This window comes from Lissotriton vulgaris, chromosome 3_2, assembly GCF_964263255.1.
Source record: "Lissotriton vulgaris chromosome 3_2, aLisVul1.2, whole genome shotgun sequence".
NCBI lineage: Eukaryota > Metazoa > Chordata > Amphibia > Caudata > Salamandridae > Lissotriton > Lissotriton vulgaris.
Genome location: NC_141690.1, coordinates 276,004,411 through 276,076,499, shown reverse-complemented (window position 1 = coordinate 276,076,499; position 72,089 = coordinate 276,004,411).

Below are 72,089 nucleotides of genomic sequence, written 5' to 3'. Positions count from 1 at the left end.
TGCACATGAACCCCCATGAAATTAGTAGGGGGACCTATCATTACCTGGAGCTACTTGTTGTTAGGTGCTGTTCTTGAGAAGGTTCCACTGTTAGGTCTCCTTACCTGCACCTTCTCTGCTATATTCTCCAAAGTTTCAGGAAACACTAATCTAACAGAACATGCTATTCACACACCTGAAGGGAAAGTAGTAAAATTGAGACCTTACCAAATCCCCACTGCAAAGCGAGAAACTATTCATAAGGAGATAGAACAAATGTTCAAAATGGGTGTCATAGAACCTTCCCAGAGCAACTAGTCTTCTCCTATAGTTTTAATTAAGCATGGGCGAATTTTGCGAATCTGGCGTTCGCGAATTTGCGTATTTGCGAACTCGCAATCCGCAAAATCTGCGAATTCTCGCGAATTTGCGGATTTTTTTGTTTTTATAGTGTTCGCAAGGGTTTCTGCCAGTTCGCAAGGATTTTGTACCAGTTCGCAATTGCGAACTTACTTGTCGGCACGTAACGGTCACAACTATGTTGTTTCTACGTCTGGTTCATCATCACAGGTTCACAGCACCCTCTGTTTCAACACTGCCACCCTCTGTTTCACCCATGCCACCCTCTGGTACATCAATGCCACCCTCTGGTTCATCATCATTACTGTAGATTATGGGGGGGAAAAGCAAGCACACCTGCCCTGCTTCAACTGACATGAATTAATTTGGGGATGATTTATTAATGTGTCACTGTTTTAAAATTCCAGTCTGGCACCTGCTTCCTTATCTGTAATTTGCTTTCTGTTGCAGTGCAATTTTTTTCCCAGGACCTTTGTGGCCTACTTGTAGCTATTCTATGATCCGGCTGTGAGGGTCAGAGCAGGGTCATACAATTGTTGCAACTAGCAACTGAACTCTGGAGGGGCCCCAGTCAGGAAGCACTACAGGGAATGGTTACTAATGATGAATTTGAACTTTTGCACCTGCTGAGTGCTTTCAGTTTAGCAAAACTTGTTTTTCTGCAGAACAGCCAATGTAATGCCCAAACAAACTTACTTGTGAAAGTTGATTTCTAATCCAAAAGTGATCCTAAGAAAGTCAAAAGGCCTCAAATCCAAAAAAGGGCAGGCAAATGTCAACATGAGGAGTTATTCTGATAAAAATCATCATTTTCAGAAGGTATATGGTGCTTGCTAGTGGATTTCTTGTGCAGAATTGCAAATTTTGTAATTTCGCGAGTGCGAGATTGTTGCTGCCCGCCGCACCTATATGTTCGCAATTGCGAACTTACGCCGCACGCCGCAAAATTGTATCACCAAGAAAAAAAAATCCGCTGCGTGCGAATTTGCGGATTTTCGGTAAATATACGAGCATTCGCGGATCGCGAATTTACCAAAAATCCGCAAAATCCGCGAGCGGAACGGATTTTCCACCCATGCTAAGTTTTAATTCCAAAACTCAATGGGAATATATGGTTCTGTAATGACTTCCGTACCATAAATAGCAACCCTAAATTGGATGTTTATCCTATTCCCTGGGTTGACGAATTGATTGAGAGGTTAGGAGACGTCAAATATATAACTACTGTAGACTTTAACAAAGGCTATTAGCAAGTCCCATTACAAAATGAGGATAGAGAAAAAACAGTCTATTCCTCACCTTTCCGGTTAATCCAATTTAGGGTACATCCCTTCGGACTTCATGGAGCACCAGCTACTTTTGAAAATCTGATGAATCTAGTACTTGAAAACCATCAAGAGTGTTTGTCAGCATACCTAGATGATATTATTATATTCCGTCCTACATGGAAGGAGCATTTAGCAAACCTAACAAAGGTCTTGAATGAATTAACATAAGGTAACTTACATTTAAATGCAAAAAACTCATGAGCATGTTATATCAAGTCAAAATACTTAGAATACCTCTTGGAGTCTCCTGCCCGTGGCATGCCACACAGTGGCTCTCACCACCACCACGTAATCATACGAGTGTGTACAGTCTGTGTGCGCTGTGAAATTAAGTGTGTTGAACCGTGTGACTTATCACGTTCTGGCCATCACGTAATTTGACAACAGCAGCATGTGTGTTTTTAACTTAGTATGTGTTACCGGCGCTTGACATTCTGTCCGCACAAGAACCGCCGCAACGCATGCTTATGAGCCTGACAACGTTCCAGACTTTTTAATTTAAGCGGGTTTTGACTCTCCACTTAATATGCACTTTCAAGGCACAAAACCTCACGGTTTTTGATGACAGGGAAACACCATTCAACTATATGATGATGTTAGCCCGCATTAACTCACAACTATGAAAACCTGATTAATAATCCTGTATCGAATGTGTCAGATATAGACATATCGGAGTTTGGGTAGCACCATTCACCACATGGGGCACTATACTCATTCACCGCAAAAGTTGCTTCCATCACTGGCGCCACGTGACTATGCCTTTTTTTTAAATCACTTGCATGGCACTAATATACAGTAATGGTTTATAACATCCATGCATGCTATGGACCAGTCATAACCAGGCCGGCTATTAGGTCTTAACCTCTCCTCAAAAACTCGAAAAGAGAAACACCCTATCTGTCCAAGGTTCAATTGTAATTTCCATTGTTGTTGTGTGTTTCTCCCCTTCCTTCCCTCTACAGGTCTATAGCAGCCCAGTATAAGTCTACTAGGGTTTCCCTCGATTGTGTCTGGCTACCATACCACACCTAGGGAGCCAGACCTCGAGTAGTGCGCCATTCACTCACTTAGGTCCTGATGAAGTGCCACACAACTCGTTAGGAACGACTAGGGCATGAAACATGTTGACCCATTACACTGTGATAGCCCTCTAGGACCATTGCAGCCACATAGGGCTTCCACTCAGTTTTTAACTAAGCTGGAACTACCTGAACCATTAAAAACATTTCCGAAGAGGACTGCTCCAGACTTATTTTAACACCCACTACCTGTGCACTACACTGTCCTTGCCCTCTTACCCGCATGCACCCAACGGCTTCTTCAAAAGATCTCCGCCAAAGAGGCCCGTTTAGGGGAGCCCGTCGGGCATTGCAGCGCCGGCTCGACGAGGAACAGAGCCCAATGATGAAGCATGACACCCCTCGAGTATGTGAGGGCATCACGAAGAAAGAACTGCCCTTTCCCTTGTCCCCTTGTTTGGAACTGCACACCCCTCTGTAGCATAGTCATATAGGAGCTTTGTGTGCAGGACCCGGTTTAAATAACGACTCTTGGTCCCCCTTCCCCTTCTATTTTGACCCCGAAACTAGTCCCAGGAAGCTTGTTTCCAGTCCAGGGAATGCCTGGCTTGACAGTTCTGGCTGGACTGTTCCCATGAGGCACAGGGTCAGACTGATTTTTATATGGCTGGGTCTGAACTGGGGTGGCAAAGTGAGCTAAAGAACGATGATTGGATTCAACCCAGATCTGTGACTGGGGGTGAGTGTTTGAAAAGTTTCAGCGCTCCGTCCATCATCTCCTTGTGTTTGCTTTGTTTGCCCTAAGTTGGCAGGGTATGCCCAGACCTGGGTCGCCTGCTCACTTTGCCACTGGACTCAAGATAGCCTGGCTGATGAGGGGTGTTACCCAGAAACCGGTCCTCGGAAGCTTGTTTCCGATCCAGGGAAGACATGGCTTGGCAGTTCGGGCTGGACTGTTCCCATGAGGCACAGGGTCAGACTGATTTGCATATAGCCATGTCTGAACTGGGGTGGCAGAGTGGGCTAAAGAACGGTGATGGATTAAACCCAGATCTGTGGCTGAGGTGAGTGTCTGAAAAGTTTCAGCGCTCCGTCCATCATCTCTGTTTGCTAAGTCAGATACAAACATCACCAAAATCATACAATCCAGTATCTTTCACCTTTGAAATATGAACATAAAGCGGGATCTACTAATGGAAACGTGTCAAGAAAAGAACAAAGACAGAGAGTTTTAAACAATTGATATGTAATTGCCAGCTCCTGACCCTTCCGTAACCTCAGAATACACAGGAAAGTTCAGTATTTTTCGATGAAAAATGTGGCCACCCTTCCTACAGTACTCGATAGCCACTGGCTGGTTACAGGTAGGGTTCGGAGTCACAGTCAGATGTACCCCCATGGCACCAGCAGACACGTACCCAACAGTCAGTGTGATTATTGCTTCTGTAGCATAACAGTACAAGCTTCCCGACTCACAGCACACCATCAGCAGAGCAGCGTCACCCACAGGACGGGCACAGCCGGCATCAGCAGCCAGCGTCACTCACAGGACGGGCACAGCCCGCATCAGCAGTGCAGCGTCACTCACAGGACGGGCACAGCTGACGTCAGCAGTCCAGCGTCACTCACTGGACGGGCACAGCACACCATCAGCAGAGCAGCGTCACCCACAGGACGGGCACAGCCGGCATCAGCAGCCAGCGTCACTCACAGGACGGGCACAGCTGACGTCAGCAGTCCAGCGTCACTCACTGGACGAGCTCAGCCCGCATCAGCAGTGCAACGTCACTCACAGGACGGGCACAGCCGACATCAGCAGTCCAGCGTCACTCACAGGACGGGAACAGCCAGCATCAGCAGTCCAGTGTCACTCACAGGACGGGCACAGCCCGCATCAGCAGTCCAGCGTCTCCCACAGGACGGGCACAGCCAGCATCAGCAGTCCAGCGTCACTCACAGGACGGGCACAGCCCGCATCAGCAGTGCAGTGTCACTCACAGCACGGGCACAGCCGACGTCAGCAGTCCAGCGTCACTCACAGGACGGGCACAGCCCGCATCAGCAGTGCAGCGTCACTCACAGGACGGGCACAGCCGACGTCAGCAGTTCAGCGTCACTCACAGGACGGGCACAGCCCGCATCAGCAGTGCAGCGTCACTCACAGGACGGGCACAGCCGGCATCAGCAGCCCAGCGTCACTCACTGGACGGGCACAGCCCGCATCAGCAGTCCAGCGTCACCCACAGGACGGGCACAGCCAGCATCAGCAGTCCAGCGTCACTCACAGGACGGGCACAGCCCGCATCAGCAGTGCAGTGTCACTCACAGCACGGGCACAGCCGACGTCAGCAGTCCAGCGTCACTCACAGGACGGGCACAGCCCGCATCAGCAGTTCAGCGTCACTCACAGGACGGGCACAGTCCGCATCAGCAGTGCAGCGTCACTCACAGGACGGGCACAGCCGACGTCAGCAGTTCAGCATCACTCACAGGACGGGCACAGCCGGCATCAGCAGTGCAGCGTCACCCACAGGACGGGCACAGCCGATGTCAGCAGTCCAGCGTCACCCACAGGATGGGCACAGCCAGCATTAGCAGTGCAGCGTCACCCACAGGACGGGCACAGCTGGCATCAGCAGTCCAGCGTTACTCACAGAACGGGCACAGCCCGCATCAGCAGTGCAGCGTCACTCACAGGACGGGCACAGCCGACGTCAGCAGTCCAGCGTCACTCACAGGATGGGCACAGCCCGCATCAGCAGTTTATCGCCAATGAAATTCTGGAGCTTACTAAAGCAGGTCTGGAACAAGGTTTCTTATCGGAACTAGAATTTAGCTTCTTGAACAAAAAGTGTCCACGCCTGGCAACTATTTACACTTTGCCTAAGATTCATAAATCTATGATAGCTCCCCCAGGTCGCCCCATTGTGTCGGGGTGCGGCTCCATGCTTGAGCCACTTGGGAAATATATTGATTTCTTCCTTAAACCATTGGCTGAAGGCACTCCTGCATATCTTCGCGATACGATGCACACCATTAACATTATTGAGAATTCTACTTTTGATTCATCTAAACAACGCCTTGCCACATGTGATGTAGTATCCCTCTACACATCGATTCCCCAAGATGAGGCATTAATGGTCATTTCACGTTGCCTGAATCAACGCCCTGCACCAATTCAAGTACCAACTGAGTTCATTGTTGCCCTATTACGCATAGCGATGACCAAAAACTTCTTCATATTTAGAGACAAATTCTATATGCAGACCTCAGGAGTAGCAATGGGGGCGCCCTTTGCTCCTGATGTGGCCATTCTCTATATGGCGGCCTTTGAACAGGATACCATTCTTAGTCCAGTCAACCCATTCAGAGACCAGTTGGGTCTCTGGATGCGTTACATAGACGACATCCTGCTAATTTGGAACGGAGATTTGAATGGACTGATGTTGTTCTTTGGTTGGTTGAATAACCAATCTGGACATCTTAAATTCACGATTGAATCAGACAGTCACAAAATCAACTTCCTTGATCTCACCATCTATGAATGTTCGGGGCATCTGCTAACAACACTTTATCGAAAGCCCACTGAGAGGAATTCTCTGCTACATTATAACAGTCACCACCCCAGAGCCCTACGAGATAACTTACCGTTTGGACAATTCCTGCGGATTCGCAGGAATTGTTCCAACAAGGATCACTACTTCACCGAATCCGAAGAACTAAAACAACGACTTTTGAGTAGGGGATATCCTAAACTACTACTCAAGCGAGCCAGGAAAAGAGCTTGGTTCTACCCCCGAGACGAGTTGCTCACTCCGAAAACTGACAGGGGAGATCATCAAGAAAGGATTGTATGCGTGACTACCTTCAGCACACAGAGTAACAAAATTAAACGTATCATTAATCGCCATTGGGAATTGATCTCAGATGATATCCAACAACCAAACCCGCCACTACACGCTTTCAAAAAAGCACGGAGTGTGAAGGATCATGTGGTTTGCTCCCTGTTGAAGACCAGAGATGACCCCACGGTTGCAACACTTTGGAACTTACCGGCCATAGTGGGCCATTTCAGATGTGGTCAGTGCAAGGCATGCGACAGTGTCATCCAAACCAAGGAATTTACGTACCGTGATCAAAGAGTTTCACTGAAAACACATACTAACTGTAACTCATCGAACATTATATATGCCATCCTTTGCCCATGCTTGCTGATATATGTTGGTCAGACACAGCAGAAGGCGAAGGCCAGAATTCTTCAACATATGAGCAGGATCAGGTGCTCAACACCAGGTGCACCCCTAGTCGAACATTTTTCAACAGCCGGCCACACACCGGAGAGTCTGAAGTGGGTAATTCTAGAGAAAGCCACCTTAGGACCCCGGGGTGGTAATATTGCGAATATCTTGAATATACGGGAGTTGAAGTGGATGGTGAGGTTTGACTCCATTGAGAATGGGCTCAATGAACAAGATAGTTCTTTTTCACAACTGGCAACCTTATCACTTACCTGAGTGTAATGACATGCAGCTCTATATGGTATATAATACATGTAACTCTATCTAATGTTCTGTAGCATGTGACTCTGGATGGCTTTTACCCTCATGGGAGAGGTACGCCGTGCAACTTGCACCTTGCTTATAGTATTGTTATTATTAAACATCTCCGACAATTGACCTGTGGCCTTTACCCTCATGTGAGAGGTACGCCACGCCCCGTTACATCCAACTTCATTGCATCCATTGCCATACTTTCTATTCTCCAGTGCCACATGATTTCGGTTGGCACTCTGCACCCATACAAAGAGGTACGCTATAAAATCCACATATATATATGTACTGTCACCGTTCAATTGTTCTCTCACAAGTGTTTATACGTATCATCTATGTCAATTATGTTTTTACATTTTGTGAATGTTTAAATTATGAGACTATAATCTCTCCACATAATCCCATCACTAGCGTGCATTGGCAATGATTTCAAGATACTACCGTCCAATTGTTCTTTGAAAAGTGTTATATGTATCTTCTATGTCAATTATGTGTTTTTACATCTTTTAATTATGAGATTGTAATCATTCCACATAATCCCCTTACTAGCGTACATTGGCAATGTTTTCAAGATACTACACACCGTTATAACATTTAGAGGTGATCTTTCCCATCTTCCTGTAGTCTTTTTACTATATCCACTTGGGTGCTCCGCACCACGTGACTCCGTTGTCATGGGGATAAACCTAAACCCGGAACGAAGCATCGCCATTGCGATCCATGCTCGTTGCGGGATAGGACTGACTCCAACCCGGTAAGCGCCCCGTTCAGACTGTTGATCCTTGCGAGATAAGTACACCGCTATGGGCAGTCTGTTACATTATCTCCCGCTCTGTCATTGCAGTTGACGTCACGAAGCATTCTTTCCGACTGATCCGGACCACGCAAGATCGACTTCCGATCGTTGCCACCCGGTGAGTCCCACCGTCCGTTTCAATTTATTTTTATGGGCACTGCATATGCCACTCGCCCTTTTACTGAGACTCTGGTCCTTTAATTATATTTTTAGATTTACTCACGTAGCACCTTTGTGCACCAGCCCGACCCCCCCACGATCGCTACAGGACCTTGTTCCTTTGGTGAGTTCCACTCGCTGGATAATGTTTTCAATATGTGGTGGTACTATTACCATCTTCCCGCCTGCTGATTTCGGGGTCTTTTGTTGCACTCGCTGGATAATGTTTTCAATATGTGGTGGTACTATTACCATCTTCCCGCCTGCTAATTTCGGGGTCTTTTGTATTTACATTCCTCAGCCTCGATAATACTACTGGGTCAGCAGATCACGCACACTTTGGGGTCGTCACGTTAATAACTCGTGGTAAGCCCCATTGTTTTTCTAGTATTCTAGCATAGTATACGTCAATTTAATGTACATGGGCAAGTGTTTAATGATCTGCCGTTTTTTGGCTATCAACAGCTCTTTCACTACAACGACGATCTAATTGGATTTAGCCATCACATGGCACCACGATCTAATTTTATGCTACTTTATGGTGAGTTTTCCATACTGATACGGATTAATTGTTAGTTAAACTCTTGAGTCCTTGGTTGTTTATTTGTCCGGCTGCTGTAGTTTCGGACTGGCAGCACTCCGTCTTTCCTCCATAGAAAATCTAGTCAGTGCATACTTTTTCATTTGTCTAAGGTGAATCTAATACGTATTGAGTTAAGTAAAGTCACGGACATCAATATGTGTGGCTTATGAATTCATTCAGCTCTAGTCTATGTCGCAAGAATGCTTTCATTCCTTACGACCTCATGCAAACACTGATGTGCTTTCCTTTTTTGAAACTAGTTAGGGATTCGTTTCCAAATTTTAATTCATATATTTTACATTGAATAGGTGTGTCCCCCTTCCCCCGTCCTGATGAAGACCCTACAGCAAGGATAATAAGTCTACCTGCACAATAGAGGGTCGAAACGTCGACAACCACCCTTATCACCAACTCCACGCCCTGACCTTTCATTTATTGAACTTGTTGGAGTATGCTGTTCTTTTGAAATAACAATTTGAACTTTGCGGTCCTCATTCCTACACATATTGTGTAACATGGACGAGTAACGCCAATTGACTGATTTAATTGTCACAACAAACTTCCTTCTTCCTTCCTCCACTATTTCCTCACAAGAACACTCCCCCCTCCCTTGCTCTTCTAGTACCTTTGGGGCACTTCATGAACTATATTTCACATGTTAATATACGTTATATATTTGTCATAACCATTCACATTGTGATTAAAACAGTGTGAATAGACTTCTTTTTGTGATTGGTTTATTATAGTTTCTGCACTGTAAATCGTCCTTTGATTACTGGGACTCTTCTTTCTTAACGCATCAGCAGTGCAGCATCACTCACAGGACGGGCACAGCCGGCATCAGCAGTGCAGCGTCACCCACAGGACGGGCACAGCCGACGTCAGCAGTGCAGCGTCACCCACAGGACGGGCACAGCCGACGTCAGCAGTCCGCCGGCATCAGCAGTGCAGCGTCACCCACAGGACGGGCACAGCCGACGTCAGCAGTCCAGCGTCACCCACAGGATGGGCACAGCCAGCATTAGCAGTGCAGCGTCACCCACAGGACGGGCACAGCCCGCATCAGCAGTCCAGCGTCACCCACAGGATGGGCACAGCCCGCATCAGCAGTGCAGCGTCACTCACAGGACGGGCACAGCCCGCATCAGCAGTGCAGCATCACTCACAGGACGGGCACAGCACGCATCAGCAGTCCAGCATCACCCACAGGACGGGCACAGCCAGCATCAGCAGAGCAGCATCACTCACAGGACGGGCACAGCCCACATCAGCAGTGCAGTGTCACTCACAGCACGGGCACAGCTGACGTCAGCTGTCCAGCGTCACTCACAGGACGGGCACAGCCCGCATCAGCAGTGCAGCGTCACTCACAGGACGGGCACAGCCGACGTCAGCAGTTCAGCGTCACTCACAGGACGGGCACAGCCCGCATCAGGAGTGCAGCGTCACTCACAGGACGGGCACAGCCGGCATCAGCAGCCCAGCGTCACTCACAGGACGGGCACAGCCCGCATCAGCAGTCCAGCGTCACCCACAGGACGGGCACAGCCAGCATCAGCAGTCCAGCGTCACTCACAGGACGGGCACAGCCCGCATCAGCAGTGCAGTGTCACTCACAGCACGGGCACAGCCGACGTCAGCAGTCCAGCGTCACTCACAGGATGGGCACAGCCCGCATCAGCAGTGCAGCGTCACTCACAGGACGGGCACAGCCGACGTCAGCAGTTCAGCGTCACTCACAGGACGGGCACAGCCCGCATCAGCAGTGCAGCGTCACTCACAGGACGGGCACAGCCGACGTCAGGAGTTCAGCATCACTCACAGGACGGGCACAGCCCGCATCAGCAGTGCAACGTCACCCACAGGACGGGCACAGCCGATGTCAGCAGTCCAGCGTCACCCACAGGACGGGCACGGCCAGCATTAGCAGTGCAGCGTCACCCACAGGATGGGCACAGCTGGCATCAGCAGTCCAGCGTCACTCACAGGACGGGCACAGCCAGCATCAGCAGTCCAGCGTCACCCACAGGATGGGCACAGCCGACGTCAGCAGTCCAGCGTCACTCACAGGACGGGCACAGCCCGCATCAGCAGTGCAGCGTCACCCACAGGACGGGCACTGCCAACGTAAGCAGTCCAGCGTCACCCACAGGACGGGCACAGCCCGCATCAGCAGTGCAGTGTCACCCACAGGACGGGTACAGCCAGCATCAGCAGTCCAGCGTCACCCACAGGACGGGCACAGCCAGCATCAGCAGTGCAGCATCACTCACAGGACAGGCACAGCCGGCGTCAGCAGTGCAGTGTCACTCACAGCACGGGCACAGCCGGCATCAGCAGTGCAGCATCACTCACAGGACGGGAAGAGCCGGCGTCAGCAGTGCAGCGTCACCCACAGGACGGGCACAGACGGCGTCAGCAGTGCAGCGTCACTCACAGGACGGGCACAGCCGGCATCAGCAGTCCAGCGTCACTGAAAGGACAGGTACGGCCCGCATCAGCAGTGCAGCGTCACTCACAGGACGGGCACAGCCGACATCAGCAGTCCAGCGTCACTCACAGGACGGGCACAGCCCGCATCAGCAGTACAGCGTCACCCACAGGACGGGCACAGCCGGCGTCAGCAGTGCAGCGTCACTCACAGGACGGGCACAGCCGACGTCAGCAGTCCAGCGTCACCCCCAGGACGGGCACAGCCGACATCAGCAGTGCAGTGTCACCCACAGGACGGGCACAGCCAGCATCAGCAGTGCAGCGTCACTCACAGAACGGGCATCAGCAGTGCAGCGTCACTCACAGGACGGGCACAGCCCGCATCAGCAGTGCAGCGTCACTCACAGGACGGGCACAGCCGATGTCAGCAGTCCAGCGTCACTCACAGGACGGGCACAGACTGCATCAGCAGTGCAGCGTCACTCACAGGACGGGCACAGCCGGAATCAGCAGTCCAGCTTCACTCACAGGACGGGCACAGCCGACGTCAGCAGTCCAGCGTCACTCACAGGACGGGCACAGCCCGCATCAGCAGTGCAGCGTCACTCACAGGACGAGCACAGCGGACGTCAGCAGTCCAGCATCACTCACAGGACGGGCACAGCACGCATCAGCAGTGCAGCGTCACTCACAGGATGGGCACAGCCAGGATCAGCAGTGCAGCGTCACCCACAGGACGGGCACAGCTGGCATCAGCAGTGTAGCGTCACTCACAGGACGGGCACGACCGGCATTAGCAGTGCAGCATCACCCACAGGACGGGCACAGCCAGCGCTAGCAGTCCAGCGTCACTCACAGGACGGGCATGCCCGGCATCGGCAGTACAGCGTCACCCACAGGACGGGCACAGACAGCGTCAGCAGTGTAGCATCACTCACAGGATGGGCACAGCCGGCTTTAGCAGTGCAGCTTTGCCTCATTATCAGAATGGATACATTATGTGCCTCAGCTGACAACATTTCCATCTTCACAGGAGATGTACACCACAACATACAACACACGACACAAGAGTGACAGCTACCATCAGTGGTGCAAGCTTTTGTTCCTCATGAATGACGAACAGTCTGGGCAGAAGTGCAAGCTTCCCTCCTTCACTGAGCACGCACAGCATAGTAACAGCTTTGCAAGCTTCCCTCTGTCACTGAGCATTCACAGCATGGTAACAGCTGTGCAAGCTTCCCTCCATCACCGAACATGCACAGCATGGTAACAGCTGTGCAAGCTTCCCTCCTTCAGTGAACATGCACAGCATTGTAACAGCTGTGCAAGCTTCCCTCCGTCACCGAACATGCACAGCATGGTAACAGCTGTGCAAGCTTCCCTCCTTCAGCGAACATGCACGGCATGGTAACAGCTGTGAAAGCTTCCCTCCGTCACCGAACATGCACAGCATGGTAACAGCTGTGCAAGTTTCCTCCTTCAGCGAACATGCACAGCATGGTAACAGCTGTGAAAGCTTCCCTCTGTCACCGAACATGCACAGCATGGTAACAGCTGTGCAAGCTTCTTTCCTTCAGCGAACATGCACAGCATGATAACAGCTGTGAAAGCTAACCTCCGTCACTGAACATGCAGAGCATGGTAACAGCTGTGCAAGCTTCCCTCCATCACTGAACATGCACAGCACGGTAACAGCTTTGCAAGCTTCCCTCCGTCACCGAACATGCACAGCATGGTAACAGCTGTGAAAGCTTTCCTCCGTCACCGAACATGCACAGCATGTTAACAGCTGTGAAAGCTCCCCTCCTTCAGCGAACATGCACAGCATGGTAACAGCTGTGAAAGCTTCCCTCCGTCACCGAACATGCACAGCATGGTAACAGCTGTGCAAGCTTCCCTCCTTCAGCGAACATGCACAGCATGGTTGCAGCTCTGCAAGCTTCCCACTGTCACCAAACATGCACAGCATGGTAACAGCTGTACAAGCTTCCCTCCGGCACTGAACATACACAGCATGGTAACAGCTGTGCAAGCTTCCCTCCTTCACTGAGCATGCACAGCATGGTAACAGCTTTGCAAGCTTCCCTCCTTCAGAGAACATGCACAGCATGGTAACAGCTGTGAAAGCTTCCCTCCGTCACCGAACATGCACAGCATGGTAACAGCTGTGCAAGCTTCCCTCCTTCACCGAACATGCACAGCATGGTAACAGCTGTGCAAGCTTCCCTCCGTCACCGAACATGCACAGCATGGTAACAGCTGTGCAAGCTTCCCTCTGTCACCGAACATGCACAGCATGGTAACAGCTGTGCAAGCTTCCCTCCTTCACCGAACATGCACATCATGGTAACAGCCTTGCAAGCTTCCCTCCTTCAGCGAACATGCAAAGCATGGTAACAGCTGTGCAAGCTTCCCACTGTCACCAAACATGCACAGCATGGTAACAGCTGTACAAGCTTCCCTCCGTCACTGAACATGCACTGCATGGTAACAGCTGTGCAAGCTTCCCTCCTTCACTGAGCATGCACAGCATGGTAACAGCTGTGCAAGCTTCCCTCCGTCACAGAGCATGCACAGCATTGTAACAGCTGTGCAAGCTTTCCTCCGTCACCGAACATGCACAACATGGTAACAGCTGTGCAAGCTTTCCTCCTTCACTGAACATGCACAGCATTGTAACAGCTGAGCAAGCTTTCCTCCTTCACTGAACATGCACAGCATGGTAACAGCTGTGCAAGCTTCCCTCCTTCACCGAACATGCACAGCATGGTAACAGCTGTTCAAGCTTCCCTCCTTCACCGAACATGCACAGCATGGTAACAGCTGTTCAAGCTTCCCTCCTTCAGCGAACATGCACAGCATGGTAACAGCTGTGCAAGCTTCCCTCCTTCAGCGAACATGCACAGCATGTTAACAGCTGTGCAAGCTTCCCTCCTTCACTGAACATGCACAGCATGGTAACAGCTGTCAAATCTTCCCTCGTCACCGAACATGCACAGCATGGTAACAGCTGTGAAATCTTCCCTCGTCACCGAACATGCACAGCATGGTAACAGCTGTGCAAGCTTCCCTCCTTCACTGAACATGCACAGCATTGTAACAGCTGTGCAATATTCCCTCCGTCACAATCCATGCAAGGTATTGGAACAGCTTAGCAAGATTCCCTCCGTCACCGAACATGCACAGCAGGGTAACAGCTGTGCAAGCTTCCCTCCTTCACTGAACATGCACAGTATTGTAATAGCTGTGCAAGCTTCCCTCCGTCACCGAACATGCACAGCATGGTAACAGCTGTGCAAGCTTCCCTCTGTCACCGAACATGCACAGCATGATAACAGCTGTGCAAGCTTCCCTCTGTCACCGAACATGCACAGCATGGTAACAGCTGTGCAAGCTTCCCTCCATCACCGAACATGCACAGCATGGTAACAGCTGTGCAAGCTTCCCTCCTTCAGGAAACATGCACAGCATGGTAACAGCTGTGAAAGCTTCCCTCCGTCACCGAACATGCACAGCATGGTAACAGCTGTGCAAGCTTCCCTCCTTCAGCGAACATGCACAGCATGGTAACAGCTGTGCAAGCTTCCCACTGTCACCAAACATGCACAGCATGGTAACAGCTGTGCAAGCTTCCCTCCGTCACTGAACATGCACAGCATGGTAACAGCTGTGCAAGCTTCCCTCCTTCAGCGAACATGCACAGCATGGTAACAGCTGTGCAAGCTTCCCACTGTCACCAAACATGCACAGCATGGTAACAGCTGTGCAAGCTTCCCTCCGTCACTGAACATGCACAGCATGGTAACAGCTGTGCAAGCTTCCCTCCTTCACTGAGCATGCACAGCATGGGAACAGCTTTGCAAGCTTCCCTCCTTCAGCGAACATGCACAGCATGGTAACAGCTGTGCAAGCTTCCCACTGTCACCAAACATGCACAGCATGGTAACAGCTGTGCAAGCTTCCCTCCGTCACTGAACATGCACAGCATGGTAACAGCTGTGCAAGCTTCCCTCCTTCACTGAGCATGCACAGCATGGTAACAGCTTTGCAAGGTTCCCTCCTTCAGCGAACATGCACAGCATGGTAACAGCTGTGAAAGCTTCCCTCCGTCACCGAACATGCACAGCATGGTAACAGCTGTGCAAGCTTCCCTCCGTCACCGAACATGCAAAGCATGGTAACAGCTGTGCAAGCTTCCCTCCTTCACCGAACATGCACATCATGGTAACAGCCATGCAAGCTTCCCTCCTTCAGCGAACATGCAAAGCATGGTAACAGCTGTGAAAGCTTCCCTCCGTCACCGAACATGCACAGCATGGTAACAGCTGTGCAAGCATCCCTCCATCACCGAACATGCACAGCATGGTAACAGCTGTACAAGCTTCCCTCCGTCAATCAACGTGCACAGCATGGTAACAGCTGTGCAATCTTCCCTCCGTCACCAAACATGCACAGCATGGTAACAGCTGTGCAAGCTTCCCTTCGTCACTGAACATGCACAGCATGGTAACAGCTGTGCAAGCTTCCCTCCTTCACTGAGCATGCACAGCATGGTAACAGCTTTGCAAGCTTCCCTCCTTCAGCGAACATGCACAGCATGGTAACAGCTGTGCAAGCTTCCCTCCGTCACTGAACATGCACAGCATGGTAACAGCTGTGCAAGCTTCCCTCCTTCACTGAGCATGCACAGCATGGTAACAGCTTTGCAAGGTTCCCTCCTTCAGCGAACATGCCTAGCATGGTAACAGCTGTGAAAGCTTCCCTCCATCACCGAACATGCACAGCATGGTAACAGCTGTGCAAGCTTCCCTCCGTCACCGAACATGCACAGCATGGTAACAGCTGTGCAAGCTTCCCTCCATCACCGAACATGCAAAGCATGGTAACAGCTGTGCAAGCTTCCCTCCTTCACCGAACATGCACATCATGGTAACAGCCATGCAAGCTTCCCTCCTTCAGCGAACATGCAAAGCATGGTAACAGCTGTGAAAGCTTCCCTCCGTCACCGAACATGCACAGCATGGTAACAGCTGTGCAAGCATCCCTCCATCACCGAACATGCACAGCATGGTAACAGCTGTACAAGCTTCCCTCCGTCAATCAACGTGCACAGCATGGTAACAGCTGTGCAATCTTCCCTCCGTCACCAAACATGCACAGCATTTTAACAGCTGTACAAGCTTCCCTCCGTCACTGAACATGCACAGCATGGTAATAGCTGTGCAAGCTTCCCTCCTTCACCGAGCATGCACAGCATGGCAACAGCTGTGAAAGCTTCCCTCCGTCACCGAACATGCACAGCATGGTAACAGCTGTGCAAGCTTCCCTCCTTCACCGAACATGCACAGCATGGTAACAGCTGTGCAAGCTTCCCTCCGTCACTGAACATGCACAGCATGGTAACTTGCTGTGCAAGCTTTCCTCCTTCACTGATCACGCACAGCATGGTAACAGCTGTGCAAGCTTCCCTCCGTCACGAACATGCATAGCATGGTAACAGCTGTGCAAGCTTCCCTCCGTCACCGAACATGCACAGCATGGTAACAGCTCTGCAAGCTTCCCTCCTTCACTGAACATGCACAGCATGGTAACTACTGTGCAAGCTTCCCTCCGTCACCGAACATCCACAGTATGGTAACAGCTGTGCAAGCTTTTCTCCTTCACCGAGCATGCACAGCATGGTAACAGCTGTGCAAGCTTCCCTCCATCACTGAACATGCACAGCACGGTAACAGCAGTGCAAGCTTCCCTCCTTCACTGATCACGCACATTATGGTAACAGCTTTGCAAGCTTCCCTCTGTCACTGAGCATGCACAGCATGGTAACAGCTGTGCAAGCTTTCCTCCGTCACCGAACATGCAGAACATCGTAACAGCTGTGCAAGCTTTCCTCCTTCAGTGAACATGCACAGCATTGTAACAGCTGTGCAAGCTTCCCTCCGTCACCGAACATGCACAGCATGGTAACAGCTGTGCAAGCTTCCCTCCTTCAGCGAACATGCACGGCATGGTAACAGCTGTGAAAGCTTCCCTCCGTCACCGAACATGCACAGCATGGTAACAGCTGTGCAAGTTTCCTCCTTCAGCGAACATGCACAGCATGGTAACAGCTGTGAAAGCTTCCCTCTGTCACCGAACATGCACAGCATGGTAACAGCTGTGCAAGCTTCTTTCCTTCAGCGAACATGCACAGCATGATAACAGCTGTGAAAGCTAACCTCCGTCACTGAACATGCAGAGCATGGTAACAGCTGTGCAAGCTTCCCTCCATCACTGAACATGCACAGCACGGTAACAGCTTTGCAAGCTTCCCTCCGTCACCGAACATGCACAGCATGGTAACAGCTGTGAAAGCTTTCCTCCGTCACCGAACATGCACAGCATGTTAACAGCTGTGAAAGCTCCCCTCCTTCAGCGAACATGCACAGCATGGTAACAGCTGTGAAAGCTTCCCTCCGTCACCGAACATGCACAGCATGGTAACAGCTGTGCAAGCTTCCCTCCTTCAGCGAACATGCACAGCATGGTTGCAGCTCTGCAAGCTTCCCACTGTCACCAAACATGCACAGCATGGTAACAGCTGTACAAGCTTCCCTCCGGCACTGAACATACACAGCATGGTAACAGCTGTGCAAGCTTCCCTCCTTCACTGAGCATGCACAGCATGGTAACAGCTTTGCAAGCTTCCCTCCTTCAGAGAACATGCACAGCATGGTAACAGCTGTGAAAGCTTCCCTCCGTCACCGAACATGCACAGCATGGTAACAGCTGTGCAAGCTTCCCTCCTTCACCGAACATGCACAGCATGGTAACAGCTGTGCAAGCTTCCCTCCGTCACCGAACATGCACAGCATGGTAACAGCTGTGCAAGCTTCCCTCCTTCACCGAACATGCACATCATGGTAACAGCCTTGCAAGCTTCCCTCCTTCAGCGAACATGCAAAGCATGGTAACAGCTGTGCAAGCTTCCCACTGTCACCAAACATGCACAGCATGGTAACAGCTGTACAAGCTTCCCTCCGTCACTGAACATGCACTGCATGGTAACAGCTGTGCAAGCTTCCCTCCTTCACTGAGCATGCACAGCATGGTAACAGCTGTGCAAGCTTCCCTCCGTCACAGAGCATGCACAGCATTGTAACAGCTGTGCAAGCTTTCCTCCGTCACCGAACATGCACAACATGGTAACAGCTGTGCAAGCTTTCCTCCTTCACTGAACATGCACAGCATTGTAACAGCTGAGCAAGCTTTCCTCCTTCACTGAACATGCACAGCATGGTAACAGCTGTGCAAGCTTCCCTCCTTCACCGAACATGCACAGCATGGTAACAGCTGTTCAAGCTTCCCTCCTTCACCGAACATGCACAGCATGGTAACAGCTGTTCAAGCTTCCCTCCTTCAGCGAACATGCACAGCATGGTAACAGCTGTGCAAGCTTCCCTCCTTCAGCGAACATGCACAGCATGTTAACAGCTGTGCAAGCTTCCCTCCTTCACTGAACATGCACAGCATGGTAACAGCTGTCAAATCTTCCCTCGTCACCGAACATGCACAGCATGGTAACAGCTGTGAAATCTTCCCTCGTCACCGAACATGCACAGCATGGTAACAGCTGTGCAAGCTTCCCTCCTTCACTGAACATGCACAGCATTGTAACAGCTGTGCAATATTCCCTCCGTCACAATCCATGCAAGGTATTGGAACAGCTTAGCAAGATTCCCTCCGTCACCGAACATGCACAGCAGGGTAACAGCTGTGCAAGCTTCCCTCCTTCACTGAACATGCACAGTATTGTAATAGCTGTGCAAGCTTCCCTCCGTCACCGAACATGCACAGCATGGTAACAGCTGTGCAAGCTTCCCTCTGTCACCGAACATGCACAGCATGATAACAGCTGTGCAAGCTTCCCTCTGTCACCGAACATGCACAGCATGGTAACAGCTGTGCAAGCTTCCCTCAATCACCGAACATGCACAGCATGGTAACAGCTGTGCAAGCTTCCCTCCTTCAGGAAACATGCACAGCATGGTAACAGCTGTGAAAGCTTCCCTCCGTCACCGAACATGCACAGCATGGTAACAGCTGTGCAAGCTTCCCTCCTTCAGCGAACATGCACAGCATGGTAACAGCTGTGCAAGCTTCCCACTGTCACCAAACATGCACAGCATGGTAACAGCTGTGCAAGCTTCCCTCCGTCACTGAACATGCACAGCATGGTAACAGCTGTGCAAGCTTCCCTCCTTCAGCGAACATGCACAGCATGGTAACAGCTGTGCAAGCTTCCCACTGTCACCAAACATGCACAGCATGGTAACAGCTGTGCAAGCTTCCCTCCGTCACTGAACATGCACAGCATGGTAACAGCTGTGCAAGCTTCCCTCCTTCACTGAGCATGCACAGCATGGGAACAGCTTTGCAAGCTTCCCTCCTTCAGCGAACATGCACAGCATGGTAACAGCTGTGCAAGCTTCCCACTGTCACCAAACATGCACAGCATGGTAACAGCTGTGCAAGCTTCCCTCCATCACTGAACATGCACAGCATGGTAACAGCTGTGCAAGCTTCCCTCCTTCACTGAGCATGCACAGCATGGTAACAGCTTTGCAAGGTTCCCTCCTTCAGCGAACATGCACAGCATGGTAACAGCTGTGAAAGCTTCCCTCCGTCACCGAACATGCACAGCATGGTAACAGCTGTGCAAGCTTCCCTCCGTCACCGAACATGCAAAGCATGGTAACAGCTGTGCAAGCTTCCCTCCTTCACCGAACATGCACATCATGGTAACAGCCATGCAAGCTTCCCTCCTTCAGCGAACATGCAAAGCATGGTAACAGCTGTGAAAGCTTCCCTCCGTCACCGAACATGCACAGCATGGTAACAGCTGTGCAAGCATCCCTCCATCACCGAACATGCACAGCATGGTAACAGCTGTACAAGCTTCCCTCCGTCAATCAACGTGCACAGCATGGTAACAGCTGTGCAATCTTCCCTCCGTCACCAAACATGCACAGCATGGTAACAGCTGTGCAAGCTTCCCTCCGTCACTGAACATGCACAGCATGGTAACAGCTGTGCAAGCTTCCCTCCTTCACTGAGCATGCACAGCATGGTAACAGCTTTGCAAGCTTCCCTCCTTCAGCGAACATGCACAGCATGGTAACAGCTGTGCAAGCTTCCCACTGTCACCAAACATGCACAGCATGGTAACAGCTGTGCAAGCTTCCCTCCGTCACTGAACATGCACAGCATGGTAACAGCTGTGCAAGCTTCCCTCCTTCACTGAGCATGCACAGCATGGTAACAGCTTTGCAAGGTTCCCTCCTTCAGCGAACATGCCTAGCATGGTAACAGCTGTGAAAGCTTCCCTCCATCACCGAACATGCACAGCATGGTAACAGCTGTGCAAGCTTCCCTCCGTCACCGAACATGCACAGCATGGTAACAGCTGTGCAAGCTTCCCTCCATCACCGAACATGCAAAGCATGGTAACAGCTGTGCAAGCTTCCCTCCTTCACCGAACATGCACATCATGGTAACAGCCATGCAAGCTTCCCTCCTTCAGCGAACATGCAAAGCATGGTAACAGCTGTGAAAGCTTCCCTCCGTCACCGAACATGCACAGCATGGTAACAGCTGTGCAAGCATCCCTCCATCACCGAACATGCACAGCATGGTAACAGCTGTACAAGCTTCCCTCCGTCAATCAACGTGCACAGCATGGTAACAGCTGTGCAATCTTCCCTCCGTCACCAAACATGCACAGCATTTTAACAGCTGTACAAGCTTCCCTCCGTCACTGAACATGCACAGCATGGTAATAGCTGTGCAAGCTTCCCTCCTTCACCGAGCATGCACAGCATGGCAACAGCTGTGAAAGCTTCCCTCCGTCACCGAACATGCACAGCATGGTAACAGCTGTGCAAGCTTCCCTCCTTCACCGAACATGCACAGCATGGTAACAGCTGTGCAAGCTTCCCTCCGTCACTGAACATGCACAGCATGGTAACTTGCTGTGCAAGCTTTCCTCCTTCACTGATCACGCACAGCATGGTAACAGCTGTGCAAGCTTCCCTCCGTCACGAACATGCATAGCATGGTAACAGCTGTGCAAGCTTCCCTCCGTCACCGAACATGCACAGCATGGTAACAGCTCTGCAAGCTTCCCTCCTTCACTGAACATGCACAGCATGGTAACAGCCATGCAAGCTTCCCTCCTTCAGCGAACATGCACAGCATGGTAACAGCTGTGAAAGCTTCCCTCCGTCACCGAACATGCACAGCATGGTAACAGCTGTGCAAGCTTCCCTCTGTCACTGAACATGCACAGCATGGTAACAACTGTACAAGCTTCCCTCTGTCACTGAACATGCACAACATGGTAACAGCTGTGCAAGCTTCCCTCCTTCACCGAGCATGCACAGCATGGTAACAGCTGTACAAGCTTCCCTCTGTCACCGAACATGCACAGCATGGTAACAGCTGTACAAGCTTCCCTTCATCACCGAACATGTGCAGCATTGTAACAGCTGTGCAAGCTTACCTCCGTCACCGAACATGCACAGCATGGTAACAACTGTACAAGCTTCCCTCCTTCAATGAACAAGAACAGCATGGTAACAGCTGTGCAAGCTTCCCTCCTTCACTGAGCATGCACAGCATGGTAACAGCTCTACAAGCTTCCCACCTTCACTGACTATGCACAGCATGGTAACAGCTGTACAAGCTTCCCTCCTTCATTGAGCATGCACAGCATGGTATCAGCTGTGCAAGCTTCCCTCTGTCACAGAACATGCACAGCATGGTAACAGCTGTGCAAGCTTCCCTCCTTCACTGATCACGCACAGCATGGTAACAGCTTTGCCTTCTTCCCTCTGTCACTGAGCATGCCAGCATGGTAACAGCTGTGCAAGCTTCCCTCTGTCACCGATCATGCACAGCATGGTAACAGCTGTGCAAGCTTCCCTCCTACACCGAACATGCACAGCATGGTAACTACTGTACAAGCTTCCCTTCTTCACCAAACATGTACAGCATGGTAACAGCTGTGCAAGCTTCCCTCTGTCACTGAACATGCACAGCATGGTAACTACTGTGCAAGCTTTCCTCCGTCACTGAACATGTACAGCATGGTAACTACTGTGCAAGCTTCCCTCCGTCACCGAACATCCACAGTATGGTAACAGCTGTGCAAGCTTTTCTCCTTCACCGAGCATGCACAGCATGGTAACAGCTGTGCAAGCTTCCCTCCATCACTGAACATGCACAGCACGGTAACAGCAGTGCAAGCTTCCCTCCTTCACTGATCACGCACATTATGGTAACAGCTTTGCAAGCTTCCCTCTGTCACTGAGCATGCACAGCATGGTAACAGCTGTGCAAGCTTTCCTCCGTCACCGAACATGCAGAACATCGTAACAGCTGTGCAAGCTTTCCTCCTTCACTGAACATGCACAGCATTGTAACAGCTGAGCAAGCTTTCCTCCTTCACTGAACATGCACAGCATGGTAACCGCTGTGCAAGCTTCCCTCCTTCACCGAACATGCACAGCATGGTAACAGCTGTTCAAGCTTCCCTCCTTCACCGAACATGCACGGCATGGTAACAGCTGTTCAAGCTTCCCTCCTTCACTGAACATGCACAGCATGGTAACAGCTGTGAAATCTTCCCGCGTCACCGAACATGCACAGCATGGTAACAGCTGTTCAAGCTTCCCTCCTTCACTGAACATGCACAGCATGGTAACAGCTGTGAAATCTTCCCGCGTCACCGAACATGCACAGCATGGTAACAGCTGTGCAAGCTTCCCTCCTTCAGCGAACATGCACAGCATGGTAACAGCTGTGAAATCTTCCCTCCTTCACCGAACATGCACAGTATTGTAATAGCTGTGCAAGCTTCCCTCCGTCACCGAACATGCACAGCATGGTATCAGCTGTGCAAGCTTCCCTCCTTCACCGAGCATGCACAGCATGGCAACATTTGTGCAAGCTTCCCTCCGTCACCGAACATGCACAGCATGGTAACAGCTGTGCAAGCTTCCCTCTGTCACCGAACATGAACAGCATGGTATCAGCTGTGCAAGCTTCCTCTGTCACTGAACATGCACAGCATGGTAACAGCTGTGCAAGCTTTCCTCCTTCACCCAGCATGCACAGCATGGTAACAACTGTGCAAGCTTCCCTCCTTCACCCAGCATGCACAGCATGGTAACAGCTGTGCAAGCTTCCCTCCGTCACCGAACATGCACAGCATGGTATCAGCTGTGCAAGCTTCCTCTGTCACCGAACATGCACAGCATGGTAACAGCTGTGTAAGCTTCCCTCCATCACCGAACATGCACAGCATGGTAACAGCTGTGCAAGCTTTCCTCCTTCACCCAGCATGCACAGCATGGTAACAGCTGTGCAAGCTTCCCTCCGTCACCGAACATGCACAGCATGGTAACAGCTGTGCAAGCTTGTGCAATCTTCCCTCCATCACCGAACATGCACAGCATGGTAACAGCTGTGCAAGCTTTCCTCCTTCACCCAGCATGCACAGCATGGTAACAGCTGTGCAAGCTTCCCTCCGTCACCGAACATGCACAGCATGGTAACAGCTGTGCAAGCTTCCTCTGTCACCGAACATGAACAGCATGGTAACAGCTGTGCAAGCTTCCTCAGTCACCGAACATGAACAGCATGGTAACAGCTGTGCAAGCTTCCTCTGTCACCGAACATGCACAGCATGGTAACAGCTGTGCAAGCTTCCCTCCTTCAGCGAACATGCACAGCATGGTAACAGCTGTGCAAGCTTCCTCTGTCACCGAACATGAACAGCATGGTAACAGCTGTGCAAGCTTCCTCTTTCATTGAACATGCACAGCATGGTAAAAGCTGTGCAAACTTCCCTCCTTCAGCGAACATGCACAGCATGGTAACAGCTGTGCAAGCTTCCCTCCATCACCGAACATGCACAGCATGGTAACAGCTGTGCAAGCTTCCCTCTGTCACCGAACATGCACAGCATCGTAACAGCTGTGCAAGCTTCCCTCCATCACTGTACATGCAAAGCATGGTAACAGCTGTGCAAGCTTTCCTCCTTCACCCAGCATGCACAGCATGGTAACAGCTGTGCAAGCTTCCCTCTGTCACCGAACATGCACAGCATGGTAACAGCTTTGCAAGCTTCCCTCTGTCACCGAACATGCACATTATGGTAACAGCTGTGCAAGCTTCCCTCCATCACCGAACATGCACAGCATGGTAACAGCTGTGCCAGCTTTCCTCCTTCACCCAGCATGCACAGCATGGTAACAGCTGTGCAAGCTTCCTCTGTCACCGAACATGAACAGCATGGTAACAGCTGTGCAAGCTTCCTCTGTCACTGAACATGCACAGCATGGTAACAGCTGTGCAAGCTTCCCTCCATCACCGAACATGCACAGCATGGTAACAACTGTGCAAGCTTCCCTCCATCACTGAACATGCAAAGCATGGTAACAGCTGTGCAAGCTTTGCTCCTTCACCCAGCATGCACAGCAATGGTAACAGCTGCGCAAGCTTCCCTCCGTCACCGAACATGCACAGCATGGTAACAGCTGTGCAAGCTTCCCTCTGTCACCGAACATGCACAGCATGGTAACAGCTGTGCAAGCTTCCCTCCATCACCGAACATGCACAGCATGGTTACAGCTGTGCAAGCTTTCCTCCTTCGCCCAGCATGCACAGCATGGTAACAGCTGTGCAAGCTTCCTCTGTCACCGAACATGAACAGCATGGTAACAGCTGTGCAAACTTCCTCTGTCACCGAACTTGAACAGCATGGTAACAGCTGTGCAAGCTTTCTCTGTCACTGAACATGCACAGCATGGTAACAGCTGTGCAAGCTTCCCTCCTTCAGCGAACATGCACAGCATGGTAACAGCTGTGAAAGCTTCCCTCCGTCACCGAACATGCACAGCATGTTAACAGCTGTGCAAGCTTCCCTCCTTCAGCGAACATGCACAGCATGGTAACAGCTGTGCAAGCTTCCTCTGTCACCGAACATGAACAGCATGGTAACAGCTGTGCAAGCTTCCTCTGTCACTGAACATGCACAGCATGGTAACAGCTGTGCAAGCTTCCCCCCTTCAGCGAACATGCACAGCATGGTAACAGCTGTGAAAGCTTCCCTCTGTCACCGAACATGCACAGCATGGTAACAGCTTTGTAAGCTTCCCTCCATCACCGAACATGCACAGCATGGGTACAGCTGTGCAAGCTTCCCTCCTTCAGCGAACATGCACAGCATGGTAACCGCTGTGCAAGCTTCCCTCCTTCAGCGAGCATGCACAGCATGTTAACAGCTGTGCAAGCTTCCCTCCATCACCGAACATGCACAGCATTGTAACAGCTGTGAGAGCTTCCCTCCTTCACCGAACATGCACAGCAATGTAACAGCTGTGCAAGCTTCCCTCCTTCACCCAGCATGCACAGCATGGTAACAGCTGTGCAAGCTTCCCTCCTTCACTAAACATGCACAGCATGGTGACAGCTGTGCAAGCTTCCCTCCTTCACTGAGCATGCATAGCATGTAACAGCTGTGCAAGCTTCCCTCTGTCACAGAGCATGCACAGCATGTTAACAGCTGTGAAAGCTTCTCTCCGTCACTGAACATGCACAGCATGGTAACAGCTGTGCAAGCTTCCTCTGTCACTGAACATGCACAGCATGGTAACAGCTTTGCAAGGTTCCCTCCTTCAGCGAACATGCACAGCATGGTAACAGCTGTGAAAGCTTCCCTCCGTCACCGAACATGCACAGCATGGTAACAGCTGTGCAAGCTTCCCTCCGTCACCGAACATGCAAAGCATGGTAACAGCTGTGCAAGCTTCCCTCCTTCACCGAACATGCACATCATGGTAACAGCCATGCAAGCTTCCCTCCTTCAGCGAACATGCAAAGCATGGTAACAGCTGTGAAAGCTTCCCTCCGTCACCGAACATGCACAGCATGGTAACAGCTGTGCAAGCATCCCTCCATCACCGAACATGCACAGCATGGTAACAGCTGTACAAGCTTCCCTCCGTCAATCAACGTGCACAGCATGGTAACAGCTGTGCAATCTTCCCTCCGTCACCAAACATGCACAGCATGGTAACAGCTGTGCAAGCTTCCCTCCGTCACTGAACATGCACAGCATGGTAACAGCTGTGCAAGCTTCCCTCCTTCACTGAGCATGCACAGCATGGTAACAGCTTTGCAAGCTTCCCTCCTTCAGCGAACATGCACAGCATGGTAACAGCTGTGCAAGCTTCCCACTGTCACCAAACATGCACAGCATGGTAACAGCTGTGCAAGCTTCCCTCCGTCACTGAACATGCACAGCATGGTAACAGCTGTGCAAGCTTCCCTCCTTCACTGAGCATGCACAGCATGGTAACAGCTTTGCAAGGTTCCCTCCTTCAGCGAACATGCCTAGCATGGTAACAGCTGTGAAAGCTTCCCTCCATCACCGAACATGCACAGCATGGTAACAGCTGTGCAAGCTTCCCTCCGTCACCGAACATGCACAGCATGGTAACAGCTGTGCAAGCTTCCCTCCATCACCGAACATGCAAAGCATGGTAACAGCTGTGCAAGCTTCCCTCCTTCACCGAACATGCACATCATGGTAACAGCCATGCAAGCTTCCCTCCTTCAGCGAACATGCAAAGCATGGTAACAGCTGTGAAAGCTTCCCTCCGTCACCGAACATGCACAGCATGGTAACAGCTGTGCAAGCATCCCTCCATCACCGAACATGCACAGCATGGTAACAGCTGTACAAGCTTCCCTCCGTCAATCAACGTGCACAGCATGGTAACAGCTGTGCAATCTTCCCTCCGTCACCAAACATGCACAGCATTTTAACAGCTGTACAAGCTTCCCTCCGTCACTGAACATGCACAGCATGGTAATAGCTGTGCAAGCTTCCCTCCTTCACCGAGCATGCACAGCATGGCAACAGCTGTGAAAGCTTCCCTCCGTCACCGAACATGCACAGCATGGTAACAGCTGTGCAAGCTTCCCTCCTTCACCGAACATGCACAGCATGGTAACAGCTGTGCAAGCTTCCCTCCGTCACTGAACATGCACAGCATGGTAACTTGCTGTGCAAGCTTTCCTCCTTCACTGATCACGCACAGCATGGTAACAGCTGTGCAAGCTTCCCTCCGTCACGAACATGCATAGCATGGTAACAGCTGTGCAAGCTTCCCTCCGTCACCGAACATGCACAGCATGGTAACAGCTCTGCAAGCTTCCCTCCTTCACTGAACATGCACAGCATGGTAACAGCCATGCAAGCTTCCCTCCTTCAGCGAACATGCACAGCATGGTAACAGCTGTGAAAGCTTCCCTCCGTCACCGAACATGCACAGCATGGTAACAGCTGTGCAAGCTTCCCTCTGTCACTGAACATGCACAGCATTGTAACAACTGTACAAGCTTCCCTCTGTCACTGAACATGCACAACATGGTAACAGCTGTGCAAGCTTCCCTCCTTCACCGAGCATGCACAGCATGGTAACAGCTGTACAAGCTTCCCTCTGTCACCGAACATGCACAGCATGGTAACAGCTGTACAAGCTTCCCTTCATCACCGAACATGTGCAGCATTGTAACAGCTGTGCAAGCTTACCTCCGTCACCGAACATGCACAGCATGGTAACAACTGTACAAGCTTCCCTCCTTCAATGAACAAGAACAGCATGGTAACAGCTGTGCAAGCTTCCCTCCTTCACTGAGCATGCACAGCATGGTAACAGCTCTACAAGCTTCCCACCTTCACTGACTATGCACAGCATGGTAACAGCTGTACAAGCTTCCCTCCTTCATTGAGCATGCACAGCATGGTATCAGCTGTGCAAGCTTCCCTCTGTCACAGAACATGCACAGCATGGTAACAGCTGTGCAAGCTTCCCTCCTTCACTGATCACGCACAGCATGGTAACAGCTTTGCCTTCTTCCCTCTGTCACTGAGCATGCCAGCATGGTAACAGCTGTGCAAGCTTCCCTCTGTCACCGATCATGCACAGCATGGTAACAGCTGTGCAAGCTTCCCTCCTACACCGAACATGCACAGCATGGTAACTACTGTACAAGCTTCCCTTCTTCACCAAACATGTACAGCATGGTAACAGCTGTGCAAGCTTCCCTCTGTCACTGAACATGCACAGCATGGTAACTACTGTGCAAGCTTTCCTCCGTCACTGAACATGTACAGCATGGTAACTACTGTGCAAGCTTCCCTCCGTCACCGAACATCCACAGTATGGTAACAGCTGTGCAAGCTTTTCTCCTTCACCGAGCATGCACAGCATGGTAACAGCTGTGCAAGCTTCCCTCCATCACTGAACATGCACAGCACGGTAACAGCAGTGCAAGCTTCCCTCCTTCACTGATCACGCACATTATGGTAACAGCTTTGCAAGCTTCCCTCTGTCACTGAGCATGCACAGCATGGTAACAGCTGTGCAAGCTTTCCTCCGTCACCGAACATGCAGAACATCGTAACAGCTGTGCAAGCTTTCCTCCTTCACTGAACATGCACAGCATTGTAACAGCTGAGCAAGCTTTCCTCCTTCACTGAACATGCACAGCATGGTAACAGCTGTGCAAGCTTCCCTCCTTCACCGAACATGCACAGCATGGTAACAGCTGTTCAAGCTTCCCTCCTTCACCGAACATGCACGGCATGGTAACAGCTGTTCAAGCTTCCCTCCTTCACTGAACATGCACAGCATGGTAACAGCTGTGAAATCTTCCCGCGTCACCGAACATGCACAGCATGGTAACAGCTGTTCAAGCTTCCCTCCTTCACTGAACATGCACAGCATGGTAACAGCTGTGAAATCTTCCCGCGTCACCGAACATGCACAGCATGGTAACAGCTGTGCAAGCTTCCCTCCTTCAGCGAACATGCACAGCATGGTAACAGCTGTGAAATCTTCCCTCCTTCACCGAACATGCACAGTATTGTAATAGCTGTGCAAGCTTCCCTCCGTCACCGAACATGCACAGCATGGTATCAGCTGTGCAAGCTTCCCTCCTTCACCGAGCATGCACAGCATGGCAACATTTGTGCAAGCTTCCCTCCGTCACCGAACATGCACAGCATGGTAACAGCTGTGCAAGCTTCCCTCTGTCACCGAACATGAACAGCATGGTATCAGCTGTGCAAGCTTCCTCTGTCACTGAACATGCACAGCATGGTAACAGCTGTGCAAGCTTTCCTCCTTCACCCAGCATGCACAGCATGGTAACAACTGTGCAAGCTTCCCTCCTTCACCCAGCATGCACAGCATGGTAACAGCTGTGCAAGCTTCCCTCCGTCACCGAACATGCACAGCATGGTATCAGCTGTGCAAGCTTCCTCTGTCACCGAACATGCACAGCATGGTAACAGCTGTGTAAGCTTCCCTCCATCACCGAACATGCACAGCATGGTAACAGCTGTACAAGCTTTCCTCCTTCACCCAGCATGCACAGCATGGTAACAGCTGTGCAAGCTTCCCTCCGTCACCGAACATGCACAGCATGGTAACAGCTGTGCAAGCTTGTGCAATCTTCCCTCCATCACCGAACATGCACAGCATGGTAACAGCTGTGCAAGCTTTCCTCCTTCACCCAGCATGCACAGCATGGTAACAGCTGTGCAAGCTTCCCTCCGTCACCGAACATGCACAGCATGGTAACAGCTGTGCAAGCTTCCTCTGTCACCGAACATGAACAGCATGGTAACAGCTGTGCAAGCTTCCTCAGTCACCGAACATGAACAGCATGGTAACAGCTGTGCAAGCTTCCTCTGTCACCGAACATGCACAGCATGGTAACAGCTGTGCAAGCTTCCCTCCTTCAGCGAACATGCACAGCATGGTAACAGCTGTGCAAGCTTCCTCTGTCACCGAACATGAACAGCATGGAAACAGCTGTGCAAGCTTCCTCTTTCATTGAACATGCACAGCATGGTAAAAGCTGTGCAAACTTCCCTCCTTCAGCGAACATGCACAGCATGGTAACAGCTGTGCAAGCTTCCCTCCATCACCGAACATGCACAGCATGGTAACAGCTGTGCAAGCTTCCCTCTGTCACCGAACATGCACAGCATCGTAACAGCTGTGCAAGCTTCCCTCCATCACTGTACATGCAAAGCATGGTAACAGCTGTGCAAGCTTTCCTCCTTCACCCAGCATGCACAGCATGGTAACAGCTGTGCAAGCTTCCCTCTGTCACCGAACATGCACAGCATGGTAACAGCTTTGCAAGCTTCCCTCTGTCACCGAACATGCACATTATGGTAACAGCTGTGCAAGCTTCCCTCCATCACCGAACATGCACAGCATGGTAACAGCTGTGCCAGCTTTCCTCCTTCACCCAGCATGCACAGCATGGTAACAGCTGTGCAAGCTTCCTCTGTCACCGAACATGAACAGCATGGTAACAGCTGTGCAAGCTTCCTCTGTCACTGAACATGCACAGCATGGTAACAGCTGTGCAAGCTTCCCTCCATCACCGAACATGCACAGCATGGTAACAACTGTGCAAGCTTCCCTCCATCACTGAACATGCAAAGCATGGTAACAGCTGTGCAAGCTTTGCTCCTTCACCCAGCATGCACAGCAATGGTAACAGCTGCGCAAGCTTCCCTCCGTCACCGAACATGCACAGCATGGTAACAGCTGTGCAAGCTTCCCTCTGTCACCGAACATGCACAGCATGGTAACAGCTGTGCAAGCTTCCCTCCATCACCGAACATGCACAGCATGGTTACAGCTGTGCAAGCTTTCCTCCTTCGCCCAGCATGCACAGCATGGTAACAGCTGTGCAAGCTTCCTCTGTCACCGAACATGAACAGCATGGTAACAGCTGTGCAAACTTCCTCTGTCACCGAACTTGAACAGCATGGTAACAGCTGTGCAAGCTTTCTCTGTCACTGAACATGCACAGCATGGTAACAGCTGTGCAAGCTTCCCTCCTTCAGCGAACATGCACAGCATGGTAACAGCTGTGAAAGCTTCCCTCCGTCACCGAACATGCACAGCATGTTAACAGCTGTGCAAGCTTCCCTCCTTCAGCGAACATGCACAGCATGGTAACAGCTGTGCAAGCTTCCTCTGTCACCGAACATGAACAGCATGGTAACAGCTGTGCAAGCTTCCTCTGTCACTGAACATGCACAGCATGGTAACAGCTGTGCAAGCTTCCCCCCTTCAGCGAACATGCACAGCATGGTAACAGCTGTGAAAGCTTCCCTCTGTCACCGAACATGCACAGCATGGTAACAGCTTTGTAAGCTTCCCTCCATCACCGAACATGCACAGCATGGGTACAGCTGTGCAAGCTTCCCTCCTTCAGCGAACATGCACAGCATGGTAACCGCTGTGCAAGCTTCCCTCCTTCAGCGAGCATGCACAGCATGTTAACAGCTGTGCAAGCTTCCCTCCATCACCGAACATGCACAGCATTGTAACAGCTGTGAGAGCTTCCCTCCTTCACCGAACATGCACAGCAATGTAACAGCTGTGCAAGCTTCCCTCCTTCACCCAGCATGCACAGCATGGTAACAGCTGTGCAAGCTTCCCTCCTTCACTAAACATGCACAGCATGGTGACAGCTGTGCAAGCTTCCCTCCTTCACTGAGCATGCATAGCATGTAATAGCTGTGCAAGCTTCCCTCTGTCACAGAGCATGCACAGCATGTTAACAGCTGTGAAAGCTTCTCTCCGTCACTGAACATGCACAGCATGGTAACAGCTGTGCAAGCTTCCTCTGTCACTGAACATGCACAGCATGGTAACAGCTGTGCAAGCTTCCTCTGTCACTGAACATGCACAGCATGGTAACAGCTGTGCAAGCTTTCCTCCTTCACCCAGCATGCACAGCATGGTAACAACTGTGCAAGCTTCCCTCCGTCACCGAACATGCACAGCATGGTAACAGCTGTGTAAGCTTCCCTCCATCACCGAACATGCACAGCATGGTAACAGCTGTGCAAGCTTTCCTCCTTCACCCAGCATGCACAGCATGGTAACAGCTGTGCAAGCTTCCCTCCGTCACCGAACATGCACAGCATGGTAACAGCTGTGCAAGCTTGTGCAATCTTCCCTCCATCACCGAACATGCACAGCATGGTAACAGCTGTGCAAGCTTTCCTCCTTCACCCAGCATGCACAGCATGGTAACAGCTGTGCAAGCTTCCCTCCGTCACCGAACATGCACAGCATGGTAACAGCTGTGCAAGCTTCCTCTGTCACCGAACATGAACAGCATGGTAACAGCTGTGCAAGCTTCCTCTGTCACCGAACATGCACAGCATGGTAACAGCTGTGCAAGCTTCCCTCCTTCAGCGAACATGCACAGCATGGTAACAGCTGTGCAAGCTTCCTCTGTCACCGAACATGAACAGCATGGTAACAGCTGTGCAAGCTTCCTCTTTCATTGAACATGCACAGCATGGTAACAGCTGTGCAAACTTCCCTCCTTCAGCGAACATGCACAGCATGGTAACAGCTGTGCAAGCTTCCCTCCATCACCGAACATGCACAGCATGGTAACAGCTGTGCAAGCTTCCCTCTGTCACCGAACATGCACAGCATCGTAACAGCTGTGCAAGCTTCCCTCCATCACTGTACATGCAAAGCATGGTAACAGCTGTGCAAGCTTTCCTCCTTCACCCAGCATGCACAGCATGGTAACAGCTGTGCAAGCTTCCCTCTGTCACCGAACATGCACAGCATGGTAACAGCTGTGCAAGCTTCCCTCTGTCACCGAACATGCACATTATGGTAACAGCTGTGCAAGCTTCCCTCCATCACCGAACATGCACAGCATGGTAACAGCTGTGCCAGCTTTCCTCCTTCACCCAGCATGCACAGCATGGTAACAGCTGTGCAAGCTTCCTCTGTCACCGAACATGAACAGCATGGTAACAGCTGTGCAAGCTTCCTCTGTCACTGAACATGCACAGCATGGTAACAGCTGTGCAAGCTTCCCTCCATCACCGAACATGCACAGCATGGTAACAGCTGTGCAAGCTTCCCTCTGTCACCGAACATGCACAGCATGGTAACAGCTGTGCAAGCTTCCCTCCATCACCGAACATGCAAAGCATGGTAACAGCTGTGCAAGCTTTGCTCCTTCACCCAGCATGCACAGCAATGGTAACAGCTGTGCAAGCTTCCCTCTGTCACTGAACATGCACAGCATGGTAACAGCTGTGCAAGCTTCCCTCCATCACCGAACATGCACAGCATGGTTACAGCTGTGCAAGCTTTCCTCCTTCGCCCAGCATGCACAGCATGGTAACAGCTGTGCAAGCTTCCTCTGTCACCGAACATGAACAGCATGGTAACAGCTGTGCAAGCTTCCTCTGTCACCGAACTTGAACAGCATGGTAACAGCTGTGCAAGCTTCCTCTGTCACTGAACATGCACAGCATGGTAACAGCTGTGCAAGCTTCCCTCCTTCAGTGAACATGCACAGCATGGTAACAGCTGTGAAAGCTTCCCTCCGTCACCGAACATGCACAGCATGTTAACAGCTGTGCAAGCTTCCCTCCTTCAGCGAACATGCACAGCATGGTAACAGCTGTGCAAGCTTCCTCTGTCACCGAACATGAACAGCATGGTAACAGCTGTGCAAGCTTCCTCTGTCACTGAACATGCACAGCATGGTAACAGCTGTGCAAGCTTCCCCCCTTCAGCGAACATGCACAGCATGGTAACAGCTGTGAAAGCTTCCCTCTGTCACCAAACATGCACAGCATGGTAACAGCTTTGTAAGCTTCCCTCCATCACCGAACATGCACAGCATGGGTACAGCTGTGCAAGCTTCCCTCCTTCAGCGAACATGCACAGCATGGTAACTGCTGTGCAAGCTTCCCTCCTTCAGCGAGCATGCACAGCATGTTAACAGCTGTGCAAGCTTCCCTCCATCACCGAACATGCACAGCATTGTAACAGCTGTGAGAGCTTCCCTCCTTCACCGAACATGCACAGCAATGTAACAGCTGTGCAAGCTTCCCTCCTTCACCCAGCATGCACAGCATGGTAACAGCTGTGCAAGCTTCCCTCCTTCACTAAACATGCACAGCATGGTAACAGCTGTGCAAGCTTCCCTCCTTCACTGAGCATGCATAGCATGTAACAGCTGTGCAAGCTTCCCTCTGTCACAGAGCATGCACAGCATGTTAACAGCTGTGAAAGCTTCTCTCCGTCACTGAACATGCACAGCATGGTAACAGCTGTGAAAGCTTCCCTCTGTCACAGAGCATGCACGGCATGTTAACAGCTGTGAAAGCTTCCCTCCTTCACTGAACATGCACAGCATGGTAACAGCTGTGCAAGCTTCCCTCCTTCACTGAGCATGCACAGCATGGTAACAGCTGTGCAAGCTTCCCTCTGTCCCAGAGCATGCACAGCATGTTAACAGCTGTGAAAGCTTCCCTCCTTCACTGGACATGCACAGCATGGTAACAGCTGTGCAAGCTTCCTCCATCACCGAACATACACAGCATGGTAAAAGCTGTGCAAGCTTCCCTCCTTCACTGAGCATGCACAGCATGGTAACAGCTGTGCAAGCTTCCCTCTGTCACAGAGCATGCACAGCATGTTAACAGCTGTGAAAGCTCCCCTCCTTCACTGAACATGCACAGCATGTTAACAGCTGTGAAAGCTTCCCTCCTTCACTGAGCATGCATAGCATGTAACAGCTGTGCAAGCTTCCCTCTGTCACAGAGCATGCACAGCATGTTAACAGCTGTGAAAGCTTCCCTCCTTCACTGAACATGCACAGCATGGTGACAGCTGTGCAAGCTTCCCTCCTTCACTGAGCATGCACAGCATGGTAACAGCTGTGCAGGCTTCCCTCTGTCCCAGAGCATGCACAGCATGTTAACAGCTGTGAAAGCTTCCCTCCTTCAGCGAACATGCACGGCATGGTAACAGCTGTGCAAGCTTCCCTCCTTCAGCGAACATGCACAGCATGGTAACAGCTGTGCAAGCTTCCCTCTGTCACAGAGCATGCACAGCATGTTAACAGCTGTGAAAGCTCCCCTCCTTCACTGAACATGCACAGCATGGTAACAGCTGTGCAAGCTTCCCTCTGTCACAGAGCATGCACAGCATGTTAACAGCTGTGAAAGCTCCCCTCCTTCACTGAACATGCACAGCATGTTAACAGCTGTGAAGGCTCCCCTTCTTCACTGAACATGCACAGCATGTTAACAGCTATGAAAGGGTGAAAGCTTCCCTCCTTCACTGAACATGCACAGCATGTTAACAGCTGTGAAAGCTTCCCTCCTTCAATGAGCATGCACAGCATGGTAACAGCTGTGCAAGCTTCCCTCCTTCACTGAGCATGTACAGCATGGTAACAGCTGTGCAAGCTACGCTCCTTCACTGAGCATGCACAGCATGGTAACAGCTGTGCAAGCTTCCCTCTGTCCCAGAGCATGCACGGCATTGTAACAGCTGTGAAATCTTCCCTCCGTCACCGAACATGCACAGCATGGTAACAGCTGTGCAAGCTTCCCTCCGTCACCGAACATGCACAGCATGGTAACAGCTGTGCAAGCTTCCCTCCGTCACCGAACATGCACAGCATGGTAACAGCTGTGCAAGTTTCCCTCCGTCACCGAACATGCACAGCATGGTAACAGCTGTGCAATCTTTCCTCCTTCACCCAGCATGCACAGCATGGTAACAGCTGTGCAAGCTTCCCTCCGTCACCGAACATGCAAAGCATGTTAACAGCTCTGAAAGCTCCCCTCCTTCACTGAACATGCACAGCATGTTAACAGCTGTGCTAGCTTCCCTCCTTCACTGAACATGCACAGCATGTTAACAGCTGTGAAAGCTTCCCTCCTTCACTGAACATGCACAGCATGTTAACAGCTGTGAAAGCCTCCCTCCTTCACTGAACATGCACAGCATGTTAACAGCTGTGAAAGCTTCCCTCCTTCACTGAACATGCACGGCATGGTAACAGCCATGCAAGCTTCCCTCCTTCAGCGAACATTCACGGCATGGTAACAGCTGTGAAAGCTTCCCTCCTTCATCGAGCATGCACAGCATGGTAACAGCCGTGCAAGCTTCCCTCCTTCACTGAACGTGCACGGCATGGTAACAGCTGTGAAAGCTTTCCTCCGTCACCGAACATGCGCGGCATGGTAACAGCCGTGCAAGCTTCCCTCCGTCACTGAACATGCACTGCATGGTAACAGCTGTGAAATCTTCCCTCCGTCACAGAACATGCACGGCATGGTAACAGCCGTGCAAGCTTCCCTCCTTCAGCGAACATTCACGGCATGGTAACAGCTGTGAAAGCTTCCCTCCGTCACCGAACATGCACGGCATGGTAACAGCCGTGCAAGCTTCCCTCCGTCACCGAACAAGCACCGCATGGTAACAGCTGTGCAAGCTTTCCTCCTTCACTGAACATGCACAGCATTGTAACAGCTGAGCAAGCTTTCCTCCTTCACTGAACATGCACTGCATGGTAACAGCCTTGCAAGCTTCCCTCCGTCACCGAACAAGCACCGCATGGTAACAGCTGTGCAAGCTTTCCTCCTTCACTGAACATGCACAGCATTGTAACAGCTGAGCAAGCTTTCCTCCTTCACTGAACATGCACAGCATGGTAACAGCTGTGCAAGCTTCCCTCCGTCACCGAACATGCACAGCATGGTAACAGCTGTGCAAGCTTCCCTCCGTCACCGAACATGCACAGCATGGTAACAGCTGTGCAAGCTTCCCTCCGTCACCGAACATGCACAGCATGGTAACAGCTGTGCAATATTCCCTCCGTCACAATCCATGCAAGGTATTGGAACAGGTTTGCAAGCTTCCCTCCGTCACCGAACATGCACAGCAGGGTAACAGCTGTGCAAGCTTCCCTCCTTCACTGAACATGCACAGTATTGTAATAGCTGTGCAAGCTTCCCTCCGTCACCGAACATGCACAGCATGGTATCAGCTGTGCAAGCTTCCCTCCTTCACCGAGCATGCACAGCATGGCAACATTTGTGCAAGCTTCCCTCCGTCACCGAACATGCACAGCATGGTAACAGCTGTGCAAGCTTCCCTCTGTCACCGAACATGAACAGCATGGTAACAGCTGTGCAAGCTTCCTCTGTCACTGAACATGCACAGCATGGTAACAGCTGTGCAAGCTTTCCTCTGTCACTGAACATGCACAGCATGGTAACAGCTGTGCAAGCTTCCTCTGTCACTGAACATGCACAGCATGGTAACAGCTGTGCAAGCTTTCCTCCTTCACCCAGCATGCACAGCATGGTAACAACTGTGCAAGCTTCCCTCCATCACCGAACATGCACAGCATGGTAACAGCTGTGCAAGCTTTCCTCCTTCACCCAGCATGCACAGCATGGTAACAGCTGTGCAAGCTTCCCTCCGTCACCGAACATGCACAGCATGGTAACAGCTGTGCAAGCTTGTGCAATCTTCCCTCCATCACCGAACATGCACAGCATGGTAACAGCTGTGCAAGCTTGTGCAATCTTCCCTCCATCACCGAACATGCACAGCATGGTAACAGCTGTGCAAGCTTTCCTCCTTCACCCAGCATGCACAGCATGGTAACAGCTGTGCCAGCTTCCCTCCGTCACCGAACATGCACAGCATGGTAACAGCTGTGCAAGCTTCCCTCCGTCACTGAACATGCACAGCATGGTAACAGCTGTGCAAGCTTCCCTCCGTCACCGAACATGAACAGCATGGTAACAGCTGTGCAAGCTTCCCTCCGTCACCGAACATGAACAGCATGGTAACAGCTGTGCAAGCTTCCTCAGTCACCGAACATGAACAGCATGGTAACAGCTGTGCAAGCTTCCTCTGTCACCGAACATGCACAGCATGGTAACAGCTGTGCAAGCTTCCCTCCTTCAGCGAACATGCACAGCATGGTAACAGCTGTGCAAGCTTCCTCTGTCACCGAACATGAACAGCATGGTAACAGCTGTGCAAGCTTCCTCATTCATTGAACATGCACAGCATGGTAACAGCTGTGCAAACTTCCCTCCTTCAGCGAACATGCACAGCATGGTAACAGCTGTGCAAGCTTCCCTCCATCACCGAACATGCACAGCATGGTAACAGCTGTGCAAGCTTCCCTCTGTCACCGAACATGCACAGCATCGTAACAGCTGTGCAAGCTTCCCTCCATCACTGTACATGCAAAGCATGGTAACAGCTGTGCAAGCTTTCCTCCTTCACCCAGCATGCACAGCATGGTAACAGCTGTGCAAGCTTCCCTCTGTCACCGAACATGCACAGCATGGTAACAGCTGTGCAAGCTTCCCTCTGTCACCGAACATGCACATTATGGTAACAGCTGTGCAAGCTTCCCTCCATCACCGAACATGCACAGCATGGTAACAGCTGTGCCAGCTTTCCTCCTTCACCTAGCATGCACAGCATGGTAACAGCTGTGCAAGCTTCCTCTGTCACCGAACATGAACAGCATGGTAACAGCTGTGCAAGCTTCCTCTGTCACTGAACATGCACAGCATGGTAACAGCTGTGCAAGTTTCCCTCCTTCACCGAGCATGCACAGCATTGTAACATTTGTGCAAGCTTCCCTCCGTCACCGAACATGCACAGCATGGTAACAGCTGTGCAAGCTTCCCTCTGTCACCGAACATGCACAGCATGGTAACAGCTGTGCAAGCTTCCCTCCATCACCGAACATGCAAAGCATGGTAACAGCTGTGCAAGCTTTGCTCCTTCACCCAGCATGCACAGCAATGGTAACAGCTGTGCAAGCTTCCCTCCGTCACCGAACATGCACAGCATGGTAACAGCTGTGCAAGCTTCCCTCTGTCACCGAACATGCACAGCATGGTAACAGCTGTGCAAGCTTCCCTCCATCACCGAACATGCACAGCATGGTTACAGCTGTGCAAGCTTTCCTCCTTCGCCCAGCATGCACAGCATGGTAACAGCTGAGCAAGCTTCCTCTGTCACCGAACATGAACAGCATGGTAACAGCTGTGCAAGCTTCCTCTGTCACCGAACTTGAACAGCATGATAACAGCTGTGCAAGCTTCCTCTGTCACTGAACATGCACAGCATGGTAACAGCTGTGCAAGCTTCCCTCCTTCAGCGAACATGCACAGCATGGTAACAGCTGTGAAAGCTTCCCTCCGTCACCGAACATGCACAGCATGTTAACAGCTGTGCAAGCTTCCCTCCTTCAGCGAACATGCACAGCATGGTAACAGCTGTGCAAGCTTCCTCTGTCACCGAACATGAACAGCATGGTAACAGCTGTGCAAGCTTCCTCTGTCACTGAACATGCACAGCATGGTAACAGCTGTGCAAGCTTCCCTCCTTCAGCGAACATGCACAGCATGGTAACAGCTGTGATAGCTTCCCTCTGTCACCGAACATGCACAGCATGGTAACAGCTTTGTAAGCTTCCTTCCATCACCGAACATGCACAGCATGGTTACAGCTGTGCAAGCTTCCCTCCTTCAGCGAACATGCACAGCATGGTAACCGCTGTGCAAGCTTCCCTCCTTCAGCGAGCATGCACAGCATGTTAACAGCTGTGCAAGCTTCCCTCCATCACCGAACATGCACAGCATTGTAACAGCTGTGAGAGCTTCCCTCCTTCACCGAACATGCACAGCAATGTAACAGCTGTGCAAGCTTCCCTCCTTCACCCAGCATGCACAGCATGGTAACAGCTGTGCAAGCTTCCCTCCTTCACTAAACATGCACAGCATGGTAACAGCTGTGCAAGCTTCCCTCCTTCACTGAGCATGCATAGCATGTAACAGCTGTGCAAGCTTCCCTCTGTCACAGAGCATGCACAGCATGTTAACAGCTGTGAAAGCTTCTCTCCGTCACTGAACATGCACAGCATGGTAACAGCTGTGAAAGCTTCCCTCTGTCACAGAGCATGCACAGCATGTTAACAGCTGTGAAAGCTTCCCTCCTTCACTGAACATGCACAGCATGGTAACAGCTTGCAAGCTTCCCTCCTTCACTGAGCATGCACAGCATGGTAACAGCTGTGCAAGCTTCCCTCCATCACAGAGCATGCACAGCATGTTAACAGCTGTGAAAGCTTCCCTCCTTCACTGAACATGCACAGCATGGTGACAGCTGTGCAAGCTTCCCTCCTTCACTGAGCATGCACAGCATGGTAACAGCTGTGCAGGCTTCCCTCTGTCCCAGAGCAGGCACAGCATGTTAACAGCTGTGAAAGCTTCCCTCCTTCAGCGAACATGCACGGCATGGTAACAGCTGTGCAAGCTTCCCTCCTTCAGCGAACATGCACAGCATGGTAACAGCTGTGCAAGCTTCCCTCTGTCCCAGAGCATGCACAGCATGTTAACAGCTGTGAAAGCTTCCCTCCTTCACTGGACATGCACAGCATGGGAACAGCTGTGCAAGCTTCCTCCATCACCGAACATGCACAGCATGATAACAGCTGTGCAAGCTTCCCTCCTTCACTGAGCATGCACAGCATGGTAACAGCTGTGCAAGCTTCCCTCTGTCACAGAGCATGCACAGCATGTTAACAGCTGTGAAAGCTCCCCTTCTTCACTGAACATGCAAAGCATGTTAACAGCTGTGAAAGCTCCCCTCCTTCACTGAGCATGCACAGCATGGTAACAGCTGTGAAAGCTTCGCTCCTTCACTGAGCATGCACAGCATGGTAACAGCTGTGCAAGCTTCCCTCTGTCACAGAGCATGCACAGCATGTTAACAGCTGTGAAAGGGTGAAAGCTTCCCTCCTTCACTGAACATGCACAGCATGTTAACAGCTGTGAAAGCTCCCCTCCTTCACTGAACATGCACAGCATGTTAACAGCTGTGAAAGCTTCCCTCCTTTACTGAGCATGCACAGCATGGTAACAGCTGTGCAAGCTTCCCTCCTTCACTGAGCATGTACAGCATGGTAACAGCTGTGCAAGCTACGCTCCTTCACTGAGCATGCACAGCATGGTAACAGCTGTGCAAGCTTCCCTCTGTCCCAGAGCATGCACAGCATAGTAACAGCTGTGCAAGCTTCCCTCCTTCACTGAACATGCACGGCATGGTAACAGCTGTGCAAGCTTCCCTCCTTCACTGAACATGCACGGCATGGTAACAGCTGTGCAAGCTTTCCTCCTTCACTGAACATGCACGGCATGGTAACAGCCGTGCAAGCTTCCCTCCTTCACTGAACATGCACAGCATGGTAACAGCTGTGCAAGCTTCCCCCCGTCACTGAACATGCACAGCATGGTAACAGCTGTGCAAGCTTCCCTCCAACACCGAACATGCACAGCATGGTAACAGCTGTGCAAGCTTCCCTCCGTCACCGAACATGCACAGCATGGTAACAGCTGTGCAAGTTTCCCTCCGTCCCCGAACATGCACAGCATGGTAACAGCTGTGCAAGCTTTCCTCCTTCACCCAGCATGCACAGCATGGTAACAGCTGTGCAAGCTTCCCTCCGTCACCGAACATGCAAAGCATGTTAACAGCTCTGAAAGCTCCCCTCCTTCACTGAACATGCACAGCATGTTAACAGCTGTGCTAGCTTCCCTCCTTCACTGAACATGCACAGCATGTTAACAGCTGTGAAAGCCTCCCTCCTTCACTGAACATGCACAGCATGTTAACAGCTGTGAAAGCTTCCCTCCTTCACTGAACATGCACAGCATGGTAACAGCTGTGAAAGCTTCCCTCCTTCACTGAGCATGCACAGCATGGTAACAGCTGTGCAAGCTTCCCTCTGTCAGAGAGCATGCACGGCATGGTAACAGCCGTGCAAGCTTCCCTCCTTCAGCGAACATTCACGGCATGGTAACAGCTGTGAAAGCTTCCCTCCTTCATCGAGCATGCACAGCATGGTAACAGCCGTGCAAGCTTCCCTCCTTCACTGAACGTGCACGGCATGGTAACAGCTGTGAAAGCTTTCCTCCTTCACTGAACATGCACAGCATTGTAACAGCTGAGCAAGCTTCCCTCCGTCACCGAACAAGCACCGCATGGTAACAGCTGTGCAAGCTTTCCTCCTTCACTGAACATGCACAGCATTGTAACAGCTGAGCAAGCTTTCCTCCTTCACTAAACATGCACTGCATGGTAACAGCCTTGCAAGCTTCCCTCCGTCACCGAACAAGCACCGCATGGTAACAGCTGTGCAAGCTTTCCTCCTTCACTGAACATGCACAGCATTGTAACAGCTGAACAAGCTTTCCTCCTTCACTGAACATGCACAGCATGGTAACAGCTGTGCAAGCTTCCCTCCGTCACTGAACATGCACAGCATGGTAACAGCTGTGCAAGCTTCCCTCCGTCACCGAACATGCACAGCATGGTAACAGCTGTGCAAGCTTCCCTCCGTCACCGAACATGCACAGCATGGTAACAGCTGTGCAAGCTTCCCTCGGTCACCGAACATGCACAGCATGGTAACAGGTTTGCAAGCTTCCCTCCGTCACCGAACATGCACAGCATGGTAACAGCTGTGCAAGCTTCCCTCCGTCACTGAACATGCACAGCATGGTAACAGCTGTGCAAGCTTCCCTCCGTCACCGAACATGCACAGCATGGTAACAGCTGTGCAAGCTTCCCTCGGTCATCGAACATGCACAGCATGGTAACAGTGTGCAAGCTTTCCTCCTTCACTGAACATGCACAGCATTGTAACAGCTGAGCAAGCTTTCCTCCTTCACTGAACATGCACAGCATGGTAACAGCTGTGCAAGCTTTCCTCCGTCACCGAACATGCACAGCATGGTAACAGCTGTGCAAGCTTCCCTCGGTCACCGAACATGCACAGCATGGTAACAGGTTTGCAAGCTTCCCTCCATCACCGAACATGCACAGCATGGTAACAGCTGTGCAAGCTTCCCTCGGTCACCGAACATGCACAGCATGGTAACAGCTGTGCAAGCTTCCCTCCGTCACCGAACATGCACAGCATGGTAACAGTGTGCAAGCTTTCCTCCTTCACTGAACATGCACAGCATTGTAACAGCTGAGCAAGCTTTCCTCCTTCACTGATTATGCACAGCATGGTAACAGCTGTGCAATCTTCCCTCCGTCACCGAACATGCACAGCATGGTAACAGCTGTGCAAGCTTCCCTCGGTCACCGAACATGCACAGCCTGGTAACAGTTGTGCAAGCTTCCCTCCGTCACCGAACATGCACAGCATGGTAACAGTTGTGCAAGCTTCCCTCCGTCACCGAACATGCACAGCATTGTAACAGCTGAGCAAGCTTTCCTCCTTCACTGAACATGCACAGCATGGTAACAGCTGTGCAAGCTTCCCTCCGTCACCGAACATGCACAGCATGGTAACAGCTGTGCAAGCTTCCCTCGGTCACCGAACATGCACAGCATGGTAACAGCTGTGCAAGCTTCCCTCCGTCACCGAACATGCACAGCATGGTAACAGCTGTGGAAGCTTCCCTCGGTCACCGAACATGCACAGCATGGTAACAGCTGTGAAAGCCTCCCTCCTTCACTGAACATGCACAGCATGTTAACAGCTGTGAAAGCTTCCCTCCTTCACTGAACATGCACAGCATGGTAACAGCTGTGAAAGCTTCCCTCCTTCACTGAGCATGCACAGCATGGTAACAGCTGTGCAAGCTTCCCTCTGTCAGAGAGCATGCACGGCATGGTAACAGCCGTGCAAGCTTCCCTCCTTCAGCGAACATTCACGGCATGGTAACAGCTGTGAAAGCTTCCCTCCTTCATCGAGCATGCACAGCATGGTAACAGCCGTGCAAGCTTCCCTCCTTCACTGAACGTGCACGGCATGGTAACAGCTGTGAAAGCTTTCCTCCTTCACTGAACATGCACAGCATTGTAACAGCTGAGCAAGCTTCCCTCCGTCACCGAACAAGCACCGCATGGTAACAGCTGTGCAAGCTTTCCTCCTTCACTGAACATGCACAGCATTGTAACAGCTGAGCAAGCTTTCCTCCTTCACTAAACATGCACTGCATGGTAACAGCCTTGCAAGCTTCCCTCCGTCACCGAACAAGCACCGCATGGTAACAGCTGTGCAAGCTTTCCTCCTTCACTGAACATGCACAGCATTGTAACAGCTGAACAAGCTTTCCTCCTTCACTGAACATGCACAGCATGGTAACAGCTGTGCAAGCTTCCCTCCGTCACTGAACATGCACAGCATGGTAACAGCTGTGCAAGCTTCCCTCCGTCACCGAACATGCACAGCATGGTAACAGCTGTGCAAGCTTCCCTCCGTCACCGAACATGCACAGCATGGTAACAGCTGTGCAAGCTTCCCTCGGTCACCGAACATGCACAGCATGGTAACAGGTTTGCAAGCTTCCCTCCGTCACCGAACATGCACAGCATGGTAACAGCTGTGCAAGCTTCCCTCCGTCACTGAACATGCACAGCATGGTAACAGCTGTGCAAGCTTCCCTCCGTCACCGAACATGCACAGCATGGTAACAGCTGTGCAAGCTTCCCTCGGTCATCGAACATGCACAGCATGGTAACAGTGTGCAAGCTTTCCTCCTTCACTGAACATGCACAGCATTGTAACAGCTGAGCAAGCTTTCCTCCTTCACTGAACATGCACAGCATGGTAACAGCTGTGCAAGCTTTCCTCCGTCACCGAACATGCACAGCATGGTAACAGCTGTGCAAGCTTCCCTCGGTCACCGAACATGCACAGCATGGTAACAGGTTTGCAAGCTTCCCTCCATCACCGAACATGCACAGCATGGTAACAGCTGTGCAAGCTTCCCTCGGTCACCGAACATGCACAGCATGGTAACAGCTGTGCAAGCTTCCCTCCGTCACCGAACATGCACAGCATGGTAACAGTGTGCAAGCTTTCCTCCTTCACTGAACATGCACAGCATTGTAACAGCTGAGCAAGCTTTCCTCCTTCACTGATTATGCACAGCATGGTAACAGCTGTGCAATCTTCCCTCCGTCACCGAACATGCACAGCATGGTAACAGCTGTGCAAGCTTCCCTCGGTCACCGAACATGCACAGCCTGGTAACAGTTGTGCAAGCTTCCCTCCGTCACCGAACATGCACAGCATGGTAACAGTTGTGCAAGCTTCCCTCCGTCACCGAACATGCACAGCATTGTAACAGCTGAGCAAGCTTTCCTCCTTCACTGAACATGCACAGCATGGTAACAGCTGTGCAAGCTTCCCTCCGTCACCGAACATGCACAGCATGGTAACAGCTGTGCAAGCTTCCCTCGGTCACCGAACATGCACAGCATGGTAACAGCTGTGCAAGCTTCCCTCCGTCACCGAACATGCACAGCATGGTAACAGCTGTGCAAGCTTCCCTCCGTCACCGAACATGCACAGCATGGTAACAGCTGTGCAAGCTTCCCTCCGTCACCGAACATGCACAGCATGGTAACAGCTGTGCAAGCTTCCCTCGGTCACCGAACATGCACAGCATGGTAACAGGTTTGCAAGCTTCCCTCCGTCACCGAACATGCACAGCATGGTAACAGCTGTGCAAGCTTCCCTCCGTCACTGAACATGCACAGCATGGTAACAGCTGTGCAAGCTTCCCTCCGTCACCGAACATGCACAGCATGGTAACAGCTGTGCAAGCTTCCCTCGGTCACCGAACATGCACAGCATGGTAACAGTGTGCAAGCTTTCCTCCTTCACTGAACATGCACAGCATTGTAACAGCTGAGCAAGCTTTCCTCCTTCACTGAACATGCACAGCATGGTAACAGCTGTGCAAGCTTTCCTCCGTCACCGAACATGCACAGCATGGTAACAGCTGTGGAAGCTTCCCTCGGTCACCGAACATGCACAGCATGGTAACAGCTGTGCAAGCTTCCCTCCGTCACCGAACATGCACAGCATGGTAACAGCTGTGCAAGCTTCCCTCGGTCACCGAACATGCACAGCATGGTAACAGCTGTGGAAGCTTCCTCTGTCACAGAACATGTACAGCATGGTAACAGGTTTGCAAGCTTCCCTCCATCACCGAACATGCACAGCATGGTAACAGCTGTGCAAGCTTCCCTCGGTCACCGAACATGCACAGCATGGTAACAGCTGTGCAAGCTTCCCTCCGTCACCGAACATGCACAGCATGGTAACAGCTGTGCATGCTCTCGAGCTGAGTGGTCGCTCCCTTGCCTCCCTGGCGAACTGTGGTATCGTTGTTCCGCTTTATCCTGATTAACTGCCTCCTATTGTTGCCTGCAGTCTGCCCTGCTTGCCGCTTTACTTTAATTACATTTTCAAAGCGCGATTGTTATTGTATAAGCATTGTTATTGTATTTGCGCATTTCGCCCCAAGCGCTCCGCTCCGCTGACCCCTCCGCTGCCATTTCGGTTGTTGTTGTCCTCCTCCGTAGCCCGCCCCGCCTCCCAGCTGAGCCGCCCTCCCACTGCCTACAAACAGCGCTCCGTGTCCTGAACGCGCTGTGACTCGCTTCGCTCTCGAGCTGAGTGGTCGCTCCCCTGCCTCCCTGGCGAACTGTGGTATCGTTGTTCCGCTTTATCCTGATTAACTGCCTCCTATTGTTGCCTGCAGTCTGCCCTGCTTGCCGCTTTACTTTAATTACATTTTCAAAGCGCGATTGTTATTGTATAAGCATTGTTATTGTATTTGCGCATTTCGCCCCAAGCGCTCCGCTCCGCTGACCCCTCCGCTGCCATTTTGGTTGTTGTTGTCCTCCTCCGTAGCCCGCCCCGCCTCCCAGCTGAGCCGCCCTCCCACTGCCTACAAACAGCGCTCCGTGTCCTGAACGCGCTGTGACTCGCTTCGCTCGCGAGCTGAGTGGTCGCTCCCCTGCCTCCCTGGCGAACTGTGGTATCGTTGTTCCGCTTTATCCTGATTAACTGCCTCCTATTGTTGCCTGCAGTCTGCCCTGCTTGCCGCTTTACTTTAATTACATTTTCAAAGCGCGATTGTTATTGTATAAGCATTGTTATTGTATTTGCGCATTTCGCCCCAAGCGCTCCGCTCCGCTGACCCCTCCGCTGCCATTTTGGTTGTTGTTGTCCTCCTCCGTAGCCCGCCCCGCCTCCCAGCTGAGCCGCCCTCGCCCCTCCCCCCCCACTATCCATATATGACAGTAGTTCCCGCGTGCAGCGTTCACGCGCAGCGTTCGCGCCCAATCCGCGCCGAAGGTGCGCCAAAGGTAAGCCCGTCTACGCCCGTCCGCGCCTGGACCGCGCACAGCGCCAGACCCCCTGCCCCTCGCGCTGCCCAGCCCTCCCGCATTACCTACGATGCTTCCACCCTCCTAGCCCTTAACCCCGGTCGCGACCCCGACTGCGTCCAAGCCGCTCCTGGACACACACATGGACCTTTCTCCTGCTACTCTTGCAAATTCACCGGTACCGTCACCAGCTCCGCTACGATCACACCTCAGATTCCCGACCCCAATCACCTACAATGCATCCTGCTCAACACCCGATCGGTCCACAGGCACGCCATTGACCTATGGAACCTACTAGACACCATCTCTCCAGACGTCGCCTTCCTAACAGAAACATGGATGAACGCTTCCTCCGCCCCAGACATCCCCATCGCCATCCCTGAACACTATAAGATCACACGCAAGGACCGTACCGGCCACACAGGAGGAGGAATCGCTATCGTCCATAAAAAATCAATCCACATCTCAACGAGCTCTGACGCCAACCTCGCCAACTCCGAGCACCTTCACTTCCAGATCCACATCGACCCCAAGACCACACTCAGAGGCACCCTCCTCTACAGACCACCAGGACCCCGCGCAAAATTCAGTGAAGACATCACGGACTTCATCACTCCACACGCACTCCCCTCCAAAGACTACATCCTTCTGGGAGACCTCAACTTTCACCTTGAAAAGACCAACGACGGCAACACCACCGCCCTCTTGGACAACCTCGCCAACCTCGGACTTAAACAACTGGTCACTTCCCCCACCCACATCGCAGGTCACACACTCGACCCCATCTTCACCTCCAGCAATCATGTCTCCTTCAGCCACACTACGGATCTCCTCTGGACTGACCACAGCTGCGTTCACTTCACCTACAACAAGCCAAAACCCATCAACCACCCCCAACCAACTCTGCAAAGAAACTGGAACAAAATCACCATCGACCAGATCTCTTCATCGCTCCTTCTAAACACCCCAGCCCACTCTTCTAACCCAGACCAAGCCGCCGCCAACTTCACCCTATGGTTATCCAACACCGCCGACACCTTAGCACCACTGAAAAAACGTCAAAACAAACCTGGCAGCAAGAAGGCCTCATGGTTCAACGATGATCTTAAAAAGTCCAAGAAACTCTGCCGCTCCCTTGAAAAGGCCTGGAAAAAAGACCCAACCACTAGCACCAAGGACGCCTTCAAAAACGCCACCCGCACACACCACCAACTAATCCGAAAGGCCAAGAAAACAGCATTCAAGGTTCGACTTGACAACAACGCCCACAACAGCAAGGAGCTTTTCAACATCGTCAAGGAATTTACCAATCCCTCGGCCAACTCCAACGACATCACCCCCTCTCAAGCCATCTGCGACTCCCTAGCCTCATTCTTCCACAACAAAATTGCAGACATCCACAACAGCTTCGACAACCAACCCGGAGACCAACCCACCCAACCATATGCTGAACATTCCCCCCCCTTGAACACCCTCAACAAGTGGAGCCCAATCTCCACTGAGGACACCATCCGCCTGATGAACTCCATCCACTCAGGATCCCCCACAGACCCATGTCCTCACCACATCTTCAACAAAGCAGACTCCGTCATAGCACCGCACCTCCGAGAAGTCATCAACTGCTCCTTCAACTCCGCCACCTTCCCGGAAAGCTGGAAACACGCTGAACTCACCGCCCTTCTGAAAAAACCCACTGCGGACCCCACCGAACTCAAAAATTACCGCCCCATCTCGCTCCTTCCATTCCCGGCCAAAGTAATCGAGAAAGCTGTCAACAACCAGCTCGCCGCTTTCCTCGAAGCCAACAAATCCCTCGACTCCTCACAATCTGGCTTCCGAGCAAAACACAGCACTGAGACCGCCCTCATCGCAGCAACAGACGACATCCGAACTCTACTGGACAAGGGAGACACAGTCGCCCTCATCCTCCTCGACCTCTCTGCAGCCTTCGACACAGTCTGCCACAACACCCTTTTACAACGCTTCAAAAACATCGGAATACAAGGAAAAGCACTGGAATGGATCACCTCGTTCCTCTCCGGAAGAACCCAGAAAGTCCGCCTCCCACCATTCAAGTCAGAAGCCACTGAAGTCATCTGCGGCGTACCACAAGGATCTTCACTCAGCCCCACCCTTTTCAACGTCTACATGAGCCCCCTCGCGGCCATCGCCCGCCAACACAACCTCAACATCATCTCTTACACGGATGACACTCAACTGATCCCTTCTCTCACCAATGACCCCAGCACCGCCAAAACTAACCTACACGAAGGAATGAAAGAAGTTGCCGAATGGATGAAACACAGCCGTCTGAAACTGAACTCAGATAAAACAGAAGTCCTCATCTTAGGTACATCCCCCTCTGCATGGGACGACTCTGTGTGGCCGGTAGCCCTTGGAAAAGCACCCATCCCGACAGACCACGCACGGAACCTAGGCATTATCCTGGACTCTTCACTCTCAATGAACAGACAAGTCAGCGCCGTGTCCTCATCCTGCTTCAACATTCTCCGCATGCTCAAAAAAACATTTCGCTGGATCCCCACCGAAACCAGAAAAACAGTCACCCATGCTCTGGTCACGAGCCGACTGGACTACGGAAACACCCTCTACGCAGGTACTACCGCTAAACTCCAGAAGAAACTCCAACGAATCCAAAACGCCTCAGCCAGAATCATACTAGACATCCCGCGCAACGAACACATCTCTGACCACCTGAAAGACCTCCACTGGCTTCCCGTCAATAAGAGGATCACTTTCCGACTGCTAACCCACGCACACAAATCTCTCTACGACATCGGACCAGAATGCCTCAACTCACGACTGTCCTTCTACAACCCCTCCCGCCAACTACGCTCTTCCAGCCAAGCCCTCGCCACTGTACCTCGCATCAACAAGACCACCATGGGAGGCAGATCCTTCTCATACCTGGCTGCTAAAACATGGAACTCACTCCCCACTTACCTTCGCCTTACCCAGAACCACCTAGCATTCAGAAAGCAGCTTAAAACGTGGATATTTGACAAATAATCCTCCTCCCCTCCTAAGCGCCTTGAAACCCTCTGGGTATGTAGTGCGCTATATAAATTCTTTGACTTGACTTGACTTGACTTCCCTCCGTCACCGAACATGCACAGCATGGTAACAGCTGAAATTACCTGAAATTTTTGAAGTTGCACATCTCTGGTTTTGCTGATTGGAATTTTGCTGATTTAATATGAAATGATTAATAAAATGTTACTCTGTGTATCTAAATTGGTGTGGGCTTTTTCTTGTGTTGTGTTTTTACTTTGTTAGTGTTTGCTGCATAAATACTTTACCCATTGCCTCTACGTTAAGCCTGACTGCTGTTGTGCCAGGCTACCAAAGGGGGTTAAGCTCAGGTAGTTTAGAGACCCTGACAAGGATTGTGGCTGTTGCTTGAGAAGGGGTTGCACCCCCCTCAAGCAAGAACCCAATTTCTCACTATTACGTTATGTTATGTTGTGTTATGTATGAAGTCAGTGGAGAGTGGGAGACAGGGTGGTGATTGCATTTTTTTTTAATCAATGCTGAATTTTTGTGGGCAGATGAATGGAGACTGCGGAACGAGAGTGCACGTGAAAGGAAACTGCCCATGTATTGATGGACATGTGTGCCAGGTGTTTAGATTGCGTCTATGGGCGAATGAAAGGTCACGTGGTGTGTGCACGTATGGACGGATCTTGCATGAGAGTGTGCCGTCGCCAGATGTATGCATATCTGTAAATGACATTGACACAGCTGCATTTGGAGCTGGTTCCCTCGTGAATATGTTGAGTTGGGACTTTGAAGGGCTCGCACATCTGCCTGCTGGGCACCGAAGCATGTTCAACCTCTGGAATGGGCAGCGCAGTCACCCCTTCTCATCAAGAAACACTGCACAGTGTCTGGGGGTGTCTTGGGTGTTATACCCCAGTAATAACAACAAACATGTTGTTGTTGTTGATATGACACTGTGACGTGGCTCGTGCTGGCAAGAATAGCAGAGAGACATCTTAGGATGACGTATACCCGGTGCTAAGGTCACACTTGCAACTGCAACTCCAGCCACGGTGTTAACGACGTGCCCCAATATATCAGCACATTCACTTTCACAGCGCTTGAGAGTGACTCACCATGTAGCGCTATGAGAGCGAGTGGGTCAGTAAAGCGCACGTCCTCGCTCTGCTATTCTCTGAGCAGATATGGAACTACCACAAGCACCGGCCCCACACCCAGTGTCACACACACAGCAGCGACAGACGGGCGACATCCCACGCAGAGCCCCTGGGAGGTGAGTGCTGCAGTCCAGGGGGCTTTGAGGACCCACTTGAACCTGATGACAGTGAATAAAGCTGGATTGCGTTCGGGCCCGAGGGAATTCCAACCGAAAACCGATGCTGCATCAGCCAACACATAGGGGTATATTTACAACAAAATGTTGGAACGCAGAGCTGTGCCAAGTTTGGCAGTGCTGAGCTCTGACATTTTAAAACGCAGGGAGGCACCGTATTCACAAGAAGATGGCGCACCCCTGTGTTTCCTCTAGTGATGGCGCCAGCGCAGGCACCTTGCCGCCATGTTGGAAGGGTGCCTGCGCTGCAGGGGTGATTGATTACGTGCAGGGAGGTACATGCACCTTCCTGCACATAAACAATAATGGCTCTTTGCACCTTCAATGAGTGCTGCAGAATGCGGCGCTCATGGAAAGAGCAAAACGAGGTGGAATGAATCGTTTCTTCTCCTATCGCTATTCTAACACCTGGTCATCCATGGCGCTCGAATGGTGCTGTTTTGGCGCTGTCTCAGCCTTTTAAACGAGGGGCAGCGTAAAAAAACAATGGGTGTTGCGGTGGAACGCCCATAGAAACACCCACTGCACGCCGCTTTGCCACAGAGGACTGCAGTGAAAAGGGCCCTATTTACAAGGTGTCGTAAAGCTTTGCAAAGTGGCTTAAATAAAGCCTTGTAAATATGGAAAATTGAGCTGCACCACCCGCGCATCAAAAAAAGTGATACTGCAGTGGCGGCAAGGGCTTGTAAATATGCCCTATAGTTTAAGATCAGCTTCAATTGCAGAAGCACTGTGTCGCCGGTGTCCAAGTACCCCACAGAAGGCCTCGGAGGGGCGTGAAGCTCCCACACTGTGCAATGATCAGATCACTGCCAGTGCTGGATGAAAAGGATGGGGAGTCTCTAAGAGGGAAATTGGAAAAGAAGTGTACCTAGGAATACTTCCTGAGAGGCTTGGCCTACATAATTAGGGTGTGGCTTAAAACATGGAAGATAAAATCATGTGCTTTACAAAGCATGCCTCCTGGCCAGGAGTTGAGTACCTCTAGGAGCTCTATGTGATTGTATCCAGAAATATAACACAACAACAGTTAAATAACTAAAAAATACGTCAGACCTATTGGTTGTGCCAGTGCTTGTTCGAAGCATCAAAAAATGAGTAACAACAATGATGGAACTAATTAGAATTGAATACCTTTCAATTCTGAAAATATTCCTCTTCACACCACTCTCTTCTGAACACTTAGACACTCCCTTTATCTCCCTACATCTTTCTGGAACCTTCCATCTGCCTGGCTGTCTCACGTCATCGTTTTCCTTTCCTCTCTGTCTCGCCGCTCTTTTCTTCTGCACACTCTTCTCTTCATCTCCTCACTTCCCCATTGCACAAGCACAGCCCATCAAATCAACTTTCTACCTCCTTCACACACATTGCCATCAAATCACAATTATGTTTGGCACATGTGTGACCATCTGCTGTGAGCTCCGTAGAGAGGCCAAGGATTGCATGTGCGTGAAGTCTGAACACACACGACCTTCAGACTGCATCCCTGTTATGGATTACCTGAGCACTTCCTACAGCCGTTTGGAATGCGAGCTTTGCTTTTGTCTGCAAAGGACATGGTTTTAGAACCCAAGAGGGACCTGTTTTAAAGACAGTTTTAGTTAAAAAATAGCACCAAGCAGTGACCTTTGATGTGAAACAGGCAAGAGAAAGAGACACCCATCTAGGAGTCAATTGTACAATGTAAAACCATAAAATCTGTGATCAATCCTGGCTTCCCTATTTGAACAAATTGTGTGATCCTCGACTAACACTTTATTCCCCCGAGCCTCCTCTTCCTCTATTATCAGACACGAGGCCACCTTCAGATGGGTGAGTTCAGGAAGTGACTGTTGTCAGGCTGAGGAGGCACTGAAATATTTTTAGGTTCACGTTTTAAAACGACTGTTTTTAGTAAATGCATCTTAATGCAGTGATATCATCTGACGTACTAGGGCGATGCTTTTGCATGTTAAAGAAACACATATTTCAAATCATTTTAAAGCAACGTTATCATATATGACGTGATGTTTGTTACATGCCACATACTGTCATGGCTCGGCTCGTGAACAGGCCTCAGAGGCAGGCCAGATCCGTGGCTCAGCTCTCGGTGTCAATATGACAGAGAACATAACATAACATGTATTTGTAAAGCGCCCCTTCGCCGCGAAGGGCATCTTGGCGCTGAACTACAGATGTTTATTGCGACCCAACCTGATGCAACTCATACTGGCTCCTTCACCTCCGCCGAGCCCGCAGCAGCAGGGGGTTGATGTCACCGCCAGGGGAAGACCCGACCAGGACATTATTGGGGGTCTTTGCAGGGGAGGGTATGTTCCTGCCAGCTGCTAATTTAGGGGGAATATGTAAATCTAGGCATTGACAGACATTGGAAATGTAAAGCCTCTTCCTGTCAGTGCTGCGCCCATGTGTCTTGAGACGGTGGGGGTCCTCTGACGTCAGAAGCCTCCATGGCCACGCCCAGAAAGCCCTGGCAGACAGTGTAGGGAGTGTGTCAGCTCATGTGCCAGGCACGGAAGTCAGGCATGCGATGCGGGCACCTCTCCTACGCCAGCTGTGAAGGGGAGTCCACATCTGGGTGGATTTGGGTCAAGGAGCGCAGGAAGTAGGCCTGGAAGACACAAGCCAAGAAGAAACGTAGAGACAATGATGAGAACAGTGGGCTGCAGAGTGACGAAAAACTGGGAAGAAATGCTTGGCAGAGTGAATGGTCTGTGAGTAGAACCTGGTGTCAAGGCTGGAACAGCAGAGAGGCCTTGGGAGAGAATGGCCAAGGGGCAGCCATGATGGAACGGGACAGGTGCACCGCCATCTTCAAGGCAAACCACAGCACGCAGACACTATTCTGCACCGCTATCCCTGCCGATGGCTCTGGTGGGCATCATGGAGGCGGCAGAATCCAGGCACAGCTCTCTGGTGCCACAGCAGGTGGCGGGCGGACAGATGTATGCTCGTGGTGGGGCAACAGTAGGGTGAGGAGAAGCAGGTGAGCCACCTCCACGTGTCCGGTGAGATATGGAGGAGTGTGTGGACTGAGTCATCACGACTACCATTGAACGATAGGGGGCAGATTAGCAAGCCCCTTGCGCCACTTTTGCGTCACTTTTAACATTGGAAAAGTGACGCAAAGTGGCGCAAGGGGCTGGTAAATATGCCCCTAGGTCTTCAGACTATCAGCGGTGAAGACTTCAAGCGCCCCCTCTGCGGTCTCCATGGAGAGCAGAAGAAACCATTCATGCCTCGATCGCGTCAGCAAAGTAAGATGGAAAACCTCACACTAAATGGGTTGACCCCCTACAACCCCAAACAGGGTGTAAGGGTCGTTGATTCTGAATAAAACGTCACCAGACTCTGGTGCAAACAGTTTAGCGCACAGAAAAATAAATTAGCGCCGATATTAGGTCTACTGGGTCTGACTACGGTACTTCAGGGGAAACAGCATTTACAACGTGGCATAATGCAGACGTTTCAAGGAATGCGTCTTTACCACGCATTCCTCTACCAGGCATATCTGCAACTACATGCCGCAGGGAAAGTGGGTCGAACTTTTAAGTCCAACACTTGCCCTACTGTTGTGCAGACTGAAGTTGGAATAGTAAATTATACCACTCCCAAGTCCAGTGCCTTCCCTAAGGCACATCATTGTAACAATCTGCATTGTAAAGATGTATTCATTGTAACAACTGAGGAGTAGCGGCATGGGGGGTAAAGGCATGCGTTCTTCTGACATACAACCGTACTTCATGGATGCTCATAAGATCTCAGTGGTCCGACTCGTACCAGCAATGCCCGCAGATACCCACCCGCGGGATGGCCAAGCCTGCTGCACCCCTCATTCCATCATCAACCCCTTTCTGGCTCCAGCTGGAAGCCTGCAGGACAAGCTGACCAGCATTAAGGAAGTCCACCTTCACCACTCTACTGGTCTGGACAATCAGATCACTCCAAAACCCCGAAACTCCACATCTGCTCAAAATAATAATGCCAATTGCTTCCTGTGTGGCTTGAAACCCTGGGCTCCTCCCTTGCTGCCACACACCATGCCTCCTTCAGAAAGCAGCTGAAAGCCACCTAGGCAGGTCCTCCCAGTCCATGGTCCTAGTTACGGATGCCCGACAGTCGCGGCAACATCTGGACGATCCTTGACTCAGCCTCTCATCTGGTTTTCGACTCGGCTCGTTTATCATTGGCTTGTCTGTGGGAGCTCTGAAGGCTGAAAAGCAGCTTCCCACCAACCTAGAGTGGCACATAAAAACCCAATTATGCTGCTAATGGGTAATGAAATAGGTCCGCCGGCGAGATTATAGGGGTGAGGAATTTGAATCCTGGCTGGTGTCTCCAGCACTGACTTCATTCCATCCTTTTATGAGGTGTGAGATGGGGGAGCGAGGCTGGGACAGGAGCCCAAGCTTGGGGCTTCGTGACTCACCATGGCTCCTACCCATGGCTCCGGGTAGCGTCTGCCGCAGCCCGGTCCTATCCAGAGCTTCGCTTGTTGCTGGCCCAACTGGCACAGCATCCTTAGGCTAGGAATCTTTTATTGGCCAACAAAAAAAGAACAAAGAAGGAGAGTGCATTAGCTGTTCAACCACACAGGTTGAGGGCTCTCTTCTTCAGCGTGGCCGCCATCTTTGGAAGTCAAGCTGCATTTCCACTTAACAGCATATATTGAATTTTAATCTATTTCAGCTGATCAATTTAATTTATATGCTAGAAAGAGCATGAGGTTCATTAAGCTGGGTCATAGTCATAATGCATCAATTAAAAAAATTAAAGCTTAAAAAATTGCGAGAAAATAAGCAGCTACATATTTTGTTAAAGGGCATTGTTTTTTTATAGAAAAAATACAAATGTAACTGCCCAGGAAGTGCATGGAAATGCTGTGAGGTAAACATTAACAATAATAGTTTTTTTAAAAATCATTTATTAACTATGATCCCAGGCATTAGCAGAAACTGCAGTTGAAATCCTGGATGATGAGGACCCTGTGAAAACCTTCCAGTCATCTATACTACTATTATAAAGAGAGAACTTGCACCTTTTGGCCAGGTAAACTCGCGAACCAACGCGCCAATCTACACACCCGATACATCTATGAAAATGTCAGGGCGTGTAGATGGACATAGGCTACATACATTTTTTCAAAAAGTAAATTAAAAAAATTAAGTTTGTAAACAAAGTAGTCCCCTGAAAGTAGCGCCTGCTGGGACCTAGCGCTGGCCGCTACGCGATGTGCGTGATGACTGTAGGAGAGTAGGGTCTGCAATCCTATGATCACCCAGATTTTTTGCTTTTGTTTCACTGGTTTACGACTTTCTCTGGCTGTGGGCCTGCCAATCAGACCCACAGCCTGGCTGTTCTCTTTCTAAATTACCTCATGTACCCTAGGTGCATCTACCAATTGGTACTGGGCCACCTTATCAGACCCTGTAACTCAGGGCATAGGTGTACCCAGGGCTGCCAGGGGCTGCAGCATGTATTATGCCACCCCTGGCTGGCCTCCTAAATTTGACACAACTGGCTGCATGACAGCTGGGGCAAAGTCGTGTAATCACCCTTTGCTGTAGATATAGTATACCTATATCTGACCCTAAAATGGACACACAGATTCCTATCAGTCACTCCTATGGCAGGCCTTGACAATCCTGAAGGCAGAGTGCTTGGAATCGTGTGAGATGGTGCTCTGGCATGAGCTGAGCCTGTCTGCAGCTTGCGGAATCAAGTCCTAATAGCTGTTCCATGATATCGCATACCATATACTCTTAAGTGCATTATAACCCTCGCGGTTAAATGCTATCTTTGGTATTGCTTTATCAAAACATGTCGAGTAAGGTGTCATACGAATTGGAATACTAACCCCTCGCCAATTCTGGCGACGGGGTTAGCATTCCACCCTTCTAGAGGGACACGACATGTATGTAACTGTGAACCCCAGTTAAAGTTAACTGAAGCCTCAGCTCCACAAAATGGATGCTGCCACCACAGACACGAGTCTGACCTCCTGCTGCTGGGAGTCCTTCCAGCGAGGGAGGCCTGGACAAAGGGTTTCCTGTCCGGGGCGGTGCTAGCACCGTCCCAGACATGGTTTTGTGTATCCTGGGTAGGCAGGGCTTTTCAGGAAGGTGACTGCTGAGTGGCACCCCGGTGCTCACTACGCATAGGCCAGTCAGAACCAGTTCCAGGGGCACACCAGCCCCTGGCCTGGGGAAGTCCGGCAGGGGAGAGGGGTGTAACCACCCCCCTCCTGGTCCCACCCATAGGCAGGACCTAGTCACCGGGTCAGCCCCCTTTTTTAGTATAAAGATAGGAGCGGACCCCCTGTTCAAATTAGATCATCTTTGGAATCAAGATACCACTTTCTTCGAAAGGACTTCACGATTTCTTCTTCAAGATTCTCCCTTGTGGCTAAGGAGTAGTCACCCTGCATCAAGCGGGCACCATCCTAAAGAACACTGCGGTCTGCTGCAAGTCCTTCATCACGAATCCGACGACCCAGCTCGACGAGACCCGGCTTCCCTGGCACCTCTGACCTCTACTCACCTCTACAGCCAAGCTGAGAACCGTGAGTGCGACGAGACCTCGAGGGACCGACGATCGCCAAGACTGCACGACATCTTTACTGCAAGCCCACCGTGTCCTCCACTGGTGAGTGCTTTGGGGTCCGAGAAGCCCCGACCCTGCGCAGCTCCAGCACCCAAGGTCAGCCTCCCTGCATCTCCACGATCTGCGTGGGGCCCTTCTGCTGTTTGCTGTGCACCGCGTTGTTTGGCTACTAGCCGGCTGGCTTGAGGCCTTCTGAACGACGCCCAACGACTTCACGACTGCTGGTCTGGTTGCTCCAGACTGGCCCTTGCTTCCTTCTTCAAGAGAGGCACCCCGGACCCTCCTGGTCCACTCCAGACGCCATTTTGAGTCCACCGCGTGGGCTTGAATTTGCCAAGGCTTTGTTGCCCAATCCTGGGTCCAGCGACGCCGACAGCTTCTATCTTCGTGGGACAGCTCGATCCTCCATCCTGGTCGCCGACAACGCCTCCTGGTCCGTGAGATCTTCGAGCTCAAGCGTCACCCACTCACCTTGTCGAGGTGGCTACCATCCGGTGCCCTCCTGGTGCCCACTGACTACTGGCTAGTAGTCTCGAACTTGGTCCCCTCTGCTTTCAGGTGTCATCTATCTTCGAGATCCAGGCTTGGATCCAACTGAACTTTCTTCACTGGTCACCGGCCAGCATCTTTTCTTCCGGCTCCTGGTCCGTCTACGAGGATTCCCGACGTCTTTTCAGACCTATGCAGCTGCAGCCCCTGGGCTAGGTAACTTCGGCATTTCGGTGCCCCAGCATAGCCTCACTATCCAAGGGTCAGAATCTACTTTCGTTTTCTCCCTACCAGGTCGGGTTCGCCCGAGAACACTAACTTTCTACTTCCTAGCTACCATAGACTTTTGTCCGCATCTCGCGTGAGAGTGCACACACTGCACCCGAGTCCCCTAGGCCTCCTAGAAGTAATCTAATGATTCCCTAGTCAAGTCCTAGCGATTCCAAAAGCTATTAGTACTGTACTTACCTGCTAGGAATTTCACATTCCACTTTCAGAGTATATGGTTTTCCGTGCCCCTCGGGCATTTGTATATACTGTGCTAACTTAAGTATTTTTGTAAGAGTTTTGGTTTGTGCTTAGTACCCTGTCCTCATAAAGAGTACAGGGCTGTTGTGATCTTTAATAAATAACTGTTTATTTTCATAACACTTGTGTGGTGTCCTTTCACTTGGTGTTCAAGGGGTATATGTGTGGTAAACAGCTGGCTTAACACGCCCTCTCGAGTCTTTAGCCTTAGACTGCTCGTATCCATGCTACTAGGATAGCTGGTCTATAAGGTTGACTTACAACCAATCATCAATAAGGGTTGCTGGACTGATACATAGTGTTCACTAGAATAGTGAGCACTGCATATCAGGCCACCTTCTCACATTGGTGAGCAGCGGTTGGGATTTGAGCTTGCTGTTGTTTTACCACACGTATCCTAAGAATATCTTGTTGAAAGATCACATAAAGTACTGTTAGGTACATATAACTAAAGCTTAGAATACTCTGAGTTCTACTGAACCAGCTGTTGTAGCTCCTCAAGGCTTAGCACACCTTGGCTGCAACTCTAGCAAGGGATCAGTAGGTAACACATAGTGTAGGTAGGTGCATCACTTACACCACACTAGAAACAGTATGTCGGACAAAGGTGGAAACACTGAGTCTCCCCTTGTGTCAGTTGACCCTCCACAGGTCATCCCTTCAAGATATACTGTGCTTAGCTTCCATGAGTTACGACAAGTATGTACCTCTAGGAAGATTAAGCAAGGGGCTAACCCCACCACCTCCTTTCTGATTGGTCTCTTGGAGACTTATGATGCCAGAAAGGCTGAGAAACTTCTTAGCCCTTCTAATCCAGATGGAGGCATGCCTCCCCTTGAGGGAACCAGAGGTGACCCTGACCTAATCCTCCTCTCAGCTGAGAATGAAGATGTGGAGGAGGATGAGGATGAGGATCCCTCTGGGGATGAGGCAGATAAGGGACAGGTAGAAGTCGTAAGACTAAGCAGGTCCAACTTAAGCAAACATGACAGTGGTACTGGGGGACTCCTGGGGCCACTATCAGGTCAGCTTAACATTGGGAATGGACGAGCTAGGTCTCTATCAAGAGGCTCTAACAGATCCCTTCAAACCAATGGCTCTCACAACTCTTCTCAAAGAGGGATGACATCCCCCCAGAGGAGAGTGTATGAAGCTAAGGAAAAGGCAGCCAATCTGAGGATTGCAAGGGAAGAACTTGCCCTGGCCAAAGAGAGGCTTGCCTTTGCTCGAGAGCAACAGTTGAGTGGGGCAGTCCCCACTGGTGGCAGCATTGTACCTAGCAATAGGGAAAGGAGTTTTGACACAAAACACCTTGGTAAGATAGTGCCCCCCTTTAAACAAGGGGATGACATCCACAAATGGATTACTGCTTTGGAGAGGGCCTGCACTGTGCAAGGTGTTCCTCCAAGTCAGCGGGCAGCTATCTTGTGGCTCTCCTTTGAAGGTAAAGGAAGAGACAAGCTCCTCACCACAAGGGTAGAGGATGCTAATGATTACCAAGTCTTGAAGAATGCACTGGTTGATGGGTTTGGCCTAACCACTGAGCAGTACAGGGTGCTGTTCAGGGATACCCAGAAAACTCAGTCTCAAGATTGGGCTGACTTTGTAGATTGTGCCACTAAGGCTTTTGAGGGCTGGTTGCTGGGCAGTAAGGTTACTGATTATAAAGGATTGTACAATTTGATGATGAGAGAACAAATTTTAAACAATTGTCAGAACCAGTTGTTGCATCAGCATCTTGTTGACTCAGATCTGACCTCTCCCCAAGAATTGGGAAAGAAGGCAGACAGATGGGTTAGAACAAGAGTTAAACAGAACCAGGGCCAGAATCAAGGTGGTCAGAAGAAAGCAGACCAGAAGGGTAAAGATTCTAAGGGGGAACAAAATGACCAGAAGTCTTCGACAGGTCCCCAACAACCCAAAGAGGGTGGGGGTCAGGCTCCCCAAAAGAAGAAAGAAGGCCAATCTAAAAGGTGGTGCCAATACTGCAAAAGTAAAACTCACTGGTTTAGTGAGTGCACCAAGAAAGGAGGAGGGCAGACTCCTGCCACTGCAGCCCCTAAGGCACCTGTGCCCCCTAGTACAGTCAGCAGTGGTAGTGCACCTCCAAAGGGTTTAGTAGGGTTAACCCTGGGTTCTGAGGGGAGTGACAACTTAGTTGGCACCCTTACTCAGGCTGTCCTTGTCAGTACAGGGGATATGGATATGTCCCCTGACATCAGTCCCAATACTTTGGGCAAATACAGACAGACACCTTTTATTAATGGAAAAATGGCTCAGGCCTATAGGGACACTTGTGCCAGTGTCACAATGGTGACACCTAGCTTTGTGGACCCTGGACAGATCATGCCAGGTGCAGAATTCCTGGTGACCAATGCAAGCAATGTCACTACCAATTACAGTATGGCAATTGTAGCTTTCTCCTGGGGAGGGGTAACTGGCCAAAAGAAGGTTGTAGTTAGTTCAGACCTCCCAGTGGATTGTTTGTTGGGCAATGATTTGGAGTCATCACAATGGTCAGAAGTGGAGCAGAGGACTCATCTGGAAATGTTAGGCTTGCCAGCACATGTGTTTGCTGTGACCAGGTCACAGGCCAGAAAATGCCCCACTGAACAGGTGCTGGATCCTGGAACAATGGACCAGACACCTTCCAAGAAAAAGAGCAGTAGGGTTAAGGCTGTGCCTTCCCCCTTGCCCCAGGTTGTGGATCAAGTCTCAGAGGAGGCTGACCTACAGGAATTGAGGGAAACTGAGCCTAGAGAGTTTGAACTTGATCAAGTTGAATTCTTGGGTTCAGGGGGACCCTCAAGGGAAGACCTGGGGAAGGACCAGTTAGACTGCCCTTCTCTTGAACCCCTCAGACAGCAGGCTGCTGCTGAGGCTGCTGGGAACGCCACAGGTACCCACAAGGTATACTGGGAAGATGGACTCCTGTACACTGAATCAAGAGACCCCAAGCCTGGCATGACCAGGAGGCTGGTTGTACTCTTGTCTCAGAGAGGTTTCCTACTTACCTTGGCCCATGAGATTCCCTTAGCAGGTCACTTAGGCCAGACAAAGACTTGGGACAGGCTTGTCTCACACTTTCACTGGCCTCACATGAATGAGGATACCAAGGAGTTTTGTCGCTCCTGTGTCACTTGCCAAGCCAGTGGTAAGTCAGGTGGCACAACAAAGGCCCCCCCTTATACCAATGCCTGTGGTGGGGGTGCCCTTTGAAAGAGTGGGGATTGACATTGTTGGTCCAATGGAACCCCAGACAGCATCAGGGCACAAGTTTATACTGGTGGTAGTGGATCATGCCACCAGGTATCCTGAAGCTATTCCACTTAGGACCACCACAGCACCTGTGGTGGCAAGGGCCCTAGTTGGAGTGTTCTCCAGAGTGGGCTTCCCTAAGGAGGTTGTCTCTGACAGAGGTGCAAACTTCATGTCAAGCTACTTAACTGCTATGTGGAAGGAGTGTGGTGTCAATTACAAATTCACTACACCCTATCACCCACAATGCAATGGGCTTGTTGAAAGGTTCAACAGGACCCTAAAAGGGATGATTCATGGACTACCTGAAACACTCAGGCGTAGATGGGATGTCCTGATGCCCTGCCTTCTGTTTGCTTACAGAGAGGTCCCACAAAAGGGGGTTGGCTACAGCCCTTTTGAACTTTTGTATGGGCATCCTGTGAGAGGCCCCTTGTGTTTGGTGAAGGAAGGATGGGAGAGACCTCTCAAAAAGCCTGCAACCAACATAATGGACTATGTACTTGGTCTCCGCTCCAGGATGGCTGAGTATATGGAGAAGGCATCTGAAAACCTTAAGGCCAGTCAAGAACTTCAAAAAGCTTGGCATGACCAAAAGGCTGTCCTGACTGTTTACCAGCCTGGACAGAAGGTGTGGGTGTTGGAGCCAGTGGCCCCAGCAGCACTCAAAGACAAATGGTCTGGGCCCCACACAATTCTTGAGCAAAAGGGAGAGGTCAACTACCTGGTGGACCTTGGAACTCCCAGGAGTCCCCACAGGGTACTCCATGTCAACAGGCTCAAAGCATATGTCGACAGGAAGGACATGAGCTTGCTCATGGCCATAGATGAGGGACAGGAGGAAGAGAGTGACCCTCTCCCAGACCTGCTCACTCAGAATCCTGATGATGGGTCAGTAGATGGTGTTGTCTTTTGTGGCAGCCTCTCTGAGCATCAGCAGAAAGACTGCAAACAGGTTCTTCAGTCTTTCAGACATATGTTCTCTCTGACACCCAGTCAGACCAATTGGTGCACCCATGAGGTTGACACTGGTGACAGCCTGCCAGTCAAGAGTAAAATCTACAGGCAGCCTGATCATGTTAGAGACTGCATAAAAACTGAAGTGCAGAAAATGTTGGAATTGGGAGTCATTGAACCCTCAGATAGCCCTTGGGCTAGTCCAGTAGTTCTAGTGCCAAAGCCTCACACCCAAGATGGTAAGAGAGAGATGAGGTTTTGCGTAGACTACAGGGGTCTCAATGCAGTCACTAAGACTGATGCCCATCCAATACCAAGGGCAGATGAACTTATAGATAGATTGGCTTCTGCCAACTACTTAAGTACATTTGACTTAACAGCTGGGTATTGGCAAATCAGGTTAGCTGAGGATGCCAAGCCCAAGACAGCATTTTCAACCCCTGGTGGGCATTATCAATTTGTGGTAATGCCCTTTGGTCTGAAAAATGCACCTGCCACCTTCCAAAGGTTGGTGAATCAAGTCCTTACTGGGCTGGATGACTTCTGTGCAGCATATCTAGATGATATTGCTGTCTTTAGCTCCACCTGGGAGGATCACCTGGTCCACCTGAGGAAAGTGTTAGAGGCTCTGCAAGCAGCAGGCCTCACTATCAAGGCCACCAAGTGCCAGATAGGGCAGACACAGGTTGTATACCTGGGCCACCTTGTAGGTGGAGGCCAGGTTCAGCCACTGGAGAGCAAAATACAGTCAATCAGGGACTGGGCTCCTCCAACCACCCAGACTCAGGTTCGAGCTTTCTTGGGCCTGACTGGATACTACAGAAAGTTTGTCAGGAACTATGGTTCCATTGTGACACCATTAAATGAACTGACAAGTAAGAAAATGCCAAAAAAGGTTCAGTGGACAGCAGGCTGTCAAAAAGCATTCGATGACCTAAAGCAGGCCATGTGCACAGCACCTATCCTTAAGAGTCCAGACTACTCCAAACCATTCATTGTCCAAACAGATGCTTCTGAGTTGGGTGTGGGAGCTGTTCTTTCTCAACTGAATTTTGATGGTCAGGATCAGCCCATTGCTTTTATAAGCAGAAGGCTGACCCCCAGAGAGAAGAATTGGTCAGCTATTGAGAGGGAGGCCTTTGCTGTGGTTTGGGCCCTGAAGAAGCTGAGGCCATACTTGTTTGGCACTCACTTCAAGATTCAGACCGACCATAAGCCCCTCTTGTGGCTAAATCAGATGAAGGGTGAAAACCCCAAACTGCTTAGGTGGTCCATTTCCCTACAGGGGATGGACTTTACAGTGGAACATAGACCTGGTACTGATCATGGCAATGCCGATGGGCTCTCCAGATATTTCCACTTAGAACAAGAAGACTCACCTGGTCAAGGTTAGCTTATTGTCCCAAAGTTTGGGGGGGGGGGGGTCATGTAGGAGAGTAGGGTCTGCAATCCTATGATCACCCAGATTTTTTGCTTTTGTTTCACTGGTTTACGACTTTCTCTGGCTGTGGGCCTGCCAATCAGACCCACAGCCTGGCTGTTCTCTTTCTAAATTACCTCATGTACCCTAGGTGCATCTACCAATTGGTACTGGGCCACCTTATCAGACCCTGTAACTCAGGGCATAGGTGTACCCAGGGCTGCCAGGGGCTGCAGCATGTATTATGCCACCCCTGGCTGGCCTCCTAAATTTGACACAACTGGCTGCATGACAGCTGGGGCAAAGTCGTGTAATCACCCTTCGCTGTAGATATAGTATACCTATATCTGACCCTAAAATGGACACACAGATTCCTATCAGTCACTCCTATGGCAGGCCTTGACAATCCTGAAGGCAGAGTGCTTGGAATCGTGTGAGATGGTGCTCTGGCATGAGCTGAGCCTGTCTGCAGCTTGCGGAATCAAGTCCTAATAGCTGTTCCATGATATCGCATACCATATACTCTTAAGTGCATTATAACCCTCGCGGTTAAATGCTATCTTTGGTATTGCTTTATCAAAACATGTCGAGTAAGGTGTCATACGAATTGGAATACTAACCCCTCGCCAATTCTGGCGACGGGGTTAGCATTCCACCCTTCTAGAGGGACACGACATGTATGTAACTGTGAACCCCGGTTAAAGTTAACTGAAGCCTCAGCTCCACAAAATGGATGCTGCCACCACAGACACGAGTCTGACCTCCTGCTGCTGGGAGTCCTTCCAGCGAGGGAGGCCTGGACAAAGGGTTTCCTGTCCGGGGCGGTGCTAGCACCGTCCCAGACATGGTTTTGTGTATCCTGGGTAGGCAGGGCTTTTCAGGAAGGTGACTGCTGAGTGGCACCCCGGTGCTCACTACGCATAGGCCAGTCAGAACCAGTTCCAGGGGCACACCAGCCCCTGGCCTGGGGAAGTCCGGCAGGGGAGAGGGGTGTAACCACCCCCCTCCTGGTCCCACCCATAGGCAGGACCTAGTCACCGGGTCAGCCCCCTTTTTTAGTATAAAGATAGGAGCGGACCCCCTGTTCAAATTAGATCATCTTTGGAATCAAGATACCACTTTCTTCGAAAGGACTTCACGATTTCTTCTTCAAGATTCTCCCTTGTGGCTAAGGAGTAGTCACCCTGCATCAAGCGGGCACCATCCTAAAGAACACTGCGGTCTGCTGCAAGTCCTTCATCACGAATCCGATGACCCAGCTCGACGAGACCCGGCTTCCCTGGCACCTCTGACCTCTACTCACCTCTACTGCCAAGCTGAGAACCGTGAGTGCGACGAGACCTCGAGGGACCGACGATCGCCAAGACTGCACGACATCTTTACTGCAAGCCCACCGTGTCCTCCACTGGTGAGTGCTTTGGGGTCCGAGAAGCCCCGACCCTGCGCAGCTCCAGCACCCAAGGTCAGCCTCCCTGCATCTCCACGATCTGCGTGGGGCCCTTCTGCTGTTTGCTTTGCACCGCGTTGTTTGGCTACTAGCCGGCTGGCTTGTGGCCTTCTGAACGACGCCCAACGACTTCACGACTGCTGGTCTGGTTGCTCCAGACTGGCCCTTGCTTCCTTCTTCAAGAGAGGCACCCCGGACCCTCCTGGTCCACTCCAGACGCCATTTTGAGTCCACCGCGTGGGCTTGAATTTGCCAAGGCTTTGTTGCCCAATCCTGGGTCCAGCGACGCCGACAGCTTCTATCTTCGTGGGACAGCTCGATCCTCCATCCTGGTCGCCGACAACGCCTCCTGGTCCGTGAGATCTTCGAGCTCAAGCGTCACCCACTCACCTTGTCGAGGTGGCTACCATCCGGTGCCCTCCTGGTGCCCACTGACTACTGGCTAGTAGTCTCGAACTTGGTCCCCTCTGCTTTCAGGTGTCATCTATCTTCGAGATCCAGGCTTGGATCCAACTGAACTTTCTTCACTGGTCACCGGCCAGCATCTTTTCTTCCGGCTCCTGGTCCGTCTACGAGGATTCCCGACGTCTTTTCAGACCTATGCAGCTGCAGCCCCTGGGCTAGGTAACTTCGGCATTTCGGTGCCCCAGCATAGCCTCACTATCCAAGGGTCAGAATCTACTTTCGTTTTCTCCCTACCAGGTCGGGTTCGCCCGAGAACACTAACTTTCTACTTCCTAGCTACCATAGACTTTTGTCCGCATCTCGCGTGAGAGTGCACACACTGCACCCGAGTCCCCTAGGCCTCCTAGAAGTAATCTAACGATTCCCTAGTCAAGTCCTAGCGATTCCAAAAGCTATTAGTACTGTACTTACCTGCTAGGAATTTCACATTCCACTTTCAGAGTATATGGTTTTCCGTGCCCCTCGGGCATTTGTATATACTGTGCTAACTTAAGTATTTTTGTAAGAGTTTTGGTTTGTGCTTAGTACCCTGTCCTCATAAAGAGTACAGGGCTGTTGTGATCTTTAATAAATAACTGTTTATTTTCATAACACTTGTGTGGTGTCCTTTCACTTGGTGTTCAAGGGGTATATGTGTGGTAAACAGCTGGCTTAACACGCCCTCTCGAGTCTTTAGCCTTAGACTGCTCGTATCCATGCTACTAGGATAGCTGGTCTATAAGGTTGACTTACAACCAATCATCAATAAGGGTTGCTGGACTGATACATAGTGTTCACTAGAATAGTGAGCACTGCATATCAGGCCACCTTCTCACAATGACGAAGGAGGAGGGCGGTGCAGTGATGAGTGGCTGTGCAGTGAGGAGCGGCGGCACAGGTAAAGAAAGGGAAAGTGAGACTGTGTGATGCAGGGGGAGGCAAGAAGGAGGCAGCAGTAAATGAAAATGTCGGAGCGCGAGTGAGTCCGGGCGGGAGGGGGGGTGCGAGTGAGTCGGGCGGGAGGGGGCCGGGAGTGAGTCGGGGCGGGAGGGGGGCGGGAGTGAGTCGGGCGGGAGGGGGTCGCGAGTGAGTCGAGGCGGGAGGGAGTCGTGCGAGGGGGTCGGGGCGGGAGCGGGTGTACTGCCCCCAGCCCCTTTCTGCTAGTTTTCTATAAAGGTTGTGGCATCTCTGTCCAGAACTCTAAGCATGGCGGGAAAGACTGCAAACATGGTGGTAGAGACGGCAAACATGGCAGTAGAGATGGCAAACGTGGTGGTAGGGACTGTAAAGATGGCGGTACGGACAGTAAACATGGTGGTAGGGACTACAAACATGGTGGTAAAGACTGCAAACATGGTGGTAGAGACGGCAAACATGGTGGTAGAGACTAAAGACGGCAAACATGGTGGTAGGGACTGCAAAGATGGTGGTACGGACAGTAAACATGGCGGTGGGGACTACAAACATGGTGGTAAAGACTGCAAACATGGTGGTAGAGACGGCAAACATGGTGGTAGAGACTAGAGATGGTGGTACGGACAGTAAACATGGCGGTAGGGACTAAAAACATGGTGGTAAAGACTGCAAACATGGTGGTAGAGACGGCAAACATGGTGGAGAGTGCAAACATGGTGGTAGAAACGGCAAACATGGTGGTAGAGATGGCAAACATGGTGGTAGAGATGGCAAACATTGTGGTAGAGACGGCAAACATGGTGGTAGAGACGGCAAACATGGTGGTAGGGACTGCAAACATGGTCGTAGAGCCGGCAAATATGGCGGTAGAGACGGCAAACATGGTGGTAGAGACGGCAAACATGGTGGTAGGGACGGCAAACATGGCGGTAGAGACAGCAAACATGGCGGTAGAGACGGCAAACATGGTGGTAGCGACGGCAAACATGGTGGTAGAGACGGCAAACATGGCGGTAGAGACGGCAAACATGGCGGTAGAGACAGTAAACATGGCGGTAGAGATGGCAAACATGGTGGTAGAGACGGCAAACATGGTGATAGCGACGGCAAACATGGTGGTAGCGACGGCAAACATGGTGGTAGAGACTGAAAACATGGTGGTAGGTACTGCAAACATGGCGGTAGGGACAGTAAACATGGCGGTAGGGACTGCAAAATGGCGGTAGGGACAGTAAACATGGAGGTAAAGACTGCAAACATGGTGGTAGAGACGGCAAACATGGCGGTAGGGACTGCAAAGATGGCGGTAGGTACTGCAAACAATGCGATAAAGACTGCAAACATGGTGGTAGAGACGGCAAACATGGTGGTAGAGACGGCAAACATGGCGGTAGGAACTGCAAACATGGCGTTAGTTACTGTGAACAATGCGGTAGGGACTGCAAAGATGGCCGTAGGGACAGTAAACACGGCGGTAGGGACTACATACATGGTGGTAGGGACTGCAAACATGGTAGTAAGGAATGCAAAATGGCAGCAGGGACTGATAACATGGCAGTTGGGGCTGCAAACATGGCAGCAGGGACTGCAAACATGGCTGTAAGGACATCAGACATGGTGGTATGAAGAACCGGAGCCTTAAGGGCCCGGCGGCGCAGGGTACGCCTAAATCTTCGAGTTCTCCTGCCTGGTCGAACAGAGACACCGGACACTCTGTTGGCGTAGAAGATCGTATTTTATTAGCTGCAGCCAGCACATTTGTCCCTGAAGTACAGAAAATATGTTCAAAGGAGACTGCTCTCGAACTCCGTGGCACACAGGTTTATATACATTTGAGATACACAATGAACAATCCCAAGACATACAAATCAGACAAATGCGAAGGGTTCAGAAAGCAAAGTATTACGTAACTTCAAGCAAACTTGGTTGTCGGCTGTATTTGTTACCCAACCCTTTAAGCTATTCGCAAATGAACTCACACAATCCAACTTGCAGGTGAAGAAACACATTTGTATGTTTAAGAAGGACAGTTGTGGAATTAGAGAGTCCATAAAGGAAATGGCGAAGGACAGCAGATAAGATAGCCTCAGGAAAGAATGGTGCGAACCTACAGATAGTCTGGACGGGGATTAGTTAATGAGACATGGATTGTTGTGCTCGGTCAGACCCTGACACTAGACCTGTAAATAGAGGCGAAAAGGTTACTTAGTATGTGAATGCAGGGAAATGACAAAGAAATACCTGGCTGGCTGTGCTGCCTGAGTGAGGGCAACACAAAATGGAGGCAAGTCGCAAAATGGCAGACGAACACGAACAAAGTTGTGAAATACAGAAACTCAGACCCTCCTTTCTCCATTACTCAGGCAAAAGCACCAAACTCATGTTAGTCTGAGTCTGATTCGACCTCAATGGCCATAAGGTCATCAAACTGTTGCTGTACCATCATCCTAATGTTCTCTGTCTCCTTGGACACAGGTGTTGGGACACACATTGTGGCAAGTAGACCACAAATGGCGGGTCAGCACTGTATACACAGGCAACAAGAGAATAGGATGGCTAATATCGTTCCAAGGAAAATTAGTATCTTCCATCCCCAAACAGACAATAATCCCCAGAACCATCCTACCAAAGACCAGTCTCCTTCGTCCTGATGAATCGACTCGGAGATGGTATGCAGTTTGGAGATGGCCTGGTATATTGTTGGAGAATCATCGGGAACGTAAATGCAGCAGCTAGATCCAATCAATCTACAGACCCCTCCTTGCTAGGATAACATCTAGTGCAATCCTGTTCTGCAATGTCATGAGACGATCAGCCTGAAGTTCTGCTGTAATGTTACTTAACCGGTACAAAAGGGGGTGGTGATGGACGGAGCATCTGAATCAATCAAACACTCACACCCAATCAAAAGATCTGGGTTTAATACATCACCGTTCTTTAGCCCACTCTGCCACCCCAGTTCAGACATGGCTATATGCAAATCAGTCTGACCCTGTGCCTCATGGAAACAGTCCAGCCCGAACTGCCAAGCAATGTCTTCCCTGGACCGGAAACAAGCTTCCGAGGACCGGTTTCTGGCATTCCAGCCGTCTTCAGCCTGGCTTGCTTGAATCCAGTGGCAAAGTGAGCAAGGGACTCACGTCTGAGCATACCCTGCCACACTTATGGCGGCCAAAAGCGGTACAAAAGGGGGTGGTGATGGACAGAGCATCTGAATCAATCAAACACTCACACCCAATCAAAAGATCTGGGTTTAATCCATCACCGTTCTTTAGCCCACTCTGCCACCCCAGTTCAGACATGGCTATATGCAAATCAGTCTGACCCTGTGCCTCATGGGAACAGTCCGGCCCGAACTGCCAAACCATGTCTTCGCTGGACCGGAAACAAGCTTCCGAGGACCGGTTTCTGGCATTCCAGCCGTCTTCAGCCCGGCTTGCTTGAATCCAGTGGCAAAGTGAGCAAGGGACTCACGTCTGAGCATACCCTGCCACACTTATGGCGGCCAAAAGCGGTACAAAAGGGGGTGGTAATGGACGGAGCATCTAAATCATTCAAACACTTACACCGAGTCAAAAGATCTGGGTTTAATCCATCACCGTTCTTTAGCCCACTCTGCCACCCCAGTTCAGACATGGCTATATGCAAATCAGTCTGACCCTGTGCCTCATGGGAACAGTCCAGCCCGAACTGCCAAGCCATGTCTTCCTTGGACCGGAAACAAGCTTCCGAGGACCGGTTTCTGGCATTCCAGCCGTTTTCAGCCAGGCTTGCTTGAACTTGCACAGGACAACAATTTTATTGATTTTTCAAAGGTCTTGTACAACCCTATACTTACCACTTGGCTTCTTTATGCCAATTATGGGCGAATTACATGGACTGCTCATTATTTCTTGTAAAATGCCTGCTTCAACCAAACACTTTATTTGTGCTGCAACACCTGCTTTTATTTCTGGGCTCATTTTCTACTGTCGAGTATTTGGGTAAACTGCACCTTCTTTTACTGTCACTTTTATTGGATCAACATTTGCCATTAATCCTACATCTTTTCTGGGAGAAATCCCATACAGTAGGTGTGAGTGTTTGATTGGTTCAGATGCTCCGTCCATTACCACCACCTTTTGTACCGTAATGTTACTTAAAGCACCTATAGTAACATCAATGGTGGTCTCGACCACACGGGTCAGCTGCCTGATATGCCTACTGTTGACCATTGGAACCCAGAAAGGGAGAAAACCTTTAAGGAAATCACCTCCTGAAGAACCGGGTTTTAGAACCCAGCGGCGCCAGGGGC